The sequence below is a fragment of the Leuresthes tenuis genome, unplaced genomic scaffold, assembly GCF_036924035.1.
Source record: "Leuresthes tenuis unplaced genomic scaffold, fLeuTen1.0.hap1 SCAF_19, whole genome shotgun sequence".
In the NCBI taxonomy this organism is placed as follows: domain Eukaryota; kingdom Metazoa; phylum Chordata; class Actinopteri; order Atheriniformes; family Atherinopsidae; genus Leuresthes; species Leuresthes tenuis.
Genome location: NW_027325373.1, coordinates 29,458,821 through 29,530,909, shown reverse-complemented (window position 1 = coordinate 29,530,909; position 72,089 = coordinate 29,458,821). Strand labels below are relative to the sequence as shown.

At 45.4% G+C, this 72,089-nt stretch overlaps 3 non-coding genes across 3 annotated transcripts; 1 reads left to right on the top strand and 2 right to left on the bottom strand.

Moving 5' to 3' along the window:
• Window positions 1-11,709: 11,709 nt before the first annotated feature.
• On the bottom strand, window positions 11,710-11,783 carry trnan-guu (transfer RNA asparagine (anticodon GUU)). Its single transcript has one exon. It is a non-coding gene; the product is annotated as a tRNA-Asn (tRNA).
• A 27,351-nt stretch (window positions 11,784-39,134) lies between these two features.
• trnan-guu (transfer RNA asparagine (anticodon GUU)) lies at window positions 39,135-39,208 on the bottom strand. The gene has a single exon. It is a non-coding gene; the product is annotated as a tRNA-Asn (tRNA).
• A 1,735-nt stretch (window positions 39,209-40,943) lies between these two features.
• Window positions 40,944-41,017, top strand: trnan-guu (transfer RNA asparagine (anticodon GUU)). Its single transcript has one exon. It is a non-coding gene; the product is annotated as a tRNA-Asn (tRNA).
• Window positions 41,018-72,089: the final 31,072 nt, after the last annotated feature.

The following is a 72,089-nucleotide window of genomic DNA, read 5'->3' as shown; positions in this document are numbered from 1 at the left end:
TTTGACAAACTCTTAAAAACAACACTTTATTACTATCTTAAATAGTCATTTTGACAAGCTCTTAAAAACAACAAGCAAAATGAGTCAAACCAAGATATCATCTGCTCAACTTCAGTGGTGTGACATGGTAGACGACGATTTACCTGAGGATTTCTACACATATACCATTACTTTTGGTGATAATGAAGGTTATGAGGAACCCTCCAACATGTCAGAAAATGACCTTTTGGAAAAAGAACAATGCCAGGCCTCTGAGGATTCCCCGTCTCCTCAAACAGTAAATGACAAAGAGGAAAAAGAACCATCCCAGGTCTCTGCTGCGGCTGTGACTCCTCATTCCGAGGACGTCCAGCTTGTGCAGGATCATCCCCAGGCATCCAAAGTTTGTCGCGTCACCTGGAAGTTTCCAAATTCACAAACCGACAAACAAGCCCAGGCCTCCAACAAATATAACATTACTTTTGGCAGTAACGAAAGTTATAAGGAACCCACCAACAGGCAAGAAATTTTAACATCAAGCCAAGGAAATGACCAGTTTGAAAAAGAACAATCCCAGGCCTCCTACAAATATAACATTACTTTTGGCAGTAACAAAGGTTTGGAGGAACCCACCAACAGATCAGAAATTTTAACATCAAGCTCAGAAAATGAGCTGTTGGAAAAGGAACAATCCCAGGTCTCTGCTGCGGCTGTGACTCCTCATTCCGAGGACGTCCAGCTTGTGCAGGATCATCCCCAGGCCTCCAAAGTTCGTTGCGTCACCTGGAAGTTTCCAATTTCACAAACCGAGGAGATTCCAACTAATGCCTCTGCTGCCGACAAAGATTATGGATCAGAGAAATTACAGGAATCTTACCAACATAATAAGGACAAGATCAACTATTTATACCATCGGATGGATATTGTCAGGACTAAGCTGCTGAAAAAGAATTTCTTTCTAACACGAGAAAAAGACAGAAGAGTCGCAGCAGAGAATAGCTGCTCCATTTCGGAGGAAAAACTGAAGGACCTGGAAAACAGTTTAACATGTGAGCGTCATCTCCGTGAAAAGTGTGAGCAGGAGCTCAAGGAATGCAATGAAGTCATTGCAGAATTTTGTGAAACACTGAAACCACCAGTATCTGAAACTGAATATCAGTCGGTTGTGAAAGAGCTAGAGAGCTTGAAAGAACAACTCAAAGAAAAGACTGCCTCCAATATTGCTCTTGCCTCCAAACTAAAGGCACAGGAGGAGGCAACAAAGACACAGGAATAGAAGGTGACAGAACTTATGAAGGCTGTATTTCAATTTCAATTCAATTCAATTTTATTTATATAGCGCCAGATTACAACAATTGTCATCTCAAGGCACTTAAGTAATATAGTCCAATTCAAGCCAATTGGAATTCAATTCATTGTAATCATAATCCAATTAATTCATATAGAGCCAATTCAAAAAATTAATATCCTAGCTAAGGAAACCAACAGATTGCACCGAAACTTGTCTTCAGTCCAATCTCCCGTCCTGAGCGTGCCTGTGGCGACTGTGGAAAGGAACGACTCCCTTTTAACAGGAAGAAACCTCTGGCAGAACCAGACTGAGGAAGGGTGGCCATCCGCCTCGACCAGCTGGGGTTTGAGAGGACAGAAAAGAGGGGGGAAAAACACCATAACGCCATTCAAAGGATACCTGTTGGAACAGGGAAACACAAGTTAATAACCACAATAATGTCACATGTACATAAAATCAATTGTGAAATTAAACAGGGGGAAAAAGAGAGCAAAGGAGGAAAGGTGTGACAGATGAGGTCCCCCAGCAGTCTAAGCCTATAGCAGCTTAACTATGGGATGTTTCAGGATTACCTGAGCCATCCCTAACTAAAAGCTTTATTGAAAAGGAAAGTTTTAAGCCTAATCTTAAAAGTGGAAAGGGTGTCTGCTTCCCGGACATTTACTGGCAGCTTATTCCACAAGAGAGGGGCCTGATAACTGAAGGCTCTACCTCCCATTCTACTTTTAGAAACTCTGGGAAGAACAAGTAAACCTGCAGTTTGGGAACGAAGTGCTCTGTTAGGAAAATACCTTACAATTAAATCTTTAAGATATGATGGAGCTCGGTCATTAAGAGCTTTATATGTGAGAAGAAGAATCTTAAATTCTATTCTGAATTTAACAGGGAGCCAATGAAGAGAAGCTAAAACTGGAGAAACATGATCTCTCCTGTTAGTTCTCATCAGAACTCTGGCTGCAGCATTTTGGATCAGCTGGAGGCTTTTCAGAGAATATGTGGGACAGCCCAATAATAAGGAATTACAGTAGTCCAATCTTGAAGTAACAAATGCATGAACTAGTTTCTCTGCATCACCCTGAGACAGGATGTTCCTGATTTTAGCAATATTACGAAGGTGAAAGAAGGCAGTCCTAGAAACCAGTTTTATATGTGCGTCAAATGATAAATTCTGGTCAAAAATAACTCCAAGGTTCCTCACTGTAGAACTAGAAGCCAAGGAAATACCATCTAGAGTAACGATATAACTAGACAATTTCTCCCTGAAGCGCTCAGGTGCAAAGAGAACAACTTCAGTTTTGTCTGAATTTAAAAGAAGACAGTTCTGAGTCATCCAGGTCTTTATGTCTTTAAGACAGGCTTGTAGTCTGACCAACCTGTTGGTTTCATCTGGTTTCATAGATAAGTACAGCTGAGTATCATCAGCATAACAATGGAAATTTATGCCATGCTGTCTGATAATGTTATCTAATGGAAGCATGTATAAAGTAAAAAGAATCTGTCCAAGCACAGAACCCTGAGGAACTCCATGACTTACTCCAACGTGTGAGGAAGATTCTTCATTTACAAGAACAAACTGGAATCTATCAGATAAATATGACTTAAACCAGCCTAATGCAGTTCCTTTAATCCCAATAAGATGTTCAAGTATCTGTAACAGAATGCTGTGATCAATCGTATCAAATGCAGCACTGAGATCCAACAGGACAAGTACAGAAACAAGTCCGCTATCAGAAGCGAACAGGAGATCATTGGTAACTTTCACCAGTGCTGTTTCTGTGCTATGATGCACTCTGAATCCTGACTGAAACTCTTCAAACAGATTATTTCGGTGTAAATGATCACAAAGTTGAACTGCAACTATTTTTTCAAGAACTTTAGACAAAAAAGGGAGATTGGATATAGGTCGATAATTAGCCAACACTTCTGAATCAAGAGTAGGTTTTTTAAGTAAAGGTTTAATTACAGCAACCTTAAAAGTCTGAGGTACATATCCTATCAACAAAGATATTAATTAAATAAAATATTTCTATCCGTAATCATCAAGCCAGAAGAAAAAACAGAGCTGTACATCCTCCCAGAACTCCATTTAGATCAGATACGTCTTCCACCAAAGAACATAATAGTAGAAGAGCTGGCTTCACAAGTGGAAGTATCGAATCTAGAAGTGGAGGGAGTCAACAAAGCAGAACCACAAGGGATCCCTGAGCCACCAAAAGAGAACGTTACATCAAAGAAGCGTCGACGCAAGAACAAAAAGACGCCAGAAACCATTGTAAAGAACCAGCCGGAAGTCATCCAGGAACCTCAAGACACGGAGGACATTTCATCACCGATCCATATACAGGAACCAGAGAAGATTTCCGAACCTGTGGAAGAAAAAGAAATAGAAAGGGCTTCTGAAGACTCACAGGAAGTGATTCCATCAGATTTGGCTCATCAGGCTGGAGTGCCACAACCAGACGTGGTCCCACAACTGGTGAGTGACATCGAAATGGAATTAGTCCCACAACCAAAAGATGTCTCAGAGCCACCGAAAGAGAAAGTTTCTTCTAAAAAGCGTTGACGCAAAAACAAAAAGACGGTAGAGACCATTATAAAGAACGACCAGCCTGAAGTCATCCAGGAACCTCAAGACACCGAGGACATTTCATCACAGATCGTTGTCCAGGAACCACTTCCAGAAAACAATCAAGAAAGAACTTTCATTATCATCGAAATGGAACCAACCTCTAAACATTCAGAGGACTCTCCAACATCAAACCCCTTACATGCCACAGAAGACATGTCTCTTAAACTTGCAGTACCAGAACAAGCAGTGGACAAGTTTAACCCCTCAGAAGAAAGACCAGAGCTGCCTTCAATGTGGAGGCGCTTCAAAAAATATATGACGCCAAAACATCGCCGACAACAACATCAAGAGAGAAAGTAGCGGCAGCATTTAGTATTCGCACATAAGACTAGTCAACCAATGAAATCTCTATACATCCTGTTACAGTAACATCAATAAAAATACTTAAAATGTAGATATCTTTTGTACGGCTCTATCTTTTCATCCTGAACAACTGCACTGACTGAAAGTATCAGTGAATTGTTCTCACAACTGTTAAGAGCATTATTGTGTCATTCAAATAAGAATATGAATATGTTCCTACAAAAATTATTATTACATTGATTTATGTGTTTAAATAAAATAAAACATTGTAAAAATAAAAAAAGCTAAATTTGTTTGGATTCTTTTATCAAAATAAGAAACAGTTTTACTTGTCAATTAAAAGATAATTTTCTTCAAAAGTTATTCTTCCGAGGACAAATAAGGTATTTCTTATATTGTTGAGGATTTGATATCACCTTTTATTGTACATATTTATGCACTGTGCTTACATAGAGTTGATACACTCCTTTTTGAATGAAACAAGCATTGACCCCACAGTGTGAAGGGTTAGAACACTACATGCTTACAGGAGGAGTCAAAACAGGTCAAAACATTTGAACCATGAATAGATTTTACTCGTTATAAGATTAATTTCACTGTTTAGTGTCACGACAGCTGGAATGTACATCAGCATATGGATTAGTGTCTAACAGGAGGACTCCACTCTGGACGCACAATTTTCCTCTTGCCTGCGGAAGGATTAAAGATCTTGGACTTTCTATATGAAGACAGTGGAACAAAGAGTAGATTTTATTTACCAATCTGACAACATCATTTACAACTAAAACAGAACAGAACAATTCAGGAAACACTGATCAGCATCAACGCCTGAACTCATTCAGCAGTGTGGTGAAAACAGAAAAATACTGAAACTTCTCTGTTTAAAGGAGAAACTTTCAGCTGTGGGGCAAGATTTCCCTGCAGGTTCCTGATTTTCTCTTTGTTCGCTCAGTCTGTTGTTTTCTGTCCTCACTTTAGTCAACACAGTCCGACAGTAAAAAGCTCATTCTCTCTCTTTATCTAGTGTTTACATCACTGTGTCGACAGCACAGTTACACATGTATGCTGTTCAGTCAATGTTGACTTTTTATGCTGTTTCACATGTTCTGCTTTGAACATAAAATCTGACATCGTGGAGCTTTTATCATTAGCATCAAATATTTAAACATTGTTAGACATAAAAACATCCATTCACTCCATTCAAATTGTAAGAATGTTCGTGTCAGACAGGAAAAACGGGATCACACTCCTCAGCCTCCCTGGTAAGGTCTATTCGGGGGTACTGGAGAGGAGGAACCACATTTTCACAGTTTTCTGTGTAATGGTTCGTTATAAAAGAAGAGTCCACAAAGCCTGAGTAGCAGACCTGTGCTTCATCTTGACTTGAGGCATTTCAGGAGAAACTGTCTTGCAATTACAACCCCAGGGAGCCAACCAATGAATCTGGTTTTAATTATTGTCAAAACAGGTAAACTTTCATTCACTTTAGTCTCATGGCATACTAATAACCATTTGAATGATAGAGGATCAATGTAAATAACTAAAATGATTTAATTTAAAATGACTCCTCCGCATGTGACCCATCCAGGTTGGTACCTGTTGAACACACACATGCACAGGGTCACACACTCATGGAGACAGATGCCACACACTGGAGCGGTGGGGCAGCCAATTACAGCGCCGGGGAGAAGGGGGGGGGGGGGGGGGGGGTACAGAGCCCTCCTCAAGGGCACCTCGGCCAGCCGTGGAGGTGGAGGTTGACTACCACTCCTCCAGTTGTCAGTCCACCAATTTTTATTTTTTTGCGCTCTCTCTAACCACAGAGCCTGACAGCTTGTGGGTACAGTGGGACACGTTACCCCGGCGGCTTTCGATTTACTACCAAACATACAAGTGGTTGCCGATAGGAAAAATGTTCAGTTTGGTTGAGGAGTGGAAAATAGGGGCCCTCATAAGAAGGTAAAAACTTCCGTACCTTGTTTTTCACCCTCTTGTTGCCTTTTATCAGGTACCAAACTGCATCACCAACTTTGTGTTGGACCTGACAGATATTTTTGTCGTACTGTCGTTTGGCCCGTTCAACAGATTTCCCTAGCACTTCCCGTGCCAGCTGGTGTGAGAGCTCTAGCCGTTCTCTGAGCCGCTGGACATACTGTGGAGGTGTGTTTGAGTGGTCAGTATCCGGGGGCAGACCTGCAACCAGGTCGATTGGCTCAGTTGTCTCTCTTCCAAAGAGCATCATGTTAGGTGTCAGGCCTGTGGAGCTGTGTTTGGTTGCTCGATAGGCCATCACTGCGTACGGAATCATGACATCCCAATCCCAATGGCAACGCTCTGCAGTAGTGGCCAATATTTTCTGCAGGGTGGCATTAAAGCGCTCCACTTGGCCGTCGGACTGCGGGTGAAAGGGTGTTGTTCGTGTCTTGTTAATCCCCAGCAGGGCGCACATCTCCTGCAACACTGCTGATTCAAAGTTGGTGCCCTGGTCGCTGTGCAGGCACTGTGGGGCTCCGTATCTGCATACCCACTCTGAGGCAATCTTCTCTGCCACTGTCACTGCTTGCTCATTGGGAACAGAGTAGGCCTCCACCCATTTGCTGAAATAGTCTTGTACGACCAGTATGTAGCTGTTTCGCCTCTCCGTTTCATTCAGAGGTCCCATCAAATCAACTACTATCCTCTCCATAGGAGCACCAACCCGCACTGTGCCCATGGCAGCCTGAGGAGTTTTCTTCGGACGAGCCTTTGCAGCGCAGCTGGTGCAGGTGCGGCACCAGAGTGTGACATCGTCCTTCATATTATACCAGAAGTACCTGGCCTTAAGGCATGCAAGCGTCCTCTCCACCCCAAAGTGACCACCCACTGGGCCATCATGCATCTGTTGCATCACAGAGGTACGGTACTGGTGAGGGAGCAGGATCTGGGGATAGAACACGTGACCTTCTGCACAGTAGAATTTTCTCAGCAAGACTCCATCCTTCTGATAGAGTCGTTTCCATTGCGCCCAGTATGCTTTAGTAGCTGAGCTGCAGGGTGCTACGTCAGTCCACGATGGTCGGTCTCCTGCGTCCATCCACTTCCTCACTGGTGACATATCTGGGTCAGTTAGTTGGGCATTGCTCAACTGTTCTAGAGTCCAGCCGCAAAACAGGTTAGTGTGAAGTGGCTCACTCACCCTGTGGATGCTTGGAGAGGTGGGGGCATAGCCGCAGCTGTCGTTGTCGGAGGTGTCCTCTACCCCCACTGGAGGTTGCTCTCCACAGCAACCACTTCAGCTGGAAAGTCATCTAAGCTGTACTGCACTGCTTTATGCTGATGCCGGACACTTAGATTAGGCTCTGGCACCGTACATGGGCACGACTCACGGCACGGCCTCCTGGAAAGTGCGTCTGCATTTTGGTGGTGTCTCCCAGGGCGATGGATCACCTGGAAATCCTACTCTGCAAGTTTCTCTAACCAGCGGGCGAGCTGGCCCTCTGGCTCTCTCAGTCTAGTCAACCAGCGCAGGCTGCTGTGGTCGGTGCGGAGGGTAAACGGCCTTCCTAGCAGGTATTGCCTGAAGTGGGATGTGAACTCCACCCCTGCCAGGAGCTCACGTCTGGTGTGTGCAGTAATTTTGCTCTGTAGCTGACAGCCGCCTGCTCCCATAGGCTAGAACCCTCTCCTCACCCCCTTGTGTTTGGGAGAGGACTGCTCCGATTCCCCAATCACTGGCGTCGGTGTCGAGAAACAATTCGCCATTGTCGAGGGGATAGCCTAGCACAGGCGCAGATGTCAGCCGGCTTTTCAGTGTCTCGAATGCCTCTTGACATTCAGCTGTCCAGTCGAAGCGTGCATACTTTTTGGTGAGTTCATGAAGTGGCTTAGCAAGTGTGGCGAAATCCTGCACGAAACGTCTGTAATAGGACGCCAAGCCGACGAATTGCCGTACCTCTGAGATGTTTCTGGGTGTTGGCCACTCAACCACTTTCTGGATCTTTTGGGGGTCGGTGGCGACACCTCTGGCAGAGACGATGTGCCCCAGATAGGCCACTTGCTCCCGGAAAAGGCAGCACTTGGAAGGCTTCAGCTTGAGGTTGGCTTCATGTAGTCTGGTGAACACTTGGCTGAGTCGCTCCAGCATTTCAGTAGCATCCCACCTCAGGACTATAATATCGTCAAGATACACCAAACACGTCTCCCACTGCAGCCCAGCCAGAACACGATACATAAGTCGCTGGAACGTGGCCGGCGCGTTGCAAAGCCCAAACGGCATCACATTCCACTCAAAGAGCCCTTTCCGTGTGCAGAAAGCAGCAGTTTTGCGGGCCCTTGGTGTCATCTCCACCTGCCAGTAGCCTGATGTTAAGTCCAATGTGCTGAAGTACTTGGCAGTGGAGAGTGTGTCTAGAGTGTCCTGGATGCGTGGTAAGGGATAAGCGTCCTTGATAGTCCGTTCATTTAAAGGTCGGTAATCCACACATAACCGTGAGCTCTGATCTTTCTTTCTTACCATGCTGGGTTGGGCTACACCGTTCTCAAGGCTTTGCTGCACCTGTTGGTCTGCTGAAAGCTGTTTGTCACTGGCCATCCTGCGTGGCGGCTGTTTTATAGGTGGCCCAGGGGTGGTCAGGATATCGTGCTGCACAAGGCTAGTGCGGCCGAGATCGGTGGGCCCCGTGGAGAACACGTTGCTGTATGATTGCAGCAGGCTGGCCACCCTTCTATGGTCATCCTCTGACAGGCTGGCACAGCTCTCAGTGTAAAGGGACTGCAGGTGACTGGGGACAGAAACAGAGTCAGAATTACCAGGCTCGGACACTGTTAAGGCCTCCCTTTGCTGAAGCTCTACCTCTCCCATAACCTTTGCTGGCTGAAGGAGGCCGGCCACAGACCCTTTCATTAGCGTGACAGGTGCAGTGCCAGGGTTGAAGACTCTGATGGGGATGTTGGTTGATTGCCGCGTCCGAACAACAATGTGGGCCACTAACACATGGTGCTTTTCGATGAAGCTTTTGGTTGGGCTCAACATCATGTCTCCACTAGCTGCATGGCGGAGGCGGGACGTGCCGGGCACTACATATTCACAACCCGACGCTAACACAGTTGTGCAGGCCACTCTGACAATATGCACCTGAAGCTGGTGGTTTGGGTTAAAACGGGGGACCTTTTCACCGAAGAGGGTTATCTCTCTGTGACCATAGTCCAGGTGGGCACGTGCCTGCCGCAGAAAAGGGTGCCCCAGGATAACCTCGGTGCCCTCAGCCGTGTCAGCTATGATGAAATTCACATTGGTAATCCTGCTTGCCACGAGCACTGGCAGACTGACTTCCCCCATGACTGTCAAGCCCTTGGGCCCGATGCCCTGTAAGACCTGTGCAGTGGACGGCTGAATCTGGGGTCTGGACTCGACAGGAATAGAGTCAAAGTGGTGGAGAGGCAGCACATTTCTCTGAGCAGCAGAGTCTAGCAGAGCACACATTTCCACTCCATGTACTAGTATTTTAACACTCATTTCACCTTCCAGGCCGCTGGTGCAGGTAACCACGGTGCTGGGACGGAGAACTGGGGTCAGGTCGACACTCGGGGTGTGCGGTTTGGGTCGACGAGGAGAAGGGCAGTTCCTCTGTATATGTCCTACACCCGAACAGTTGTGACAGATGATCTCGGCTGAGGTCATCTCAACATTTCTGTTTTTCTTTGGCAGCCACTGCTGGCGAAATCTCGGTTTCCTGTTTGTTGGGTTGGTGGACCTCATAACTTCCCCTCCTAGTTCATCACACAGCATCACACCTGTATCTTCGCGTACCGTTGCTGCCCTGGCTCTCCGCTCTGATGAACCGCGTTGACCTGGCTGCATCAGCTGGGTGACCGCTCTGGCAGCCCTTCTGGTCGTCTCGTACCGGTGTGCTACTTCGTATGCTCTGGCCAGGGTGCGTGGCTGCTCCTCCAGTAGTCTTTGAACCACTTCAGCATCAGCCAAGGCGTTAGTGAAGATCTCCACACTGATGGCGTCCTGTTCCCGCTCTGTACGATCTGCATACACAATGGAAACTTTTTCGTAGATATCATCCCTCAGACTGTGCAGAGCCTCACTCGTCCCTCTCACTCTCTGTCTCAGTTCAATGCCTATGGCTGCTGCATGCTCCGAACATGGCCCATAGGCCATCCACTTCATCCACAATACACTGGTAACTCCACCGAGTAGATCTGGGGTTTTTGTGGACAATAGCACCAGCAGCACCAGTCAGGCTAAATCTGAGCTGCACGGCCATGGTCTTCTCTGACCAGTGGCTGGCCTGAGCACAGCTCTCAAACAGGTAGAGAAAGCCTTTCCATGACCCCGACCCATCAAAACGACCTGGCTGTAAGGTGGGGATTCTCTCTCTCTGCCCATACTGTTCATCATCGCTACTGTCCATAAAATCACCGCCACACATCATGTGAGAGGAAGGACGTTGTGGGGCAGGCTCGGCCCTTCTCCAGCTAGGCTGTGAATATCCTCTGGAGTCATGCTCTTTACCCCGGTGAAATGGTGCATCACTGGGAGGGGCAGAGTAACAACCATTAGCTCGTTCTGCATAAACGTGTCTCACAGACTGGGACATACAAGGTGTGAAGGGGGGCACAGAAGACTAGGAGACTGGTGTATGGGCCAGAGTGGCTGGGTTCATGCTGGCATGCACATTGTTTGCAGGGGAAAAGGGGTTCGCTGGCCGTCCATCAAAAGTCTGTTTAAAGTCATTGTTCATGCCGTAATGTACGGCTACAGCTGGGGTAGAAACCATATTTCCAGGGCCAACCCAACAGTATTGAGGGGGAACCATAGACTCACCGACCGCTGCGCCGTCCTGCTTTGCTGGCGTGTGGAAGGGATTAGTCAGTGCTGAGGGCGGTGGGGTCGGTAGCCATGTCCCGCTGAGCAGCGCTGTCTTTGGACGGGCTGCCGCTTCACCTGCGGCTAGCTCCGTTGCTCCGGCGGTTAGCTCCATGCTAACTAGAAACGGGTTATAACTCTCCCCGCCGGCGACACATCTGCTGCCAGTTGAATCAACAGAGTCCGTTATGTCCGTTAAAAACGGATTGGTGCTTACGTTTGGGCTAATGAGCTCCCCGTGTCTTTCAAAAACATTGCCGCATGTCGCCATGCTCTCTCGCGTTCACAGCTATTCTTCTCACTTTTAGCCAACTTTTAAATCCCGGACGAGCCCCCAGTGTTACCTTCTTAACCCTCTGCCTCCGAACCGTAGTAAGGAGCTGGTCTTTATTTTCTGGCTCGTTACCGGAAACTGGCAATCGTAGGGTCCGGGCCAAAGTGTGGGGCGAAATGAGAACGGAGTCAAGGCTTTTTTGTGCGGAACGCAGGTTTTATTCGTTTTCTTCCATCAATCTTTTTTTATCGACTCTCTCCCTACACACGTACGTCACACACACCGTCTTAAAGGGGCAGGGCTGGACGGTGACACCGTGTTCTGAAGACATGGCAGCAATATGTTTAAGATATCAACGATTTATTGGTGAAACTACTCGTCCCTGGGTGGACTCGAACCACCAACCTTTCAGTTAACAGCCGAACGCGCTGGCCGATTGCGCCACAGAGACTACGGCGTAGGGGTCCACGTCCACGTCGTAGCTACATCGTCAAAATGACGGAGAAGTATAAACTACGTTTTAGAGATCAGTAAGTCTAGAGTGTGCCCCCTATTCTGTGTGGCCTCTGCTACATGCTGAGTCAGCCCAAAGTTGTCCAGAGTGTTACTCAGGTCTTTAGTCCCTTTGTCCTGAGGGTTGTCCATGTGGATGTTAAAATCACCAACAATAATTACACAGTCAAAATCAACACAGATCATAGACAGCAGTTCACTGAGGTCATCAAAAAAGTCTCAAAAAAGTCTGCACATTGCGGTGCTGTTTTTTCAGCACACAACACCAGTTCTGATTTCTTTACAGCGGCTCCCAGTCAGGTTCAGAATCCAGTTCAAAGTTCTTGTTCCCACATTCAGAGCCTTGCGTGTTCAGGCCCCTTCATATGTCAAAGATCTCCTGCAGCCCCATCATAACAACAAGACTCTGAGGTCCTCTGATCAGGTTTGTTGGTTGTTCCTCCATCCAGGCTGAGAACTAAAGGAGACTGTGATTCAGAGGTTGTTGCTCCTACACTTTGGAATTCCATTAGATTTAAGATGTGTGAGAAAAGTGGACATTTTTAAAAAGCCTCTTAAAACACATCTATTTAACCTGGTTTTCTGAAAAGTATTGGATACTGTATGGTATGCTTTATCCTTATTTAACATCGTAATGTGCTTCAGTTATTAACTTTTTATTGTTTTATTTTTATTGTAAAGCACTTTGTGACATTTGTTCTTGAAAAGTTCCATTTAAATAAAATTTACTCACTGACTTAAAACTCGACACAGATTCAGATCTCAGAGTTCATGTGAGACGCTGCTCAGAACAAAACTGTCTGAAGACGTTTTCTTTTATTCTGATTTTCACACAAAACAGAAGCACAAACAAAACAAAACAGAGAAAATGTGATGAGTTATTTTAAAAAGAAATAAATACTTTCAAATACAATCTTCATTGAGTTCATATTACAGTCACTGGTTTCTGGGAGCAGATTTAATGCTTTGCTACAGGAACTCTGCACATCTGCCAGTCGGATGGCCACCCTTCCTGAGTCTGGTTCTGCCAGAGGTTTCTTCCTGTTAAAAGGGAGTCGTTCCTTTCCACAGTCGCCACAGGCACGCTCAGGACGGGAGATTGGACTGAAGACAAGTTTCGGTGCAATCTGTTGGTTTCCTTAGCTAGGATATTAATTTTTTGAATTGGCTCTATATGAATTAATTGGATTATGATTACAATGAATTGAATTCCAATTGGCTTGATTTGGACTATTTTACTTAAGTACCTTGAGATGACAATTGTTGTAATCTGGCGCTATATAAATAAAATTGAATTGAATTGAAATTGAAATACAGCCTTCATAAGTTCTGCCAGCTTCTTTTCCTGTGTCTTTGTTGCCTCCTTCTGTGCCTTTAGTTTGGAGGCAAGAGCAATATTGGAGGCAGTCTTTTCTTTGAGTTGTTCTTTCAAGCTCTATAGCTCTTTCACAACTGACTGATATTCAGTTTCAGATACTGGTGGTTTCAGTGTTTCACAAAATTCTGCAATGACTTCATTGCATTCCTTGAGCTCCTGCTCACACTTTTCACGGAGATGACGCTCACATGTCAAACTGTTTTCCAGGTCCTTCAGTTTTTCCTCCCAAATGGAGCAGCTATTCTCTGCTGCGACTCTTCTGTCTTTTTCTCGTGTTAGAAAGAAATTCTTTTTCAGCAGCTTAGTCCTGACAATATCCATACGGTGATATAAATAGTTGATCTTGTCCTTATTATGTTGGTAAGATTCCTGTAATTTCTCTGATCCATAATCTTTGTCGGCAGCAGAGGCATTAGAGGGAATCTCCTCGGTTTGTGAAATTGGAAACTTCCAGGTGACGCAACGAACTTTGGAGGCCTGGGGATGATCCTGCACAAGCTGGACGTCCTCGGACTGAGGAGTCACAGCCGCAGCAGAGACCTGGGATGGTTCCTTTTCCAACAGCTCAATTTCTGAGCTTGATGTTAAAATTTCTGATCTGTTGGTGGGTTCCTCCAAACCTTTGTTACTGCCAAAAGTAATGTTATATTTGTAGGAGGCCTGGGATTGTTCTTTTTCAAACTGGTCATTTCCTTGGCTTGATGTTAAAATTTCCTGCCTGTTGGTGGGTTCCTTATAACTTTCGTTACTGCCAAAAGTAATGTTATATTTGTTGGAGGCCTGGGCTTGTTTGTCGGTTTTTGAATTTGGAAACTTCCACGTGACGCGACAAACTTTGGAGGCCTGGGGATGATCCTGCACAAGCTGGACGTCCTCGGAATGAGGAGTCACAGCCGCAGCAGAGGCCTGGCATTGTTCTTTTTCCAAAAGGTCATTTTCTGACATGTTGGAGGGTTCCTCATAACCTTCATTATCACCAAAAGTAATGGTATATGTGTAGAAATCCTCAGGTAAATCGTCGTCTACCATGTCACACCACTGAAGTTGAGCAGATGATATCTTGGTTTGACTCATTTTGCTTGTTGTTTTTAAGAGCTTGTCAAAATGACTATTTAAGATAGTAATAAAGTGTTGTTTTTAAGAGTTTGTCAAAATGACTATTTATAATAGTAATTAAGTGTTGTTATCTTAGGCGATGTGAAAATCGTTTACTGTGACTTTCAAATTTGCTTTTAAAACTGGACGTGTTTCTTCAGATAAACTCCTGACGAACTGTGGAAAAGGAGTGAAAATGTCTGGCCTATATAACATTTGTGAAGTCAAACAACATCAGAGGTGACATCAATTGTGACGTCAAACAACATCAGTGATGACATCACAATTTAGTGATAAGACTAAAAAAGAGCAATGGCGCTCCGTTCTCAGCCACCATCTTGTGTGTTGTTTTGCGCTCTTGTTCAGTTTTACGATTATACATTTTTAAACTTTTTTTCTGTGAAATCTCAAAATATTATTGTCCAGGTCAGTTTTAATGCATTAATTGTATGTTATGGTACTCACAACTGCTTTCTTCATGCCTCCACTGGAAAATTGGATCTTATTCTGTGATGATCTGCAGGTTTGAAGGCCTCTGTTTTGTCTCTCGTCTGGTCTGGTCTGAAATTGCAGTCCGGATTCCAGAATGTTGATTTTTGTTCTCTGTTAATCACTTGATGACTTCAGCTGAATACTTCATGTCACTGTCACGTTGGAAGGTCCACTTCTGCCAGTTTTTCAGCAACCAGTGTAATGTTTCCCACCAGCAGTGTTTACCAAGACAGAGTAATGTCAGTTTTTAAAATGTTTCCAAGATAAGCCTTTTTCCACATTTGATATGTTTTTCCTGCAATTCCATTCAGTTTTATTTATATAATGCTAAATTACAACAAATGTCATCTCAGGGCATTTCAATGATATAATCCAATTAAGGCCAATTTGAGTCATATTCCAATTAATTAATTTAAAAGTGAATCCAATTCATTCACACAGAGCCAATTCAAAAACAATTTACTGACTAAGAAACCAACAGATTGCACCAAAACTTCTCTTCAGTCCAGTCTCCCAAACTTTTATTATATCTAATTAGATATAACTTTGGAAGTCCCATTTTGAAAGTGGACTTTTAAGCCTTGAAATAAGTGATTTTTAGGTGGCTAGAATAGAATAGAATAGAAAAATACTTTATTCATCCCCCAGTCAGGGAAATTCAAATCAAGTAGCTCATAAAATCATAAATATTTGCAATGATTGTGTGTTAATCCCAATAACATGTTCAAGTCTCTGTAACAGAATGCTGTGATCGATCGTATCAAATGCAGCACTGAGATCCAACAAGACAAATACAGAAACAAGTCCGCTATCAGAGGCTAAGAGGAGATCATTGGTAACTTTTACCAGTGCTGTTTCTGTGCTATGATGCACTCTGAATCCTGACTGAAACTCTTCAAAGAGATTATTTCTATGTAAATGATCAAAGTTGTTCTGCAACTAGTTTTTCAGGAACTTTAGACAAAGGGAGATTAGATATAGGTCGATAATTAGCCAATACACACTGCTCAACAAAAAAAAAGAAACTTTGAAAACAGATCTCAGTGGAAGAATCATACTGCATATCCAGGCAATGTGTGAAGGATGAAAGACCGCAATTGGCATTAATGATCAACGCAGACTGAATTCAAAGACACCCCTATCATGTGAAAAGGGCGAAAGGGCCATTGTAGCAACTGAAAATGATACCAAGTGGCCCCCATATGATTGCATGCATGCATTACAACATTGGGGCATGCTTCTAATGGATCAACATACGGTGCCCTGAAGGGACATTTATCCCAAATGTGGAAAAGAGCATCACTGAACTTCTGAACAGTCAGATGCAACCCAACTGTATGAGTTTAACTAAGACATGTCCTAGAGGTTTTTTATTTTTATTTTATTGGATTTAAGTCAGAAACGTGTGGGGCCCATTCAGTGGTATAAATTGTGGTACAAGGCCAGAGTATACTGTCATGCTCTAGAAGGAACACAGGACCCACTGCACCAGTACATGGTCTCACAACAGGGCCAAGGAGTTTAACCAGATACCCATGGGCAGCTGTTGTTCAGGTCTGTGTATCCTTCAGTGGATATGCAGAGTACTACAACATGCTCCTTGACTGGAACATGGGCCCAAGGAGAAACTGTTAAGCGCACAGGAGCCCAGAGGGTCATGTCATCAGTAGTGACACTGACCAGGGCAATATTGCAGTACCCAAGAATCAGAGAAGGCAGAAATTAAAAGTTGATGGTTTTATTCCAAGTAAATAAAATGCATCTTAAGCCACCGCCAGGACAGTCTGGTTGCCGCTGGACACATCCGCCAGGACAGTCTGGTTGCCGCTGGACACATCCGCCAGGACAGTCTGGTTGCCGCTGGACACATCCGCCAGGACAGTCTGGTTGCCGCTGGACACATCCGCCAGGACAGTCTGGTTGCCGCTGGACACATCCGCCAGGACAGTCTGGTTGCCGCTGGACACATCCGCCAGGACAGTCTGGTTGCCGCTGGACACATCCGCCAGGACAGTCTGGTTGCCGCTGGACACATCCGCCAGGACAGTCTGGTTGCCGCTGGACACATCCGCCAGGACAGTCTGGTTGCCGCTGGACACATCCGCCAGGACAGTCTGGTTGCCGCTGGACACATCCGCCAGGACAGTCTGGTTGCCGCTGGACACATCCGCCAGGACAGTCTGGTTGCCGCTGGACACATCCGCCAGGACAGTCTGGTTGCCGCTGGACACATCCGCCAGGACAGTCTGGTTGCCGCTGGACACATCCGCCAGGACAGTCTGGTTGCCGCTGGACACATCCGCCAGGACAGTCTGGTTGCCGCTGGACACATCCGCCAGGACAGTCTGGTTGCCGCTGGACACATCCGCCAGGACAGTCTGGTTGCCGCTGGACACATCCGCCAGGACAGTCTGGTTGCCGCTGGACACATCCGCCAGGACAGTCTGGTTGCCGCTGGACACATCCGCCAGGACAGTCTGGTTGCCGCTGGACACATCCGCCAGGACAGTCTGGTTGCCGCTGGACACATCCGCCAGGACAGTCTGGTTGCCGCTGGACACATCCGCCAGGACAGTCTGGTTGCCGCTGGACACATCCGCCAGGACAGTCTGGTTGCCGCTGGACACATCCGCCAGGACAGTCTGGTTGCCGCTGGACACATCCGCCAGGACAGTCTGGTTGCCGCTGGACACATCCGCCAGGACAGTCTGGTTGCCGCTGGACACATCCGCCAGGACAGTCTGGTTGCCGCTGGACACATCCGCCAGGACAGTCTGGTTGCCGCTGGACACATCCGCCAGGACAGTCTGGTTGCCGCTGGACACATCCGCCAGGACAGTCTGGTTGCCGCTGGACACATCCGCCAGGACAGTCTGGTTGCCGCTGGACACATCCGCCAGGACAGTCTGGTTGCCGCTGGACACATCCGCCAGGACAGTCTGGTTGCCGCTGGACACATCCGCCAGGACAGTCTGGTTGCCGCTGGACACATCCGCCAGGACAGTCTGGTTGCCGCTGGACACATCCGCCAGGACAGTCTGGTTGCCGCTGGACACATCCGCCAGGACAGTCTGGTTGCCGCTGGACACATCCGCCAGGACAGTCTGGTTGCCGCTGGACACATCCGCCAGGACAGTCTGGTTGCCGCTGGACACATCCGCCAGGACAGTCTGGTTGCCGCTGGACACATCCGCCAGGACAGTCTGGTTGCCGCTGGACACATCCGCCAGGACAGTCTGGTTGCCGCTGGACACATCCGCCAGGACAGTCTGGTTGCCGCTGGACACATCCGCCAGGACAGTCTGGTTGCCGCTGGACACATCCGCCAGGACAGTCTGGTTGCCGCTGGACACATCCGCCAGGACAGTCTGGTTGCCGCTGGACACATCCGCCAGGACAGTCTGGTTGCCGCTGGACACATCCGCCAGGACAGTCTGGTTGCCGCTGGACACATCCGCCAGGACAGTCTGGTTGCCGCTGGACACATCCGCCAGGACAGTCTGGTTGCCGCTGGACACATCCGCCAGGACAGTCTGGTTGCCGCTGGACACATCCGCCAGGACAGTCTGGTTGCCGCTGGACACATCCGCCAGGACAGTCTGGTTGCCGCTGGACACATCCGCCAGGACAGTCTGGTTGCCGCTGGACACATCCGCCAGGACAGTCTGGTTGCCGCTGGACACATCCGCCAGGACAGTCTGGTTGCCGCTGGACACATCCGCCAGGACAGTCTGGTTGCCGCTGGAGGCCTCTTTCAGTGCGGTCATGAGGTCATTTAATCTTGCGCTGCCATTTGACGTCTTAACTTCCACTTCATTTGTTTCCAGTTGCACTGAAAGAAACAGGCATACAAGACCAATTCAATACACCTTAATTGCCAAGTCCCACTACTTTGACCTGGAACTTTGTTAGCTTAACCAAGTTATCCACATTGTTGTAATAACTGAGAACAAGAACAAGGCTTTCTCAGGAGCTGCTTCAAACACCAAATGAAGCCGTCCCCACACCACAGAAATTTTATTTAAAATTTTTTTATGTAAACATGAAAAGCTGCTTTAAATGAAACAGTCGCATATAATTTCTAAGTATTAAATTCTTCTGCTGTAAGAAGCCAGGACAAATGTTCAGTTGGTCACAGATCTTGCTCACCTTTTTCAACATTTTTTACCAACATGGAATCCATCGACTTAAGAAGGCCAAGGCTTGTCTTGGGAGAAACATCATTGGATGACCAGTCTGTAAGGAAACCAAGGAGTTATTGTCAGAAAGAAGCTCAAAAGAGTTGATGCTATTGATTTACTGACCATTTTCATTCCTCTGCAGCACATAAGATCTTCCATTTGTTCCAACAACTGGCAAACACCAGCCTATGGACAGATAATTCATTAAAGTTTCATGTTTCTGCAACTTCATGGAACAACATAAACAACCTCACCCTGACACATCAGATTACCATAAAACCCATTACAACCAAAAAATAATTATACAAGGGAAATATATATATTTACGTAAAGAACACTAAAACACAAACCTCTGGTTAACCATATTGTCAGACCACAAATTATCTGGACCCAAACAGCTCCCATTGCTTCTGTTTAAACATAAAAATGCAACAGGCAAGTTTTAAAAAGTTCATCTGGCAGGTATCACAGCTGTTCCTCATAGGTCTAATTGGCTTTCAACTCAGAGAAGACATGCAGGATTCGATGTACCTTGGAATTTGGAAATTGGGACTCATAATTTATCATATTTGTTTAACAAAGTGGGTAAAGAAATCACAGCAACCTTAGCTTTGCTTTGCTGCTTTGTTACAAAGAACAAACAATTATGTAGTTGATTAAACTGAAGAAAAAATTTTATTTGAATGAGGCATAAAGTGGGAGGAGACCCCGGGGGAGACCCAGTACACGTTGGAGAGACTATGTCTCTCGGCTGGCCTGGGAACGCCTCGGGGTCCCCCCGGAAGAGCTGGAGGAAGTGGCCGGTTACAGAGATGTCTGGGTTTCTCTGCTCAAGCTGCTGCCCCCGCGACCCGACACCCAGATAAGCGGCAGATGATGGATGGATGAGGCATAAAGTACTTTTATGCCTTATTAAATCAATAATGAAAGAAAGCTTTAATATTTAACTTTTTAGTTAAAATATAAGTGAGGAGATAATGGAGTATATCTAATCAACTTAAGATGGTGTTTTCTTTGATTTCTCAGTCTGAACTTCTAAGTTCCCAGTTGTTTTTGAATGCAGCATCAGGTTTTCCTGTGACAGACATATGATCAAACCAATCAGATTACTGAACTCTTACCTATAATTCCTATAATACTTGATTCCAGGTGCTTTTTCTGTGTACAAGTGAGTTTAACACAATAAAGAAACAAGGTTTGTCCTTAAAAGATACCTGAGAAATAGTTGCATTACTGTGGTAAAAGCTCTCCTATCTCATAAATACCTGATACAATAACTGTGAATATAGGGAATTGTTAGATCAGAACTAGGACATGTTCTTGATAAATACTTTACTTTACTTCTCTGCTAAATTTCTTGTCTTTTCGGCAAAAATTAAAATAAGACCAAATGTTGGTAAAGAAAAATTCAAATGAATCCTCGGTGAATCATGATTTGGTGTTTTGTTTTTGTTTTTTTCACTGAATCACAATGAAAATTTGAGATATTTCACAATGAAAATACAGTTTATCAGAAGCCGGTGTAAAAAGTCATGGTCAGCTGTCTTCATCTGGAGAAAATGTTGGTTGTCGTAAAGAGTGGAACCAGAATTGGCAACTTTTAATGAAAGAAATTTGTTCTTTAAATTAAATGTAAAATATTCACACCCACCTGTGCTCTAATTCAAGTGTTCAGATGCCCCAAATAACCAATAAATTACAGTTTTGTATCATAAAGTTTTTTCCTGAGAATCATTGATCAGGTCAAAAATATATTTCTTAATGCCAGCTTTTCAAACAGCTCCAACACTTGGCATTCCAGATCCTCATGAACCTTTCATACAGGCAGTTGATGAGAAGCATGGTTGTATGAGATCTGTTCTTATGCAGGAACATGGGGGCAGGCAAAGGCCAGTGGCGTATTTCTCAGCAAAATTGGACTCTGTGGCTGCAGGCCTGCCTGGTTGTCTTCTTGCTGTTGCAGCTGCAGAGAAAGCTGTCCTGGCCTCTCGTGATATTGTAGGCTACACTAATTTGACTGTTTTGGTTCCTCAGTAATGCAACAACTAAAGTACTGCTGACAGAAATAATTCCTAGATGGGGCATTCTAGAGATGATCAGCAGTGATAATGGCAGACACTTTGTAAACACAGCATTGACTGAGGTTGGTAAGTTCCTTGGAATAAGCTTGCACACAACATTGTGCTTATCATCCACAGAGTGGAGGTGCTGCAGAAAGAGAAAGTGGTACATTAAAGACCAAGTTAGCCAAATGTTGTGACGAAATGGGTCTGCCATGGACAAAAGCATTACCAATTGTGCTCACCTTTATGAGGATGAGAATCAGAGCTCGAGTGAATCTCAGCCCATTTGAAATTTTATTTGGCAGACCTCCTAACCTGGGATTGGGACCTGTAACCAGACCCCTCCCTTCCACAACTGTTTGTGATGATGATCTCAAGTTTCACAGACAGGGAAAGCAGCCCTTCCAGCCATAGCAGACACACCTCTGCACCCACTCCAACCAGGTGACTGGGTAGTGGTGAAGGAACTTCGAAGGAAAAACTGGAAGTTCAAAAGTTGGTAAGGCCCGTTCCAGGTGCTACTGGTCACTCACACAGCTGTTAAAGTCGCAGTGAGAGCAACCTGGATTCATGCCAGTCACTGTAAGAAGGTGACGCAACCAGTTGATGATTTAACACCCTGACATACATCAGCCTAACCATCACGCCCGGAAGGACGAAAAGAGTCAGCAGTAAAAGCTGTACTCCACCAGTGTGTTAAGTGCTAGTAACCTCTGACACTGAAGATTGAAACATCCTTACTGAGACCTGCAATGAAGCGACGTGGTGATCACACGTGCGAACCATGGCAGAAACTGTTTGTTATTTGTATTTTCTTATTTATAACCAGCATGTGCACATTTTATCTTGATTTCACTGGAAGCAAAAATATAGATCATATTAAAGATGCCTCTCCTGGTGGCAACTCCAGGAAATGTTTTACAAGAACCATGGGTGATGCGCAACGTTTGGTATCAATTGGAGAATTATGTTCTGTCAGATCTGTCACCAAAAATTCTTGTGTGGTTTGTATGAAAGATGCACAACCAGGAGTACCTGGGGGGAAGTTGATCCTTTCACTTGTACTTCCTATGGCATCTGCTCTAATGGCAGTCTTAATGAGAGGCTGTACCTGCCTGAGATTGCCCCTGTGATGGCAAGATATCTACTCCGTGGTAATGTAAATTGTACCCATCACCTGTGTTTGACACATTGTTGACTGATGAGAGAAAGTTATTCTAAGGGCGTGGTTGGTAAATATCCTAGTGAGGGAGATCACTATGCTTGGCGTACAGAATGTCCGCCCCTCACTAGTCACATTATTCCACAACGGCCATATTTTAAGATAGCTAGAGCACAAAATACTTGTATAGTTTGCTTTGAATCCCAACCTGAAACTGCAAATGAATTCAGCAGACGCGCACTGGGCAGTGTTCCCCCTGACATGTGTAATGTTATTGTCCCTGTCAGGTGGGGAAGAAATAGTTCTCAGAATTTAGCACGTATCTCACCAAATGACTCAAAGAACTTCTTTGCTTTCAAGTTTTCCTCAAGTGTTACTGTGTATAACCTGCAAATGACCAGCCTGTCCTGTTTTTCTGAAATTCCTCTTTACAATGGTGGGCTTGTTATTGTCACGGACCGGACGCACTGGACGCAGATGCAGGGTAGAAACAATAACCAGATTTTATTTATATAATGATAGTCACTTGCAGAGCAAAGCAATAGATTATGAATTCCTAACTCACTCTTCTCGATACCTGTGGGGAGAAGAGTGAGACTATAAAACTTATCAAAAGAAAACTCTCTCCACGCTAGGAGGAAAAAACAAAAGGTTATATAAATCTTACAACTAAATTTATCCCTCTCCGAACCGTCGGAGGCTCTATAGAAATTTAACAAAACCAATAAACAAAAGAGGCTCCTTCTAATGGAGTTGCTATGAAAGTTATCACTAGAAATCAAAGACACTCCTCTACCGGAGGTACCACTGAATAAACGACAATACAAAGAAAACTTCACTTGGCTAAATCTATGAAAAAACTTACAACAAAAAAAATCGCTCTCAAGGAGGAAATCATTAACAAACAAGATCTTTGGTTTACGTAGGCGTGGATCACTGTGGAGGCTAGCGGACGAAAGCTCGAGAGACAATTCAACACACTGGCAACGAGACAAGGGAAGACGCAGACTAAATACACATGAGGGACCAAGGGGAACAGGTGGAAACACTTGGGAATCAGGGTGTAGGTACCAGATGTGCTCGGGGCCCTGCGCCTATTGGCTGGACGTTGGCACGATGACGTAAGGGAATGTGATTGGTCCGGACAACTTACTGAAGAAGTAAAAAAAACAACCTATTGAAGTCGTTTTCGCGGCTCTTCGTAGGAAACATGGATGGCTTTTACAAAGAAATCCAGCATTATCTTTCGAAAGGGACTTCACCCCGAGCACTTCTGATTCTTATGAAATGGGACGCAATGTAGTTTGTAATACAGTTGGAGTTTCTATTAAATAACCTCATATTGGCATTCATAAAATGTAAATAGTGGGGTAAACGTAAACCCAAACAGGCGCAGGGCCCCGAGCAGATCTGGTAACCCGAGCACATCTGGTACCTACAAGGGAAGACAATGAGACACATGGCACGGGAGGAAGAGCAAGTTATCTGAAACGAGAGGAGTTGTTAATTTCAAAATAAAACAGGAAGTGACAAGACAATATACAAAGACCTAAGAGTCTCTGTGAGACCTGACAGTTATAATGAGATAGCTGCACTTTAAGGGGGCAACCTCAACTGATGGTTGGGGAGGAAAGATAGAAGAACAATCAACTATACCCAAAGAGAGATGATGTGATAAGTGGGCAATATAACTGTGTGTTTTTTGCCTTTTGTGGTTTGAGCAACTCAGTATTTTATACTGTATTGTTCTCTCTTGCAAGATATTATTATTAAAGCATCTTATCAATCTTATCTTATTATCATTAAAGCATCTATTAAAGTTATCTTAAGAAAATAACTCTGTGCAAAATGACTCTGTGCATTACTAAAATTTCCACCACACCCAGTCTCCCCTATCTTACAATTCTTTAACTTTTTTGTGTACTCGGGTCTTTATTTTGTTAGATAATTCCCTGTAAAGCCTGAGCCATGAAATAACTGTCAGAAAAAAATGTTTTTTTAAAAACATTTGTGTTTGTTGAACCTTCTAACAACCAAAAAAAATGTATATACATTTGCATATATGATTTTTAATACGTATCATATTTGATATATCTGGTATTGATGTGTAATTCATCGCTCAGTTTGTTTACCTTAAACAAACAAAAACCCTTACAACACAACATTTTTAACTCATTAAACTTTGAGTTTCCTTTAAACTTTTTTTAAAGTAATTTCAAACAAGCAACAGAACATATTTTCCATATTGCAAAACAATGTCATACATATTCTGTATCTGCTGAAATAAAGCTATCACGCAGCGATGACAAACCCACCAGCGGAACCAGTGTGGTGGAAGAGGAACCTTTCACTTAGATTTGTTTATTTTTTGGTACACCACATCTTATTTTGTATTGTGGTAGGCCTGAAAACAGTTTCTCTCCTTGTTCAGGCAAAGATGGACATCACATTTCACGAAATAGACATGGGTGAAATGATTGCCTGTGCAGTGTTTGTTGGGTTTCCCATGTTGGAAAATGGGAAAATTCTCACATCAGGGGGCACACTAGATGTTGGCCTTTTGCAGGGGGGATCTGATTCTCCTCCTTCTGGAGATAATAATGGTCTGCCACACTTGATTTGGCCCTTTCCTGCTCTAGTGAGAGAGGTGCAAACAGAAGCTTAAAATCTTCGAAAGGGCATAGGTTTCAAATCTTGGTGGTAGTAGAACGAAGGAGGGTTCCATGTGAATAGCAGTTGAAGATGGTATCAGTTGGTCCATCAAGGGATGGGCGAACGCCACTCAGAAGTGCGGGACGATGGCCTACGTCGCCCCCGGCCGATCGAAAGGGAGTCGGTTTCAGATGCCCAAACCTGGAGTGGCAGAGATAGGCGCCACGAGGCGTCCAGTGCAGTAACGTAAACAAACCCAGAGGAGATGGCAGGAGCCCCAGGGAGAGTTCTCTTTTCTTCTTCCTGTGAAATCAAGATAAAATGTGCACATGCTGGTTTTAAATAAGAAAATACAAATAATAAACAGTTTCTGCCATGGTTCGCACGTGTGATCACCACGTCGCTTCATTGCAGGTCTCAGTAAGGATGGTTCATTCTTCGGTGTCAGAGGTTACTAGCACTTAACACACTGGTGGAGTACAGCCTTTACTGCTGACAGTTGTGGAAGGGAGGGGTCTGGTTACAGGTCCCAATCCCAGGTTAGGAGGTCTGCCAAATAAAATCTCAAATGGGCTGAGATTCACTCGAGCTCTGATTCTCATCCTCATAAAGGTGAGCACAATTGGTAATGCTTTTGTCCATGGCAGACCCGTTTCGTCACAACATTTGGCTAACTTGGTCTTTAATGTACCACTTTCTCTTTCCGCAGCACCTCCACTCTGTGGATGATAAGCACAATGTTGTGTGCAAGCTTATTCCAAGGAACTTACCAACCTCAGTCAATGCTGTGTTTACAAAGTGTCTGCCATTATCACTGCTGATCATCTCTAGAATGCCCCATCTAGGAATTATTTCTGTCAGCAGTACTTTAGTTGTTGCATTACTGAGGAACCAAAACAGTCAAATTAGTGTAGCCTACAATATCACGAGAGGCCAGGACAGCTTTCTCTGCAGCTGCAACAGCAAGAAGACAACCAGGCAGGCCTGCAGCCACAGAGTCCAATTTTGCTGAGAAATACGCCACTGGCCTTTGCCTGCCCCCATGTTCCTGCATAAGAACAGATGTCATACAACCATGCTTCTCATCAACTGCCTGTATGAAAGGTTCATGAGGATCTGGAATGCCAAGTGTTGGAGCTGTTTGAAAAGCTGGCATTAAGAAATATATTTTTGACCTGATCAATGATTCTCAGGAAAAAACTTTATGATACAAAACTGTAATTTATTGGTTATTTGGGGCATCTGAACACTTGAATTAGAGCACAGGTGGGTGTGAATATTTTACATTTAATTTAAAGAACAAATTTCTTTCATTAAAAGTTGCCAATTCTGGTTCCACTCTTTACGACAACCAACATTTTCTCCAGATGAAGACAGCTGACCATGACTTTTTACACCGGCTTCTGATAAACTGTATTTTCATTGTGAAATATCTAAAATTTTCATTGTGATTCAGTGAAAAAAACAAAAACAAAACACCAAATCATGATTCACAGAGGAGTCATTTGAATTTTTCTTGATTCATTACCAACATTTGGTCTTATTTTAATTTTTGCCGAAAAGACATAAGAAGAAATTTAGCAGAGAAGTAAAGTAAAGTATTTATCAAGAACATGTCCTAGTTCTGATCTAACAATTCCCTATATTCAAAATTACTGTATCAGGTATTTATGAGATTGGAGAGCTTTTACCACAGTAATGCAACTATTTCTCAGGTATCTTTTAAGGACAAACCTTGTTTCCTTATTGTGTCAAACTGACTTGTGCACAGAAAAAGCACCTGGAATCAAGTATTATAGGAATTATAGGTAAGAGTTCAGTAATCTGATTGGTTTGATCATATGTCTGTCACAGGAAAACCTGATGCTGCATTCAATAACAACTGGGAACTTAGAAGTTCAGACTGAGAAATCAAAGAAAACACCATCTTAAGTTGATTAGATATACTCCATTATCTCCTCACTTATATTTTAACTAAAAAGTTAAATATTAAAGCTTTCTTTCATTATTGATTTAATAAAACATTTTCTTCAGTTTAATCAACTACATAATTGTTTGTTCTTTGTAACAAAGCAGCAAAATAAAGCTAAGGTTGCTGTGATTTCTTTACCCACTTTGTGAAACAAATATGATAAATTACATGATTATGAGTCCCAATTTCCAAATTCCAAAGTACATCGAATCCTGCATGTCTTCTCTGAGTTGAAAGCCAATTAGACCTATGAGGAACAGCTGTGATACCTGCATGATGAACTTTTTAAAACTTGCCTGTTGCATTTTTGTGTTTAAACTGAAGCAATGGGAGCTGTTTGGGTCCAGATAATTTGTGGTCTGACAATATGGTTAACCAGAGGTTTGTGTTTTAGTGTTCTTTACGTAAATATATTTATTTCCCTTGTATAATTATTTTTTGGTTGTAATGGGTTTTATGGTAATCTGATGTGTCAGGGTGAGGTTGTTTATGTTGTTCCATGAAGTTGCAGAAACATGAAACTTTAATGAATTATCTGTCCATAGGCTGGTGTTTGCCAGTTGTTGGAACAAATGGAAGATCTTATGTGCTGCAGAGGAATGAAAATGGTAAGTAAATCAATAGCATAAACTCTTTTGAGCTTCTTTCTGACAATAACTCCTTGGTTTCCTTACAGACTGGTCATCCAATGATGTTTCTCCCAAGACAAACCTTGGCCTTCTTAAGTCGATGGATTCCATGTTGGTGAAAAATGTTGAAGAAGGTGAGCAAGTTCTGTGACCAACTGACCATTTGTCCTGGCTTCTTACAGCAGAAGAATTTAATCTTTGGAAATTATATGTAACTGTTTAATTCAAAGCATAAAAATATTTGCAAAAAAAATTGCAATAAAATTTCTGTGGTGTGGGGAAAGCTTCATTTGGTGTTTGAAGCAGCTCCTGAGAAAGCCTTGTTCTTGTTCTCAGTTATTACAACAATGTGGATAACTTGGTTAAGCTAACAAAGTTCCAGGTCAAAGCAGTGGGACTTGGCAATTAAGGTGTATTGAATTGGTCTTGGATGCCTGTTTCTTTCAGTGCAACTGGAAACAAATGAAGTTGAAGTTAAGGCGTCAAATGGCAGCGCAAGATTAAATGACCTCATGACCGCACTGAAAGAGGCCTCCAGCGGCAACCAGACTGTCCTGGCGGATGTGTCCAGCGGCAACCAGACTGTCCTGGCGGATGTGTCCAGCGGCAACCAGACTGTCCTGGCGGATGTGTCCAGCGGCAACCAGACTGTCCTGGCGGATGTGTCCAGCGGCAACCAGACTGTCCTGGCGGATGTGTCCAGCGGCAACCAGACTGTCCTGGCGGATGTGTCCAGCGGCAACCAGACTGTCCTGGCGGATGTGTCCAGCGGCAACCAGACTGTCCTGGCGGATGTGTCCAGCGGCAACCAGACTGTCCTGGCGGATGTGTCCAGCGGCAACCAGACTGTCCTGGCGGATGTGTCCAGCGGCAACCAGACTGTCCTGGCGGATGTGTCCAGCGGCAACCAGACTGTCCTGGCGGATGTGTCCAGCGGCAACCAGACTGTCCTGGCGGATGTGTCCAGCGGCAACCAGACTGTCCTGGCGGATGTGTCCAGCGGCAACCAGACTGTCCTGGCGGATGTGTCCAGCGGCAACCAGACTGTCCTGGCGGATGTGTCCAGCGGCAACCAGACTGTCCTGGCGGATGTGTCCAGCGGCAACCAGACTGTCCTGGCGGATGTGTCCAGCGGCAACCAGACTGTCCTGGCGGATGTGTCCAGCGGCAACCAGACTGTCCTGGCGGATGTGTCCAGCGGCAACCAGACTGTCCTGGCGGATGTGTCCAGCGGCAACCAGACTGTCCTGGCGGATGTGTCCAGCGGCAACCAGACTGTCCTGGCGGATGTGTCCAGCGGCAACCAGACTGTCCTGGCGGATGTGTCCAGCGGCAACCAGACTGTCCTGGCGGATGTGTCCAGCGGCAACCAGACTGTCCTGGCGGATGTGTCCAGCGGCAACCAGACTGTCCTGGCGGATGTGTCCAGCGGCAACCAGACTGTCCTGGCGGATGTGTCCAGCGGCAACCAGACTGTCCTGGCGGATGTGTCCAGCGGCAACCAGACTGTCCTGGCGGATGTGTCCAGCGGCAACCAGACTGTCCTGGCGGATGTGTCCAGCGGCAACCAGACTGTCCTGGCGGATGTGTCCAGCGGCAACCAGACTGTCCTGGCGGATGTGTCCAGCGGCAACCAGACTGTCCTGGCGGATGTGTCCAGCGGCAACCAGACTGTCCTGGCGGATGTGTCCAGCGGCAACCAGACTGTCCTGGCGGATGTGTCCAGCGGCAACCAGACTGTCCTGGCGGATGTGTCCAGCGGCAACCAGACTGTCCTGGCGGATGTGTCCAGCGGCAACCAGACTGTCCTGGCGGATGTGTCCAGCGGCAACCAGACTGTCCTGGCGGATGTGTCCAGCGGCAACCAGACTGTCCTGGCGGATGTGTCCAGCGGCAACCAGACTGTCCTGGCGGATGTGTCCAGCGGCAACCAGACTGTCCTGGCGGATGTGTCCAGCGGCAACCAGACTGTCCTGGCGGATGTGTCCAGCGGCAACCAGACTGTCCTGGCGGATGTGTCCAGCGGCAACCAGACTGTCCTGGCGGATGTGTCCAGCGGCAACCAGACTGTCCTGGCGGATGTGTCCAGCGGCAACCAGACTGTCCTGGCGGATGTGTCCAGCGGCAACCAGACTGTCCTGGCGGATGTGTCCAGCGGCAACCAGACTGTCCTGGCGGATGTGTCCAGCGGCAACCAGACTGTCCTGGCGGATGTGTCCAGCGGCAACCAGACTGTCCTGGCGGATGTGTCCAGCGGCAACCAGACTGTCCTGGCGGATGTGTCCAGCGGCAACCAGACTGTCCTGGCGGATGTGTCCAGCGGCAACCAGACTGTCCTGGCGGATGTGTCCAGCGGCAACCAGACTGTCCTGGCGGATGTGTCCAGCGGCAACCAGACTGTCCTGGCGGATGTGTCCAGCGGCAACCAGACTGTCCTGGCGGATGTGTCCAGCGGCAACCAGACTGTCCTGGCGGATGTGTCCAGCGGCAACCAGACTGTCCTGGCGGATGTGTCCAGCGGCAACCAGACTGTCCTGGCGGATGTGTCCAGCGGCAACCAGACTGTCCTGGCGGATGTGTCCAGCGGCAACCAGACTGTCCTGGCGGATGTGTCCAGCGGCAACCAGACTGTCCTGGCGGATGTGTCCAGCGGCAACCAGACTGTCCTGGCGGATGTGTCCAGCGGCAACCAGACTGTCCTGGCGGATGTGTCCAGCGGCAACCAGACTGTCCTGGCGGATGTGTCCAGCGGCAACCAGACTGTCCTGGCGGATGTGTCCAGCGGCAACCAGACTGTCCTGGCGGATGTGTCCAGCGGCAACCAGACTGTCCTGGCGGATGTGTCCAGCGGCAACCAGACTGTCCTGGCGGATGTGTCCAGCGGCAACCAGACTGTCCTGGCGGATGTGTCCAGCGGCAACCAGACTGTCCTGGCGGATGTGTCCAGCGGCAACCAGACTGTCCTGGCGGATGTGTCCAGCGGCAACCAGACTGTCCTGGCGGATGTGTCCAGCGGCAACCAGACTGTCCTGGCGGATGTGTCCAGCGGCAACCAGACTGTCCTGGCGGATGTGTCCAGCGGCAACCAGACTGTCCTGGCGGATGTGTCCAGCGGCAACCAGACTGTCCTGGCGGATGTGTCCAGCGGCAACCAGACTGTCCTGGCGGATGTGTCCAGCGGCAACCAGACTGTCCTGGCGGATGTGTCCAGCGGCAACCAGACTGTCCTGGCGGATGTGTCCAGCGGCAACCAGACTGTCCTGGCGGATGTGTCCAGCGGCAACCAGACTGTCCTGGCGGATGTGTCCAGCGGCAACCAGACTGTCCTGGCGGATGTGTCCAGCGGCAACCAGACTGTCCTGGCGGATGTGTCCAGCGGCAACCAGACTGTCCTGGCGGATGTGTCCAGCGGCAACCAGACTGTCCTGGCGGATGTGTCCAGCGGCAACCAGACTGTCCTGGCGGATGTGTCCAGCGGCAACCAGACTGTCCTGGCGGATGTGTCCAGCGGCAACCAGACTGTCCTGGCGGATGTGTCCAGCGGCAACCAGACTGTCCTGGCGGATGTGTCCAGCGGCAACCAGACTGTCCTGGCGGATGTGTCCAGCGGCAACCAGACTGTCCTGGCGGATGTGTCCAGCGGCAACCAGACTGTCCTGGCGGATGTGTCCAGCGGCAACCAGACTGTCCTGGCGGATGTGTCCAGCGGCAACCAGACTGTCCTGGCGGATGTGTCCAGCGGCAACCAGACTGTCCTGGCGGATGTGTCCAGCGGCAACCAGACTGTCCTGGCGGATGTGTCCAGCGGCAACCAGACTGTCCTGGCGGATGTGTCCAGCGGCAACCAGACTGTCCTGGCGGATGTGTCCAGCGGCAACCAGACTGTCCTGGCGGATGTGTCCAGCGGCAACCAGACTGTCCTGGCGGATGTGTCCAGCGGCAACCAGACTGTCCTGGCGGATGTGTCCAGCGGCAACCAGACTGTCCTGGCGGATGTGTCCAGCGGCAACCAGACTGTCCTGGCGGATGTGTCCAGCGGCAACCAGACTGTCCTGGCGGATGTGTCCAGCGGCAACCAGACTGTCCTGGCGGATGTGTCCAGCGGCAACCAGACTGTCCTGGCGGATGTGTCCAGCGGCAACCAGACTGTCCTGGCGGATGTGTCCAGCGGCAACCAGACTGTCCTGGCGGATGTGTCCAGCGGCAACCAGACTGTCCTGGCGGATGTGTCCAGCGGCAACCAGACTGTCCTGGCGGATGTGTCCAGCGGCAACCAGACTGTCCTGGCGGTGGCTTAAGATGCATTTTATTTACTTGGAATAAAACCATCAACTTTTAATTCCTGCCTTCTCTGATTCTTGGGTACTGCAATATTGCCCTGGTCAGTGTCACTACTGATGACATGACCCTCTGGGCTCCTGTGCGCTTAACAGTTTCTCCTTGGGCTCATGTTCCGGTCAAGGAGCATGTTGTAGTACTCTGCATATCCACTGAAGGATACACAGACCTGAACAACAGCTGCCCATGGATATCTGGTTAAACTCCTTGGCCCTGTTGTGAGACCATGTACTGGTGCAGTGGGTCCTGTATTCCTTCTAGAGCATGACAGTATACTCTGGCCTTGTACCACAATTTATACCACTGAATGGGCCCCACACTTTTCTGACTTAAATCCAATAAAAAAATAAAAAATAAAAAAAAAACCTCTAGGACATGTCTTGGTTAAACTCATACAGTTGGGTTGCATCTGACTGTTCAGAAGTTCAGTGATGCTCTTTTCCACATTTGGGATAAATGTCCCTTCAGGTCACCGTATGTTGATCCATTAGAAGCATGCCCCAATGTTGTAATGCATGCATGCAATCATGTGGGGGCCACTTGGTATAATTTTCAGTTGCTACAATGGCCCTTTCGCCCTTTTCACATGATAGGGGTGTCTTTGAATTCAGTCTGCGTTGATCATTAATGCCAATTGTGGTCTTTCATCCTTCACACATTGCCTGGATATGCAGTATGATTCTTCCACTGAGATCTGTTTTCAAAGTTTCTTTTTTTTTGTTGAGCAGTGTGTATTGGCTAATTATCGACCTATATCTAATCTCCCTTTGTCTAAAGTTCTTGAAAAAATAGTTGCAGTTCAACTTTGATCATTTACATAGAAATAATCTCTTTGAAGAGTTTCAGTCAGGATTCAGAGTGCATCATAGCACAGAAACAGCACTGGTAAAAGTTACCAATGATCTCCTCTTAGCCTCTGATAGCGGACTTGTTTCTGTATTTGTCCTGTTGGATCTCAGTGCTGCATTTGATACGATCGATCACAGCTTTCTGTTACAGAGACTTGAACATGTTATTGGGATTAACACACAATCATTGCAAATATTTATGATTTTATGAGCTACTTGATTTGAATTTCCCTGACTGGGGGATGAATAAAGTATTTTTCTATTCTAGCCACCTAAAAATCACTTATTTTAAGGCTTAAAAGTCCACTTTCAAAATGGGACTTTCAAAGTTATATCTAATTAGATGTAATACAAGTTTGGGAGACTGGACTGAAGAGAAGTTTTGGTGCAATCTGTTGGTTTCTTAGTCAGTAAATGGTTTTTGAATTGGCTCTGTGTGAATGAATTGGATTCACTTTTAAATGAATTAATTGGAATATGACTCAAATTGGCCTTAATTGGATTATATCATTGAAATGCCCTGAGATGACATTTGTTGTAATTTAGCATTATATAAATAAAACTGAATGGAATTGCAGGAAAAACATATCAAATGTGGAAAAAGGCTTATCTTGGAAACATTTTAAAAACTGACATTACTCTGTCTTGGTAAACACTGCTGGTGGGAAACATTACACTGGTTGCTGAAAAACTGGCAGAAGTGGACCTTGCAACGTGACAGTGACATGAAGTATTCAGCTGAAGTCATCAAGTGATTAACAGAGAACAAAAAACAACATTCTGGAATCCGGACTGCAATTTCAGACCAGACCAGACGAGAGACAAAACAGAGGCCTTCAAACCTGCAGATCATCACAGAATAAGATCCAATTTTCCAGTGGAGGCATGAAGAAAGCAGTTGTGAGTACCATAACATACAATTAATGCATTAAAACTGACCTGGACAATAATATTTTGAGATTTCACAGAAAAAAAGTTTAAAAATGTATAATCGTAAAACTGAACAAGAGCGCAAAACAACACACAAGATGGTGGCTGAGAACGGAGCGCCATTGCTCTTTTTTAGTCTTATCACTGAATTGTGATGTCATCACTGATGTTGTTTGACATCACAATTGATGTCACCTCTGATGTTGTTTGACTTCACAAATGTTATATAGGCCAGACATTTTCACTCCTTTTTCACAGTTCGTCAGGAGTTTATCTGAAGAAACACGTCCAGTTTTAGAAGCAAATTTGAAAGTCACAGTAAACGATTTTCACATCGCCTAAAAAAACAACACTTAATTACTATTATAAATAGTCATTTTGACAAACTCTTAAAAACAACACTTTATTACTATCTTAAATAGTCATTTTGACAAGCTCTTAAAAACAACAAGCAAAATGAGTCAAACCAAGATATCATCTGCTCAACTTCAGTGGTGTGACATGGTAGACGACGATTTACCTGAGGATTTCTACACATATACCATTACTTTTGGTGATAATGAAAGTTATGAGGAACCCTTCAACAAGTCAGAAAATGACCTTTTGGAAAAAGAACAATGCCAGGCCTCGGAGGATTCCCCGTCTCCTCAAACAGTAAATGACGAAGAGGAAAAAGAACCATCCCAGGTCTCTGCTGCGGCTGTGACTCCTCATTCCGAGGACGTCCAGCTTGTGCAGGATCATCCCCAGGCCTCCAAAGTTTGTCGCGTCACGTGGAAGTTTCCAAATTCAAAAACCGACAAACAAGCCCAGGCCTCCAACAAATATAACATTACTTTTGGCAGTAACGAAAGTTATAAGGAACCCACCAACAGGCAGGAAATTTTAACATCAAGCCAAGGAAATGACCAGTTTGAAAAAGAACAATCCCAGGACTCCTACAAATATAACATTACTTTTGGCAGTAACAAAGGTTTGGAGGAACCCACCAACAGATCAGAAATTTTAACATCAAGCTCAGAAAATGAGCTGTTGGAAAAGGAACAATCCCAGGTCTCTGCTGCGGCTGTGACTCCTCATTCCGAGGACGTCCAGCTTGTGCAGGATCATCCCCAGGCCTCCAAAGTTCGTTGCGTCACCTGGAAGTTTCCAATTTCACAAACCGAGGAGATTCCCTCTAACGCCTCTGCTGCCGACGAAGATTATGGATCAGAGAAATTACAGAAATCTTACCAACATAATAAGGACAAGATCAACTATTTATATCACCGGATGGATATTGTCAGGACTAAGCTGCTGAAAAAGAATTTCTTTCTAACACGAGAAAAAGACAGAAGAGTCGCAGCAGAGAATAGCTGCTCCATTTGGGAGGAAAAACTGAAGGACCTGGAAAACAGTTTGACATGTGAGCGTCATCTCCGTGAAAAGTGTGAGCAGGAGCTCAAGGAATGCAATGAAGTCATTGCAGAATTTTGTGAAACACTGAAACCACCAGTATCTGAAACTGAATATCAGTCAGTTGTGAAAGAGCTAGAGAGCTTGAAAGAATAACTCAAAGAAAAGACTGCCTCCAATATTGCTCTTGCCTCCAATATTGATCTTGCCTCCAAACTAAAGGCACAGGAGGAGGCAACAAAGACACAGGAAAAGAAGGTGGCAGAACTTATGAAGGCTGTGTTTCTATCCGTAATCATCAAGCCAGAAGAAAGAACAGAGCTGTACATCCTCCCAGAACTCCATTTAGATAAGATATGTCTTCCACCAATGAACGTAATAGTAGAAGAGCTGGCTTCACAAGTGGAAGTATCGAATCTAGAAGTGGAGGGAGTCAACAAAGCAGAACCACAAGGGATCCCTGAGCCACCAAAAGAGAACGTTACATCAAAGAAGCGTCGACGCAAGAACAAAAAGACGCCAGAAACCATTGTAAAGAACCAGCCGGAAGTCATCCAGGAACCTCAAGACACGGAGGACATTTCATCACCGATCCATATACAGGAACCAGAGAAGATTTCCGAACCTGTGGAAGAAAAAGAAATAGAAAGGGCTTCTGAAGACTCACAGGAAGTGATTCCATCAGATTTGGCTCATCAGGCTGGAGTGCCACAACCAGACGTGGTCCCACAACTGGTGAGTGACATCGAAATGGAATTAGTCCCACAACCAAAAGATGTCTCAGAGCCACCGAAAGAGAAAGTTTCTTCTAAAAAGCATCGGTGCAAAAACAAAAAGACGGTAGAGACCATTATAAAGAACGACCAGCCTGAAGTCATCCAGGAACCTCAAGACACCGAGGACATTTCATCCCCAGATCGTTATCCAGGAACCACTTCCAGGAAACAATCAAGAAAGAACTTTCATTATCATCGAAATGGAACCAACCTCTAAACATTCAGAGGACTCTCCAACATCAAACCCCTTACATGCCACAGAAGACATGTCTCTTAAACTTGCAGTACCAGAACAAGCAGTGGACAAGTTTAACCCCTCAGAAGAAAGACCAGAGCTGCCTTCAATGTGGAGGCGCTTCAAAAAATATATGACGCCAAAACATCGCCGACAACAACATCAAGAGAGAAAGTAGCGGCAGCATTTAGTATTCGCACATAAGACTAGTCAACCAATGAAATCTCTATACATCCTGTTACAGTAACATCAATAAAAATACTTAAAATGTAGATATCTTTTGTACGGCTCTATCTTTTCATCCTGAACAACTGCACTGACTGAAAGTATCAGTGAATTGTTCTCACAACTGTTAAGAGCATTATTGTGTCATTCAAATAAGAATATGAATATGTTCCTACAAAAATTATTATTACATTGATTTATGTGTTTAAATAAAATAAAACATTGTAAAAATAAAAAAACTAAATTTGTTTGGATTCTTTTATCAAAATAAGAAACAGTTTTACTTGTCAATTAAAAGGTAATTTTCTTCTAAAGTTATTCTTCCAAGGACAAATAAGGTATTTCTTATATTGTTGAGGGTTTGATATCACCTTTTATTATACATATTTATGCACTGTGCTTACATAGAGTTGATACACTCCTTTTTGAATGAAACAAGCATTGACCCCACAGTGTGAAGGGTTAGAACACTACATGCTTACAGGAGGAGTCAAAACAGGTCAAAACATTTGAACCATGAATAGATTTTACAGGTGTTAAAAGATTAATTTCACCGTTTAGTGTCACGACAGCTGGAATGTACATCAGCATATGGATTAGTGTCTAACAGGAGGACTCCACTCTGGACGCACAATTTTCCTCTTGCCTGCGGAAGGATTAAAGATCTTGGACTTTCTATATGAAGACAGTGGAACAAAGAGTAGATTTTATTTACCAATCTGACAACATCATTTACAACTAAAAGTACTCTTCAACAGAACAGAACAATTCAGGAAACACTGATCAGCATCAACGCCTGAACTCATTCAGCAGTGTGGTGAAAACAGAAAAATACTGAAACTTCTCTGTTTAAAGGAGAAACTTTCAGCTGTGGGGCAAGATTTCCCTGCAGGTTCCTGATTTTCTCTTTGTTCGCTCAGTCTGTTGTTTTCTGTCCTCACTTTAGTCAACACAGTCCGACAGTAAAAAGCTCATTCTCTCTCTTTATCTAGTGTTTACATCACTGTGTCGACAGCACAGTTACACATGTATGCTGTTCAGTCAATGTTGACTTTTTATGCTGTTTCACATGTTCTGCTTTGAACATAAAATCTGACATCGTGGAGCTTTTATCATTAGCATCAAATATTTAAAAGAATGTTGTTGGACATAAAAACACATTTTTCATTTTGAACAGACTTCAATAAATTCAAATTGTAAGAATGTTTGTGTCGGACGGGAAAAACGGGATCACACTCCTCAGCCTCCCTGGTAAGGTCTATTCGGGGGTACTGGAGAGGAGGAACCACATTTTCACAGTTTTCTGTGTAATGGTTCATTATAAAAGAAGAGTCCACAAAGCCTGAGTAGCAGACCTGTGCTTCATCTTGACTTGAGGCATTTCAGGAGAAACTGTCTTGCAATTACAACACCAGGGAGCCTCCCGCAGAATTAATCTGGTTTTAATTATTGTCAAAACAGGTAAACTTTCTTTCACTTTAGTCTCATGGCATACTAATAACCATTTGAATGATAGGGGATGTGTAAATAACTAAAATTATTTAATTTAAAATGACTCCTCCGCATGTGGCCCATCCAGGTTGGTACCTGTTGAACACACACATGCACAGGGTCACACACTCATGGAGACAGATGCCACACACTGGAGCGGTGGGGCAGCCAATCACAGCGCCCGGGGAGCAGGGGGGGCACGGAGCCCTCCTCAAGGGCACCTCGGCCAGCCGTGGAGGTTGACTACCACTCCTCCAGTTGTCAGTCCACCAATCTTTATTTGAGCGGCGAGAATGGGAATGAAAGGTTATTGGAGCACTCTAACCACAGAGCCTGACAGCTTGGCTTTCGATTTACATACAACTGGTTAGAATTAGGAAGAATGTTCAGTTTGGTTGTGAAGGATGAGGATGCAGCCCATAGAAAGACAAGTGCAGACCATGTTCTGAAGACATGGCAGCAGTATGTGTAAGTTATCAAGGACCTGTCGGTAAACCTGCTCGTCCCTGGGTGGGCTCGAACCACCAACCTCTCAGTTAACAGCCGAACGCGCTGGCCGATTGCGCCAAAGAGATCAGTAAGTCTGGAGTGTGCCCCCTATTCTGTGTGGCCTCTGCTACTGCAGGGGAAAAGGGGTTCGCTGGCCGTCCATCAAAAGTCTGTTTAAAGTCATTGTTCATGCCGTAATGTACGGCTACAGCTGGGGTAGAAACCATATTTCCAGGACCAACCCAACAGTATTGGGGGGAACCATAGACTCACCGACCGCTGCGCCGTCCTGCTTTGCTGGCGTGTGGAAGGGATTAGTCAGTGCTGAGGGCGGTGGGGTCGGTAGCCATGTCCCGCTGAGCAGCGCTGTCTTTGGACGGGCTGCCGCTTCACCTGCGGCTAGCTCCGTTACTCCGGCGGTTAGCTCCATGCTAACTAGAAACGGGTTATAACTCTCCCCGCCGGCGACACATCTGCTGCCAGTTGAATCAACAGAGTCCGTTATGTCCGTTAAAAACGGATTGGTGCTTACGTTTGGGCTAATGAGCTCCCCGTGTCTTTCAAAAAGATTGCCGCGTGTCGCCATGCTCTCTCGCGTTCACAGCTCTTCTTCTCACTTTTAAATCCCGGACGAGCCCCCAGTGTTACCTTCTTAACCCCCTGCCTCCGAACCGTAGTAAGGAGCTGGTCTTTATTTTGACTGGCAATCGTAGGGTCCGGGCCAAAGTGTGGGGCGAAATGAGAACGGAGTCAAGGCTTTTTTGTGCGGAAAGCAGGTTTTATTCGATCAATCTTTTTTTATCGACTCTCTCCCTACACACGTACGTCACACACACACAGACACCGTCTTAAAGTGGCAGGGCTGGACGGTGACACCGTGTTCTGAAGACATGGCAGCAATATGTTTAACATATTAACGATTTATTGGTGAAACTACTCGTCCCTGGGTGGACTCGAACCACCAACCTTTCGGTTAACAGCCGAACGCGCTGGCCGATTGCGCCACAGAGACTCTGTCAGCAACCGTATCAACCCGTATCAACGCGACGTGTATTTGGAATGTTTTGGAGGTGCACGTCAGGCTACGGCGTAGGGGTCCACGTCCACGTCGTAGCTACATCGTCGAAATGACGGAGAAGTATAAACTACGTTTTAGAGATCAGTAAGTCTAGAGTGTGCCCCCTATTCTGTGTGGCCTCTGCTACATGCTGAGTCAGCCCAAAGTTGTCCAGAGTGTTACTCAGGTCTTTAGTCCCTTTGTCCTGAGGGTTGTCCATGTGGATGTTAAAATCACCAACAATAATTACACAGTCAAAATCAACACAGATCATAGACAGCAGTTCACTGAGGTCATCAAAAAAGTCTCAAAAAAGTCTGCACATGCTCATCACAAACAAAATGTAGAGGACGTAGCTTCATCTTGCTCTGCCTTAGTTTTGCTGTTGTTGGTGGTGGTGGTGAAGACGTCAACCGGAAGTTGCTCTATTAGCGATAGATGAAATGGGCACAGCGCCACCTGTCGTACTGAGACGTGCTTTTTACCAGTGATTCGATTCATTCACCTCCATATATCCAAGGATAATTACCCTTGCTCAGATAAGGAGCATAACCCAACTATAGCTATAATCGCGTTAATCTCATCATGTAGACCCACTGACTGTCTGTGTCATTAGAAAGAAAAACATCACTTCCTGTGAACCACTACAGTTTGATGTCAGCGAACACATCAGCTGTGTGAGGAGCATTACTACCATCTACTGGAATGATTAGAGGTTATTAAGGTTCTTTTCTGCAGGAGCCTCTCAGGCACTGATTTTTAGTTTGAATTAGTGAAACAACGACTCGAGATGAGTATAATCAACAGAGCTACTGCAACTGCTATTAATCCTCCTGCTAGTCCCAGTTTAGAGAAGACGCTGATCCATCCTCTGCTGTCTGCTCGTCGACTCTCAGTCGGTCTCTGAGGTTGGGAGTGATCAGCGGCTGCTGAAAAGGACAAAAAATGAAGGTGATTTATGGAAATAGAAAACATTTCCCTCATCATTAGCAGCTGTTGGTAAATCTTCTGCTGTTGTCAGCTGACAGAATAAAATGTTGTGGATACTGTTCATATCTATGAGTCTATTTAGCTGGGAAAATGTTCTTAATTAACCAAAATAACAGAGCTGCTGTTCTCATTGAGTCGACACCTCCAGGTTACAGTTTTATCAGTGAGGCCAGAGTGAGCAGGAGAGGAGGAGGGGTCGCAGTCTTATTTAATGAATCATTTCAGTGTCAGCAGTTATCTCCTGGAAGTTTTCAGTCCCTTGAATATATGGCTATACAGCTCAAGGCCTCATCCGGAGTCCTGTTTCTGAATGTTTACAGGCCCCCCAGATAATGTGCAGACTTTTTTGATGACCTCAGTGAACTGCTGTCTATGATCTGTGTTGATTTTGACTGTGTAATTATTGTTGGTGATTTTAACATCCACATGGACAACCCTCAGGACAAAGGGACTAAAGACCTGAGTAACACTCTGGACAACTTTGGGCTGACTCAGCATGTAGCAGAGGCCACACAGAATAGGGGGCACACTCTAGACTTACTGATCTCTAAAACGTAGTTTATACTTCTCCGTCATTTCGACGATGTAGCTACGACGTGGATGTGGACCCCTACGCCGTAGCCTGACGTGCACCTCCAAAACATTCCAAATACACGTCGCGTTGATACGGGTTATAAGGGCTGTGAATGTTGCTGACAGAGTCTCTGTGGCGCAATCGGCCAGCGCGTTCGGCTGTTAACTGAAAGGTTGGTGGTTCGACTCCACCCAGGGACGAGTAGTTTCATCAATAAATCGTTGATATCTTAAACATATTGCTGCCATGTCTTCAGAACACGGTGTCACCGTCCAGCCCTGCCCCTTTAAGACGGTGTCTGTGTGTGTGTGACGTACGTGTGTAGGGAGAGAGTCGATAAAAAAAGATTGATGGAAGAAAACGAATAAAACCTGCGTTCCGCACAAAAAAGCCTTGACTCCGTTCTCATTTCGCCCCACACTTTGGCCCGGACCCTACGATTGCCAGTTACCGGTAACGAGCCAGAAAATAAAGACCAGCTCCTTACTACGGTTCGGAGGCAGGGGGTTAAGAAGGTAACACTGGGGGCTTGTCCGGGATTTAAAAGTTGGCTAAAAGTGAGAAGAAGAGCTGTGAACGCGAGAGAGCATGGCGACAAGCGGCAATTTTTTTGAAAGACACGGGGAGCTCATTAGCCCAAACGTAAGCACCAATCCGTTTTTAACGGACATAACGGACTCTGTTGATTCAACTGGCAGCAGATGTGTCGCCGGCGGGGAGAGTTATAACCCGTTTCTAGTTAGCATGGAGCTAACCGCCGGAGCAACGGAGCTAGCCGCAGGTGAAGCGGCAGCCCGTCCAAAGACAGCGCTGCTCAGCGGGACATGGCTACCGACCCCACCACCCTCAGCACTGACTAATCCCTTCCACACGCCAGCAAAGCAGGACGGCGCAGCGGTCGGTGAGTCTATGGTTCCCCCTCAATACTGTTGGGTTGGCCCTGGAAATATGGTTTCTACCCCAGCTGTAGCCGTACATTACGACATGAACAATGACTTTAAACAGACTTTTGATGGACGGCCAGCGAACCCCTTTTCCCCTGCAAACAATGTGCATGCCAGCATGAACCCAGCCACTCTGGCCCATACACCAGTCTCCCAGTCTTCTGTGCCCCCCTTCACACCTTGTATGTCCCAGTCTGTGAGACACGTTTATGCAGAACGGGCTAATGGTTGTTACTCTGCCCCTCCCAGTGATGCACCATTTCACCGGGGTAAAGAGCATGACTCCAGAGGATATTCACAGCCTAGCTGGAGAAGGGCCGAGCCTGCCCCACAACGTCCTTCCTCTCACATGATGTGTGGCGGTGATTTTATGGACAGTAGCGATGATGAACAGTATGGGCAGAGAGAGAGAATCCCCACCTTACAGCCAGGTCGTTTTGATGGGTCGGGGTCATGGAAAGCCTTTCTCTACCTGTTTGAGAGCTGTGCTCAGGCCAACCACTGGTCAGAGAAGACCATGGCCGTGCAGCTCAGATTTAGCCTGACTGGTGCTGCTGGTGCTATTGTCCACAAAAACCCCAGATCTACTCGGTGGAGTTACCAGTGTATTGTGGATGAAGTGGATGCCGCCTATGGGCCATGTTCGGAGCATGCAGCAGCCATAGGCATTGAACTGAGACAGAGAGTGAGAGGGACGAGTGAGGCTCTGCACAGTCTGAGGGATGATATCTACGAAAAAGTTTCCATTGTGTATGCAGATCGTACAGAGCGGGAACAGGACGCCATCAGTGTGGAGATCTTCACTAACGCCTTGGCTGATGCTGAAGTGGTTCAAAGACTACTGGAGGAGCAGCCATGCACCCTGGCCAGAGCATACGAAGTAGCACACCGGTACGAGACGACCAGAAGGGCTGCCAGAGCGGTCACCCAGCTGATGCAGCCAGGTCAACGCGGTTCATCAGAGCGGAGAGCCAGGGCAGCAACGGTACGCGAAGATACAGGTGTGATGCTGTGTGATGAACTAGGAGGGGAAGTTATGAGGTCCACCAACCCAACAAACAGGAAACCGAGATTTCGCCAGCAGTGGCTGCCAAAGAAAAACAGAAATGTTGAGATGACCTCAGCCGAGATCATCTGTCACAACTGTTCGGGTGTAGGACATATACAGAGGAACTGCCCTTCTCCTCATCGACCCAAACCGCACACCCCGAGTGTCGACCTGACCCCAGTTCTCCGTCCCGGCACCGTGGTTACCTGCACCAGCGGCCTGGAAGGTGAAATGAGTGTTAAAATACTAGTACATGGACTGGAAATGTGTGCTCTGCTAGACTCTGCTGCTCAGAGAAATGTGCTGCCTCTCCACCACTTTGACTCTATTCCTGTCGAGTCCAGACCCCAGATTCAGCCGTCCACTGCACAGGTCTTACAGGGCATCGGGCCCAAGGGCTTGACAGTCATGGGGGAAGTCAGTCTGCTAGTGCTCGTGGCAAGCAGGATTACCAATGTGAATTTCATCATAGCTGACACGGCTGAGGGCACCGAGGTTATCCTGGGGCGCCCTTTTCTGCGGCAGGCACGTGCCCACCTGGACTATGGTCACAGAGAGATAACCCTCTTCGGTGAAAAGGTCCCCCGTTTTAACCCAAACCACCAGCTTCAGGTGCATATTGTCAGAGTGGCCCGCACAACTGTGTTAGCGTCGGGTTGTGAATATGTAGTGCCCGGCACGGCCCGCCTCCGCCATGCAGCTAGTGGAGACAGGATGTTGAGCCCAACCAAAAGCTTCATCGAAAAGCACCATGTGTTAGTGGCCCACATTGTTGTTCGGACGCGGCAATCAACCAACATCCCCATCAGAGTCTTCAACCCTGGCACTGCAACTGTCACGCTAATGAAAGGGTCTGTGGCCGGCCTCCTTCAGCCAGCAAAGGTTATGGGAGAGGTAGAGCTTCAGCAAAGGGAGGCCTTAACAGTGTCCGAGCCTGTTAATTCTGACTCTGTTTCTTTCCCCAGTCACCTGCAGTCCCTTTACACTGAGAGCTGTGCCAGCCTGTCAGAGGATGACCATAGAAGGGTGGCCAGCCTGCTCTAATCATACAGCAACGTGTTCTCCACGGGGCCCACCGATCTCGGCCGCACTAGCCTTGTGCAGCACGATATCCTGACCACCCCTGGGCCACCTATAAAACAGCCGCCACGCAGGATGGCCAGTGACAAACAGCTTGCAGCAGACCAACAGGTGCAGCAAAGCCTTGAGAACGGTGTAGCCCAACCCAGCAACAGCAGCTGGGCCATGGTAAGAAAGAAAGATCAGAGCTCACGGTTATGTGTGGATTACCGACCTTTAAATGAACGGACTATCAAGGACGCTTATCCCTTACCACGCATCCAGGACACTCTAGACACGCTCTCCACTGCCAAGTACTTCAGCACATTGGACTTAACATCAGGCTACTGGCAGGTGGAGATGACACCAAGGGCCCGCAAAGCTGCTACTTTCTGCACACGGAAAGGGCTCTTTGAGTGGAATGTGATGCCGTTTGGGCTTTGCAACGCGCCGGCCACGTTCCAGCAACTTATGGATCGTGTTCTGGCTGGGCTGCAGTGGGAGACGTGTTTGGTGTATCTTGACGATATTATAGTCCTGGGGCGGGATGCTACTGAAATGCTGGAGCGACTCAGCCAAGTGTTCACCAGACTACATGAAGCCAACCTCAAGCTGAAGCCTTCCAAGTGCTGCCTTTTCCGGGAGCAAGTGGCCTATCTGGGGCACATCGTCTCTGCCAGAGGTGTCGCCACCGACCCCCAAAAGATCCAGAAAGTGGTTGAGTGGCCAACACCCAGAAACATCTCAGAGGTACGGCAATTCGTCGGCTTGGCGTCCTATTACAGACGTTTCGTGCAGGATTTCGCCACACTTGCTAAGCCACTTCATGAACTCACCAAAAAGTATGCACGCTTCGACTGGACAGCTGAATGTCAAGAGGCATTCGAGACACTGAAAAGCCGGCTGACATCTGCGCCTGTGCTAGGCTACCCCCTCGACAATGGCGAATTGTTTCTCGACACCGACGCCAGTGATTGGGGAATCGTCGTGCCCATGTACGGTGCCAGAGCCTAATCTAAGTGTCCGGCATCAGCATAAAGCAGTGCAGTACAGCTTAGATGACTTTCCAGCTGAAGTGGTTGCTGTGGAGAGCAACCTCCAGTGGGGGTAGAGGACACCTCCGACAACGACAGCTGCGGCTATGCCCCAACCTGTCCAAGCATCCACAGGGTGAGTGAGCCACTTCACACTAACCTGTTTTGCGGCTGGACTCTAGAACAGTTGAGCAATGCCCAACTAACTGACCCAGATATGTCACCAGTGAGGAAGTGGATGGACGCAGGAGACCGACCATCGTGGACTGACGTAGCACCCTGCAGCTCAGCTACTAAAGCATACTGGGCGCAATGGAAACGACTCTATCAGAAGGATGGAGTCTTGCTGAGAAAATTCTACTGTGCAGAAGGTCACGTGTTCTATCCCCAGATCCTGCTGCCTCACCAGTACCGTACCTCTGTGATGCAACAGATGCATGATGGCTCAGTGGGTGGTCACTTTGGGGTGGAGAGGACGCTTGCACGCCTTAAGGCCAGGTACTTCTGGTATAATATGAAGGACGATGTCACACTCTGGTGCCGCACCTGCACCAGCTGCGCTGCAAAGGCTCGTCCGAAGAAAACTCCTCAGGCTGCCATGGGCACAGTGCGGGTTGGTGCTCCTATGGAGAGGATAGTAGTTGATTTGATGGGACCTCTGAATGAAACGGAGAGGCGAAACAGCTACATACTGGTCGTACAAGACTATTTCAGCAAATGGGTGGAGGCCTACCCTGTTCCCAATGAGCAAGCAGTGACAGTGGCAGAGAAGATTGCCTCAGAGTGGGTATGCAGATACGGAGCCCCACAGTGCCTGCACAGCGACCAGGGCACCAACTTTGAATCAGCAGTGTTGCAGGAGATGTGCGCCCTGCTGGGGATTAACAAGACACGAACAACACCCTTTCACCCGCAGTCCGACGGCCAAGTGGAGCGCTTTAATGCCACCCTGCAGAAAATATTGGCCACTACTGCAGAGCGTTGCCATTGGGATTGGGATGTCATGATTCCGTACGCAGTGATGGCCTATCGAGCAACCAAACACAGCTCCACAGGCCTGACACCTAACATGATGCTCTTTGGAAGAGAGACAACTGAGCCAATCGACCTGGTTGCAGGTCTGCCCCCGGATACTGACCACTCAAACACACCTCCACAGTATGTCCAGCGGCTCAGAGAACGACTAGAGCTCTCACACCAGCTGGCACGGGAAGTGCTAGGGAAATCTGTTGAACGGGCCAAACGACAGTACGACAAAAATATCTGTCAGGTCCAACACAAAGTTGGTGATGCAGTTTGGTACCTGATAAAAGGCAACAAGAGGGTGAAAAACAAGGTACGGAAGTTTTTACCTTCTTATGAGGGCCCCTATTTTCCACTCCTCAACCAAACTGAACATTTTTCCTATCGGCAACCACTTGTATGTTTGGTAGTAAATCAAAAGCCGCCGGGGTAACGTGTCCCACTGTACCCACAAGCTGCCAGGCTCTGTGGTTAGAGAGAGCGCAAAAAAATAAAAATTGGTGGACTGACAACTGGAGGAGTGGTAGTCAACCTCCACCTCCACGGCTGGCCGAGGTGCCCTTGAGGAGGGCTCCGTACCCCCCCCCCCCCTCTCCCCGGCGCTGTAATTGTCAGCCCCACCGCTCCAGTGTGTGGCATCTGTCTCCATGAGTGTGTGACCCTGTGCATGTGTGTGTTCAACAGGTACCAACCTGGATGGGTCACATGCAGAGGAGTCATTTTAAATTAAATCATTTTAGTTATTTACATTGATCCTCTATCATTCAAATGGTTATTAGTATGCCATGAGACTAAAGTGAAAGAAAGTTTACCTGTTTTGACAATAATTAAAACCAGATTCATTGGTTGGCTCCCTGGGGTTGTAATTGCAAGACAGTTTCTCCTGAAATGCCTCAAGTCAAGATGAAGCACAGGTCTGCTACTCAGGCTTTGTGGACTCTTCTTTTATAATGAACCATTACACAGAAAACTGTGAAAATGTGGTTCCTCCTCTCCAGTACCCCCGAATAGACCTTACCAGGGAGGCTGAGGAGTGTGATCCCGTTTTTCCTGTCTGACACAAACATTCTTACAATTTGAATGGAGTGAATGGATGTTTTTATGTCTAACAATGTTTAAATGTTTGATGCTAATGATAAAAGCTCCACGATGTCAGATTTTATGTTCAAAGCAGAACATGTGAAACAGCATAAAAAGTCAACATTGACTGAACAGCATACATGTGTAACTGTGCTGTCGACACAGTGATGTAAACACTAGATAAAGAGAGAGAATGAGCTTTTTACTGTCGGACTGTGTTGACTAAAGTAAGGACAGAAAACAACAGACTGAGCGAACAAAGAGAAAATCAGGAACCTGCAGGGAAATCTTGCCCCACAGCTGAAAGTTTCTCCTTTAAACAGAGAAGTTTCAGTATTTTTCTGTTTTCACCACACTGCTGAATGAGTTCAGGCGTTGATGCTGATCAGTGTTTCCTGAATTGTTCTGTTCTGTTGAAGAGTACTTTTAGTTGTAAATGATGTTGTCAGATTGGTAAATAAAATCTACTCTTTGTTCCACTGTCTTCATATAGAAAGTCCAAGATCTTTAATCCTTCCGCAGGCAAGAGGAAAATTGTGCGTCCAGAGTGGAGTCCTCCTGTTAGACACTAATCCATATGCTGATGTACATTCCAGCTGTCGTGACACTAAACAGTGAAATTAATCTTATAAACGAGTAAAATCTATTAATGGTTCAAATGTTTTGACCTGTTTTGACTCCTCCTGTAAGCATGTAGTGTTCTAACCCTTCACACTGTGGAGTCAATGCTTGTTTCATTCAAAAAGGAGTGTATCAACTCTATGTAAGCACAGTGCATAAATATGTACAATAAAAGGTGATATCAAACCCTCAACAATATAAGAAATACCTTATTTGTCCTCGGAAGAATAACTTTTGAAGAAAATTACCTTTTAATTGACAAGTAAAACTGTTTCTTATTTTGATAAAAGAATCCAAACAAATTTAGCTTTTTTTATTTTTACAATGTTTTATTTTATTTAAACACATAAATCAATGTAATAATAATTTTTGTAGGAACATATTCATATTCTTATTTGAATGACGCAATAATGCTCTTAACAGTTGTGAGAACAATGCACTGATACTTTCAGTCAGTGCAGTTGTTCAGGATGAAAAGATAGAGCCGTACAAAAGATATCTACATTTTAAGTATTTTTATTGATGTTACTGTAACAGGATGTATAGAGATTTCATTGGTTGACTAGTCTTATGTGCGAATACTAAATGCTGCCGCTACTTTCTCTCTTGATGTTGTTGTCGGCGATGTTTTGGCGTCATATATTTTTTGAAGCGCCTCCACATTGAAGGCAGCTCTGGTCTTTCTTCTGAGGGGTTAAACTTGTCCACTGCTTGTTCTGGTACTGCAAGTTTAAGAGACATGTCTTCTGTGGCATGTAAGGGGTTTGATGTTGGAGAGTCCTCTGAATGTTTAGAGGTTGGTTCCATTTCGATGACAATGAAAGTTCTTTCTTGATTGTTTCCTGGAAGTGGTTCCTGGACAACGATCTGTGATGAAATGTCCTCAGTGTCTTGAGGTTCCTGGATGACTTCAGGCTGGTCGTTCTTTATAATGGTCTCTACCGTCTTTTTGTTTTTGCGTCAACGCTTTTTAGAAGAAACTTTCTCTTTCGGTGGCTCTGAGACATCTTTTGGTTGTGGGACTAATTCCATTTCGATGTCACTCACCAGTTGTGGGACCACGTCTGGTTGTGGCACTCCAGCCTGATGAGCCAAATCTGATGGAATCACTTCCTGTGAGTCTTCAGAAGCCCTTTCTATTTCTTTTTCTTCCACAGGTTTGGAAATCTTCTCTGGTTCCTGTATATGGATCGGTGATGAAATGTCCTCCGTGTCTTGAGGTTCCTGGATGACTTCCGGCTGGTTCTTTACAATGGTTTCTGGCGTCTTTTTGTTCTTGCGTCGACGCTTCTTTGATGTAACGTTCTCTTTTGGTGGCTCAGGGATCCCTTGTGGGGTTTTCCAGGTCCTTCAGTTTTTCCTCCCAAATGGAGCAGCTATTCTCTGCTGCGACTCTTCTGTCTTTTTCTCGTGTTAGAAAGAAATTCTTTTTCAGCAGCTTAGTCCTGACAATATCCATCCGATGGTATAAATAGTTGATCTTGTCCTTATTATGTTGGTAAGATTCCTGTAATTTCTCTGATCCATAATCTTCGTCGGCAGCAGAGGCATTAGAGGGAATCTCCTCGGTTTGTGAAATTGGAAACTTCCAGGTGACGCAACGAACTTTGGAGGCCTGGGGATGATCCTGCAAAAGCTGGACGTCCTCGGAATGAGGAGTCACAGCCGCAGCAGAGACCTGGGATGGTTCCTTTTCCAACAGCTCAATTTCTGAGCTTGATGTTAAAATTTCTGATCTGTTGGTGGGTTCCTCCAAACCTTTGTTACTGCCAAAAGTAATGTTATATTTGTAGGAGGCCTGGGATTGTTCTTTTTCAAACTGGTCATTTCCTAGGCTTGATGTTAAAATTTCCTGCCTGTTGGTGGGTTCCTTATAACTTTCGTTACTGCCAAAAGTAATGTTATATTTGTTGGAGGCCTGGGCTTGTTTGTCGGTTTTTGAATTTGGAAACTTCCACGTGACGCGACAAACTTTGGAGGCCTGGGGATGATCCTGCAAAAGCTGGACGACCTCGGAATGAGGAGTCACAGCCGCAGCAGAGACCTGGGATGGTTCTTTTTCCTCTTCGTCATTTACTGTTTGAGGAGACGGGGAATCCTCAGAGGCCTGGCATTGTTCTTTTTCCAAAAGGTCATTTTCTGACTTGTTGGAGGGTTCCTCATAACTTTCATTATCACCAAAAGTAATGGTATATGTGTAGAAATCCTCAGGTAAATCATCGTCTACCATGTCACACCATTGAAGTTGAGCAGATGATATCTTGGTTTGACTCATTTTGCTTGTTGTTTTTAAGAGTTTGTCAAAATGACTATTTAAGATAGTAATAAAGTGTTGTTTTTAAGAGTTTGTCAAAATGACTATTTATAATAGTAATTAAGTGTTGTTTTTTTAGGCTTTGTGAAAATCGTTTACTGTGACTTTCAAATTTGCTTTTAAAACTGGACGTGTTTCTTCAGATAAACTCCTGACGAACTGTGAAAAAGGAGTGAAAATGTCTGGCCTATATAACATTTGTGAAGTCAAACAACATCAGAGGTGACATCAATTGTGATGTCAAACAACATCAGTGATGACATCACAATTTAGTGATGAGACTAAAAAAGAGCAATGGCGCTCCGTTCTCAGCCACCATCTTGTGTGTGGTTTTGCGCTCTTGTTCAGTTTTATGATTATACATTTTTAAACTTTTTTTCTGTGAAATCTCAAAATATTATTGTCCAGGTCAGTTTTAATGCATTAATTGTATGTTATGGTACTCACAACTGCTTTCTTCATGCCTCCACTGGAAAATTGGATCTTATTCTGTGATGATCTGCAGGTTTGAAGGCCTCTGTTTTGTCTCTCGTCTGGTCTGGTCTGAAATTGCAGTCCGGATTCCAGAATGTTGATTTTTGTTCTCGGTTAATCACTTGATGACTTCAGCTGAATACTTCATGTCACTGTCACGTTGGAAGGTCCACTTCTGCCAGTTTTTCAGCAACCAGTGTAATGTTTCCCACCAGCAGTGTTTACCAAGACAGAGTAATGTCAGTTTTTAAAATGTTTCCAAGATAAGCCTTTTTCCACATTTGATATGTTTTTCCTGCAATTCCATTTAGTTTTATTTATATAATGCTAATTTACAACAAATGTCATCTCAGGGCATTTCAATGATATAATCCAATTAAGGCCAATTTGAGTCATATTCCAATTAATTAATTTAAAAGTGAATCCAATTCATTCACACAGAGCCAATTCAAAAACAATTTACTGACTAAGAAACCAACAGATTGCACCAAAACTTCTCTTCAGTCCAGTCTTCCAAACTTGCATTATATCTAATTAGCTATAACTTTGAAAGTCCCATTTTGAAAGTGGAGTTTTAAGCCTTAAAATAAGTGATTTTCAGGTGGCTAGAATAGAATAGAATAGAAAAATACTTTATTCAACCCCCAGTCAGGGAAATTCAAATTAAGTCAAGTTTCTCATAAAATCATAAATATTTGCAATGATTGTGTGTTAATCCCAATAACATGTTCAAGTCTCTGTTGTGCTCGATCGTATCAAATGCAGCACTGAGATCCAACAGGACAAATACAGAAACAAGTCCGCTATCAGAGGCTAAGAGGAGATCATTGGTAACTTTTACCAGTGCTGTTTCTGTGCTATGATGCACTCTGAATCCTGACTGAAACTCTTCAAAGAGATTATTTCTATGTAAATGATCAAAGTTGAACTGCAACTATTTTTTCAAGAACTTTCGACAAAGGGAGATTAGATATAGGTCGATAATTAGCCAATACACAATGCTCAACAAAAAAAAAAGAAACTTTGAAAACAGATCTCAGTGGAAGAATCATACTGCATATCCAGGCAATGTGTGAAGGATGAAAGACCACAATTGGCATTAATGATCAACACACAGACTGAATTCAAAGACACCCCTATCATGTGAAAAGGGCGAAAGGGCCATTGTAGCAACTGAAAATTATACCAAGTGGCCCCCACATGATTGCATGCATTCATTACAACATTGGGGCATTCTCCTAATGGATTAACATACGGTGCCCTGAAGGGACATTTATCCCAAATGTGGAAAAGAGCATCACTGAACTTCTGAACAGTCAGATGCAACCCAACTGTATGAGTTTAACCAAGACATGTCCTAGAGGTTTTTTTCCTAGAGCATGACAGTATACTCTGGCCACAAGGAAGGAACTAGAAGGAACACAGGACCCACTGCACCAGTACATGGTCTCACAAAAGGGCCAAGGAGTTTAACCAGATATCCATGGGCAGCTGTTGTTCAGGTCTGTGTATCCTTCAGTGGATATGCAGAGTACTACAACATGCTCCTTGACTGGAACATGGGCCCAAGGAGAAACTGTCAAGCGCACAGGAGCCCAGAGGGTCATGTCATCAGTAGTGACACTGACCAGGGCGATATTGCAGTACTCAAGAATCAGAGAAGGCAGAAATTAAAAGTTGATGGTTTTATTCCAAGTAAATAAAATGCATCTTAAGCCACCGCCAGGACAGTCTGGTTGCCGCTGGACACATCCGCCAGGACAGTCTGGTTGCCGCTGGACACATCCGCCAGGACAGTCTGGTTGCCGCTGGACACATCCGCCAGGACAGTCTGGTTGCCGCTGGACACATCCGCCAGGACAGTCTGGTTGCCGCTGGACACATCCGCCAGGACAGTCTGGTTGCCGCTGGACACATCCGCCAGGACAGTCTGGTTGCCGCTGGACACATCCGCCAGGACAGTCTGGTTGCCGCTGGACACATCCGCCAGGACAGTCTGGTTGCCGCTGGACACATCCGCCAGGACAGTCTGGTTGCCGCTGGACACATCCGCCAGGACAGTCTGGTTGCCGCTGGACACATCCGCCAGGACAGTCTGGTTGCCGCTGGACACATCCGCCAGGACAGTCTGGTTGCCGCTGGACACATCCGCCAGGACAGTCTGGTTGCCGCTGGACACATCCGCCAGGACAGTCTGGTTGCCGCTGGACACATCCGCCAGGACAGTCTGGTTGCCGCTGGACACATCCGCCAGGACAGTCTGGTTGCCGCTGGACACATCCGCCAGGACAGTCTGGTTGCCGCTGGACACATCCGCCAGGACAGTCTGGTTGCCGCTGGACACATCCGCCAGGACAGTCTGGTTGCCGCTGGACACATCCGCCAGGACAGTCTGGTTGCCGCTGGACACATCCGCCAGGACAGTCTGGTTGCCGCTGGACACATCCGCCAGGACAGTCTGGTTGCCGCTGGACACATCCGCCAGGACAGTCTGGTTGCCGCTGGACACATCCGCCAGGACAGTCTGGTTGCCGCTGGACACATCCGCCAGGACAGTCTGGTTGCCGCTGGACACATCCGCCAGGACAGTCTGGTTGCCGCTGGACACATCCGCCAGGACAGTCTGGTTGCCGCTGGACACATCCGCCAGGACAGTCTGGTTGCCGCTGGACACATCCGCCAGGACAGTCTGGTTGCCGCTGGACACATCCGCCAGGACAGTCTGGTTGCCGCTGGACACATCCGCCAGGACAGTCTGGTTGCCGCTGGACACATCCGCCAGGACAGTCTGGTTGCCGCTGGACACATCCGCCAGGACAGTCTGGTTGCCGCTGGACACATCCGCCAGGACAGTCTGGTTGCCGCTGGACACATCCGCCAGGACAGTCTGGTTGCCGCTGGACACATCCGCCAGGACAGTCTGGTTGCCGCTGGACACATCCGCCAGGACAGTCTGGTTGCCGCTGGACACATCCGCCAGGACAGTCTGGTTGCCGCTGGACACATCCGCCAGGACAGTCTGGTTGCCGCTGGACACATCCGCCAGGACAGTCTGGTTGCCGCTGGACACATCCGCCAGGACAGTCTGGTTGCCGCTGGACACATCCGCCAGGACAGTCTGGTTGCCGCTGGACACATCCGCCAGGACAGTCTGGTTGCCGCTGGACACATCCGCCAGGACAGTCTGGTTGCCGCTGGACACATCCGCCAGGACAGTCTGGTTGCCGCTGGACACATCCGCCAGGACAGTCTGGTTGCCGCTGGACACATCCGCCAGGACAGTCTGGTTGCCGCTGGACACATCCGCCAGGACAGTCTGGTTGCCGCTGGACACATCCGCCAGGACAGTCTGGTTGCCGCTGGACACATCCGCCAGGACAGTCTGGTTGCCGCTGGACACATCCGCCAGGACAGTCTGGTTGCCGCTGGACACATCCGCCAGGACAGTCTGGTTGCCGCTGGACACATCCGCCAGGACAGTCTGGTTGCCGCTGGACACATCCGCCAGGACAGTCTGGTTGCCGCTGGACACATCCGCCAGGACAGTCTGGTTGCCGCTGGACACATCCGCCAGGACAGTCTGGTTGCCGCTGGACACATCCGCCAGGACAGTCTGGTTGCCGCTGGACACATCCGCCAGGACAGTCTGGTTGCCGCTGGAGGCCTCTTTCAGTGCGGTCATGAGGTCATTTAATCTTGCGCTGCCATTTGACGCCTTAACTTCAACTTCATTTGTTTCCAGTTGCACTGAAAGAAACAGGCATACAAGACCACTTAAATACACCTTAATTGCCAAGTCCAACTACTTTGACCTGGAACTTTGTTAGCTTAACCAAGTTATCCACATTGTTGTAATAACTGAGAACAAGAACAAGGCTTTCTCAGGAGCTGCTTCAAACACCAAATGAAGCTGTCCCCAAACCACAGAAATTTTATTTCAAATTTTTTTATGTAAACATGAAAAGCTGCTTTAAATGAAACAGTCGCATATAATTTCTAAGTATTAAATTCTTCTGCTGTAAGAAGCCAGGATAAATGTTCAGTTGGTCACAGATCTTGCTCACCTTCTTCAACATTTTTCACCAACATGGAATCCATCGACTTAAGAAGGCCAAGGTTTGTCTTGGGAGAAACATCATTGGATGACCAGTCTGTAAGGAAACCAAGGAGTTATTGTCAGAAAGAAGCTCAAAAGAGTTGATGCTATTGATTTACTGACCATTTTCATTCCTCTGCAGCACATAAGATCTTCCATTTGTTCCAACAACTGGCAAACACCAGCCTATGGACAGATAATTCATTAAAGTTTCATGTTTCTGCAACTTCATGGAACAACATAAACAACCTCACCCTGACACATCAGATTACCATAAAACCCATTACAACCAAAAAATAATTATACAAGGGAAATATATATATTTACGTAAAGAACACTAAAACACAAACCTCTGGTTAACCATATTGTCAGACCACAAATTATCTGGACCCAAACAGCTCCCATTGCTTCAGTTTAAACATAAAAATGCAACAGGCAAGTTTTAAAAAGTTCATCTGGCAGGTATCACAGCTGTTCCTCATAGGTCTAATTGGCTTTCAACTCAGAGAAGACATGCAGGATTCGATGTACCTTGGAATTTGGAAATTGGGACTCATAATTTATCATATTTGTTTCACAAAGTGGGTAAAGAAATCACAGCAACCTTAGGTTTGCTTTGCTGCTTTGTTACAAAGAACAAACAATTATGTAGTTGATTAAACTGAAGAAAAATTTTTATTTGAATGAGGCATAAAGTGGGAGGAGACCCCGGGGGAGACCCAGGACACGTTGGAGAGACTATGTCTCTCGGCTGGCCTGGGAACGCCTCGGGGTCCCCCCGGAAGAGCTGGAGGAAGTGGCCGGTTACAGAGATGTCTGGGTTTCTCTGCTCAAGCTGCTGCCCCCGCGACCCGACCCCCAGATAAGCGGCAGATGATGGATGGATGAGGCATAAAGTACTTTTATGCCTTATTAAATCAATAATGAAAGAAAGCTTTAATATTTAACTTTTTAGTTAAAATATAAGTGAAGAGATAATGGAGTATATCTAATCAACTTAAGATGGTGTTTTCTTTGATTTCTCAGTCTGAACTTCTAAGTTCCCAGTTGTTATTGAATGCAGCATCAGGTTTTCCTGTGACAGACATATGATCAAACCAATCAGATTACTGAACTCTTAGCTATAATTCCTATAATACTTGATTCCAGGTGCTTTTTCTGTGTACAAGTGAGTTTAACACAATAAAGAAACAAGGTTTGTCCTTAAAAGATACCTGAGAAATAGTTGCATTACTGTGGTAAAAGCTCTCCAATCTCATAAATACCTGATACAATAACTGTGAATATAGGGAATTGTTAGATCAGAACTAGGACATGTTCTTGATAAATACTTTATTTTACTTCTCTGCAAAATTTCTTCTTATGTCTTTTCGGCAAAAATTAAAATAAGACCAAATGTTGGTAATGAATCAAGAAAAATTCTAATGAATCCTCTGTGAATCATGATTTGGTGTTTTGTTTTTTTCACTGAATCACAATGAAAATTTGAGATATTTCACAATGAAAATACAGTTTAGCAGAAGCCGGTGTAAAAAGTCATGGTCAGCTGTCTTCATCTGGAGAAAATGTTGGTTGTCGTAAAGAGTGGAACCAGAATTGGCAACTTTTAATGAAAGAAATTTGTTCTTTAAATTAAATGTAAAATATTCACACCCACCTGTGCTCTAATTCAAGTGTTCAGATGCCCCAAATAACCAATAAATTACAGTTTTGTATCATAAAGTTTTTTCCTGAGAATCATTGATCAGGTCAAAATTATATTTCTTAATGCCAGCTTTTCAAACAGCTCCAACACTTGGCATTCCAGGTCCTCATGAACCTTTCATACAGGCAGTTGATGAGAAGCATGGTTGTATGACATCTGTTCTTATGCAGGAACATGGGGGCAGGCAAAGGCCAGTGGCGTATTTCTCAGCAAATTTGGACTCTGTGGCTGCAGGCCTGCCTGGTTGTCTTCTTGCTGTTGCAGCTGCAGAGAAAGCTGTCCTGGCCTCTCGTGATATTGTAGGCTACACTAATTTGACTGTTTTGGTTCCTCAGTAATGCAACAACTAAAGTACTGCTGACAGAAATAATTCCTAGATGGGGCATTCTAGAGACGATCAGCAGTGATAATGGCAGACACTTTGTAAACACAGCATTGACTGAGGTTGGTAAGTTCCTTGGAATAAGCTTGCACACAACATTGTGCTTATCATCCACAGAGTGGAGGTGCTGCGGAAAGAGAAAGTGGTACATTAAAGACCAAGTTAGCCAAATGTTGTGACGAAATGGGTCTGCCATGGACAAAAGCATTACCAATTGTGCTCACCTTTATGAGGATGAGAATCAGAGCTCGAGTGAATCTCAGCCCATTTGAAATTTTATTTGGCAGACCTCCTAACCTGGGATTGGGACCTGTAAACAGACCCCTCCCTTCCACAATGATGATCTCAAGTTTCACAGACAGGGAAAGCAGCCCTTCCAGCCACAGCAGACACACCTCTGCACCCACTCCAACCAGGTGACTGGGTAGTGGTGAAGGAACTTCGAAGGAAAAACTGGAAGTTCAAAAGTTGGTAAGGCCCGTTCCAGGTGCTACTGGTCACTCACACAGCTGTTAAAGTCGCAGTGAGAGCAACCTGGATTCATGCCAGTCACTGTAAGAAGGTGACGCAACCAGTTGATGATTTAACACCCTGACATATATCAGCCTAACCATCACGCCCGGAAGGACGAAAAGAGTCAGCAGTAAAAGCTGTACTCCACCAGTGTGTTAAGTGCTAGTAACCTCTGACACTGAAGATTGAACCATCCTTACTGAGACCTGCAATGTAGCGACGTGGTGATCACACGTGCGAACCATGGCAGAAACTGTTTGTTATTTGTATTTTCTTATTTATAACCAGCATGTGCACATTTTATCTTGATTTCACTGGAAGCAAAAATATAGATCATCTTAAAGATGCCTCTCCTGGTGGCAACTCCAGGAAATGTTTTACAAGAACCATGGGTGATGCGCAACGTTTGGTATCAATTGGAGAATTATATTCTGTCAGATCTGTCACCAAAAATTCTTGTGTGGTTTGTATGAAAGATGCACAACCAGGAGTGCCTGGGGGGAAGTTGATCCTTTCACTTGTACTTCCTATGGCATCTGCTCTAATGACAGTCTTAATGAGAGGCTGTACCTGCCTGAGATTGCCCCTGTGATGGCAAGATATCTACTCCGTGGTAATGTAAATTGTACCCATCACCTGTGTTTGACACATTGTTGACTGATGAGAGAAAGTTATTCTAAGGGCGTGGTTGGTAAATATCCTAGTGAGGGAGATCACTATGCTTGGCGTACAGAATGTCCGCCCCTCACTAGTCACATTATTCCACAACGGCCATATTTTAAGTTAGCTAGAGCACAAAATACTTGTATAGTTTGCTTTGAATCCCAACCTGAATCTGCAAATGAATTCAACAGACGCGCAGTGGGCAGTGTTCCCCCTGACATGTGTAATGTTATTGTCCCTGTCAGGTGGGGAAGAAATAGTTCTCAGAATTTAGCACGTATCTCACCAAATGACTCAAAGAACTTCTTTGCTTTCAAGTTTTCCTCAAGTGTTACTGTGTATAACCTGCAAATGACCAGCCTGTCCTGTTTTTCTGAAATTCCTCTTTACAATGGTGGGCTTGTTATTGTCACGGACCGTGAAGCACTGGACGCAGATGCAGGGTAGAAACAATAACCAGATTTTATTTATATAATGATAGTCACTTGCAGAGCGAAGCAATAGATTATGAATTCCTAACTCACTCTTCTCGATACCTGTGGGGAGAAGAGTGAGACTATAAAACTTATCAAAAGAAAACTCTCTCCACGCTAGGAGGAAAAAACAAAAGGTTATATAAATCTTACAACTAAATTTATCCCTCTCCGAACCGTCGGAGGCTCTATAGAAATTTAACAAAACCAATAAACAAAAGAGGCTCCTTCTAATGGAGTTGCTATGAAAGTTATCACTAGAAATCAAAGACACTCCTCTACCGGAGGTACCACTGAATAAACGACAATACAAAGAAAACTTCACTTGGCTAAATCTATGAAAAAACTTACAACATAAAAAATCGCTCTCAAGGAGGAAATCATTAACAAACAAGATCTTTGGTTTACGTAGGCGTGGATCACTGTGGAGGCTAGCGGACGAAAGCTCGAGAGACAATTCAACACACTGGCAACGAGACAAGGGAAGACACAGACTAAATACACATGAGGGACCAAGGGGAACAGGTGGAAACCCTTGGGAATCAGGGTGTAGGTACCAGATGTGCTCGGGGCCCTGCGCCTATTGGCTGGACGTTGGCACGATGACGTAAGGGAATGTGATTGGTCCGGACAACTTACTGAAGAAGTAAAAAAAACAACCTATTGAAGTCGTTTTCGCGGCTCTTCGTAGGAAACATGGATGGCTTTTACAAAGAAATCCAGCATTATCTTTCGAAAGGGACTTCACCCCGAGCACATCTGATTCTTATGAAATGGGACGCAATGTAGTTTGTAATACAGTTGGAGTTTCTATTAAATAACCTCATATTGGCATTCATAAAATGTAAATAGTGGGGTAAACGTAAACCCAAACAGGCGCAGGGCCCCGAGCAGATCTGGTAACCCGAGCACATCTGGTACCTACAAGGGAAGACAATGAGACACATGGCACGGGAGGAAGAGCAAGTTATCTGAAACGAGAGGAGTTGTTCATTTCAAAATAAAACAGGAAGTGACAAGACAATATACAAAGACCTAAGAGTCTCTGTGAGACCTGACAGTTATAATGAGATAGCTGCACTTTAAGGGGGCAACCTCAACTGATGGTTGGGGAGGAAAGATAGAAGAACAATCAACTATACCCAAAGAGAGATGATGTGATAAGTGGGCAATATAACTGTGTGTTTTTTGCCTTTTGTGGTTTGAGCAACTCAGTATTTTATACTGTATTGTTCTCTCTTGCAAGATATTATTATTAAAGCATCTTATCAATCTTATCTTATTATCATTAAAGCATCTATTAAAGTTATCTTAAGAAAATAACTCTGTGCAAAATGAATCTGTGCATTACTAAAATTTCCACCACACCCAGTCTCCCCTATTTTAAAATTCTTTAACTTTTTTGTGTACTCGGGTCTTTATTTTGTTAGATAATTCCCTGTAAAGCCTGAGCCATGAAATAACTGTCAGAAAAAAATGTTTTTTTAAAAACATTTGTGTTTGTTGAACCTTCTAACAACCAAAAAAAATGTATATACATTTGCATATATGATTTTTAATACGTATCATATTTGATATATCAGGTATTGATGTGTAATTCATCGCTCAGTTTGTTTACCTTAAACAAACAAAAACCCTTACAACACAACATTTTTAACTCATTAAACTTTGAGTTTCCTTTAAACTTTTCTTAAAGTAATTTCAAACAAGCAACAGAACATTTTTTCCATATTGCAAAACAATGTCATACATATTCTGTATCTGCTGAAATAAAGCTATCACGCAGCGATGACAAACCCACCAGCGGAACCAGTGTGGTGGAAGAGGAACCTTTCACTTAGATTTGTTTATTTTTTGGTACACCACATCTTATTTTGTATTGTGGTAGGCCTGAAAACAGTTTCTCTCCTTGTTCAGGCAAAGATGGACATCACATTTCACGAAATAGACATGGGTGAAATGATTGTCTGTGCAGTGTTTGTTGGGTTTCCCATGTTGGAAAATGGGAAAATTCTCACATCAGGGGGCACACTAGATGTTGGCCTTTTGCAGGGGGGATCTGATTCTCCTCCTTCTGGAGATAATAATGGTCTGCCACACTTGATTTGGCCCTTTCCTGCTCTAGTGAGAGAGGTGCAAACAGAAGCTTAAAATCTTCGAAAGGGCATAGGTTTCAGATCTTGGTGGTAGTAGAACGAAGGAGGGTTCCATGTGAATAGCAGTTGAAGATGGTATCAGTTGGTCCATCAAGGGATGGGCGAACGCCACTCAGAAGTGCGGGACGATGGCCTACGTCGCCCCCGGCCGATCGAAAGGGAGTCGGTTTCAGATGCCCAAACCTGGAGTGGCAGAGATAGGCGCCACGAGGCGTCCAGTGCAGTAACGTAAACAAACCCAGAGGAGATGGCGGGAGCCCCGGGGAGAGTTCTCTTTTCTTCTTCCTGTGAAATCAAGATAAAATGTGCACATGCTGGTTTTAAATAAGAAAATACAAATAATAAACAGTTTCTGCCATGGTTCGCACGTGTGATCACCACGTCGCTTCATTGCAGGTCTCAGTAAGGATGGTTCATTCTTCGGTGTCAGAGGTTACTAGCACTTAACACACTGGTGGAGTACAGCCTTTACTGCTGACAGTTGTGGAAGGGAGGGGTCTGGTTACAGGTCCCAATCCCAGGTTAGGAGGTCTGCCAAATAAAATCTCAAATGGGCTGAGATTCACTCGAGCTCTGATTCTCATCCTCATAAAGGTGAGCACAATTGGTAATGCTTTTGTCCATGGCAGACCCGTTTCGTCACAACATTTGGCTAACTTGGTCTTTAATGTACCACTTTCTCTTTCCGCAGCACCTCCACTCTGTGGATGATGAGCACAATGTTTTGTGCAAGCTTATTCCAAGGAACTTACCAACCTCAGTCAATGCTGTGTTTACAAAGTGTCTGCCATTATCACTGCTGATCATCTCTAGAATGCCCCATCTAGGAATTATTTCTGTCAGCAGTACTTTAGTTGTTGCATTACTGAGGAACCAAAACAGTCAAATTAGTGTAGCCTACAATATCACGAGAGGCCAGGACAGCTTTCTCTGCAGCTGCAACAGCAAGAAGACAACCAGGCAGGCCTGCAGCCACAGAGTCCAATTTTGCTGAGAAATACGCCACTGGCCTTTGCCTGCCCCCATGTTCCTGCATAAGAACAGATGTCATACAACCATGCTTCTCATCAACTGCCCGTATGAAAGGTTCATGAGGATCTGGAATGCCAAATGTTGGAGCTGTTTGAAAAGCTGGCATTAAGAAATATATTTTTGACCTGATCAATGATTCTCTGACAAAGTTAAGTGATCCACATCTATTTGGAAAAAACTTTATGATACAAAACTGTAATTCATTGGTTATTTGGGGCATCTGAACACTTGAATTAGAGCACAGGTGGGTGTGAATATTTTACATTTAATTTAAAGAACAAATTTCTTTCATTAAAAGTTGCCAATTCTGGTTCCACTTTTTACGACAACCAACATTTTCTCCAGATGAAGACAGCTGACCATGACTTTTTACACCGGCTTCTGCTAAACTGTATTTTCATTGTGAAATATCTCAAATTTTCATTGTGATTCAGTGAAAAAAACAAAAACAAAACACCAAATCATGATTCACAGAGGAGTCATTTGAATTTTTCTTGATTCATTACCAACATTTGGTCTTATTTTAATTTTTGCCGAAAAGACATAAGAAGAAATTTAGCAGAGAAGTAAAGTAAAGTATTTATCAAGAACATGTCCTAGTTCTGATCTAACAATTCCCTATATTCAAAATTACTGTATCAGGTATTTATGAGATTGGAGAGCTTTTACCACAGTAATGCAACTATTTCTCAGGTATCTTTTAAGGACAAACCTTGTTTCTTTATTGTGTTAAACTCACTTGTACACAGAAAAAGCACCTGGAATCAAGTATTATAGGAATTATAGCTAAGAGTTCAGTAATCTGATTGGTTTGATCATATGTCTGTCACAGGAAAACCTGATGCTGCATTCAATAACAACTGGGAACTTAGAAGTTCAAACTGAGAAATCAAAGAAAACACCATCTTAAGTTGATTAGATATACTCCATTATCTCCTCACTTATATTTTAACTAAAAAGTTAAATATTAAAGCTTTCTTTCATTATTGATTTAATAAGGCATAAAAGTACTTTATGCCTCATTCAAATAAAACATTTTCTTCAGTTTAATCAACTACATAATTGTTTGTTCTTTGTAACAAAGCAGCAAAATAAAGCTAAGGTTGCTGTGATTTCTTTACCCACTTTGTGAAACAAATATGATAAATTACATGATTATGAGTCCCAATTTCCAAATTCCAAAGTACATCGAATCCTGCATGTCTTCTCTGAGTTGAAAGCCAATTAGACCTATGAGGAACAGCTGTGATACCTGCATGATGAACTTTTTAAAACTTGCCTGTTGCATTTTTGTGTTTAAACTGAAGCAATGGGAGCTGTTTGGGTCCAGATAATTTGTGGTCTGACAATATGGTTAACCAGAGGTTTGTGTTTTAGTGTTCTTTACGTAAATATATATATTTCCCTTGTATAATTATTTTTTGGTTGTAATGGGTTTTATGGTAATCTGATGTGTCAGGGTGAGGTTGTTTATGTTGTTCCATGAAGTTGCAGAAACATGAAACTTTAATGAATTATCTGTCCATAGGCTGGTGTTTGCCAGTTGTTGGAACAAATGGAAGATCTTATGTGCTGCAGAGGAATGAAAATGGTCAGTAAATCAATAGCATCAACTCTTTTGAGCTTCTTTCTGACAATAACTCCTTGGTTTCCTTACAGACTGGTCATCCAATGATGTTTCTCCCAAGACAAACCTTGGCCTTCTTAAGTCGATGGATTCCATGTTGGTGAAAAATGTTGAAGAAGGTGAGCAAGTTCTGTGACCAACTGAACATTTGTCCTGGCTTCTTACAGCAGAACAATTTAATCTTTGGAAATTATATGTAACTGTTTAATTCAAAGCATAAAAATATTTGCAAAAAAAATTGCAATAAAATTTCTGTGGTGTGGGGAAAGCTTCATTTGGTGTTTGAAGCAGCTCCTGAGAAAGCCTTGTTCTTGTTCTCAGTTATTACAACAATGTGGATAACTTGGTTAAGCTAACAAAGTTCCAGGTCAAAGCAGTGGGACGTGGCAATTAAGGTGTATTGAATTGGTCTTGGATGCCTATTTCTTTCAGTGCAACTGGAAACAAATGAAGTTGAAGTTAAGGCGTCAAATGGCAGCGCAAGATTAAATGACCTCATGACCGCACTGAAAGAGGCCTCCAGCGGCAACCAGACTGTCCTGGCGGATGTGTCCAGCGGCAACCAGACTGTCCTGGCGGATGTGTCCAGCGGCAACCAGACTGTCCTGGCGGATGTGTCCAGCGGCAACCAGACTGTCCTGGCGGATGTGTCCAGCGGCAACCAGACTGTCCTGGCGGATGTGTCCAGCGGCAACCAGACTGTCCTGGCGGATGTGTCCAGCGGCAACCAGACTGTCCTGGCGGATGTGTCCAGCGGCAACCAGACTGTCCTGGCGGATGTGTCCAGCGGCAACCAGACTGTCCTGGCGGATGTGTCCAGCGGCAACCAGACTGTCCTGGCGGATGTGTCCAGCGGCAACCAGACTGTCCTGGCGGATGTGTCCAGCGGCAACCAGACTGTCCTGGCGGATGTGTCCAGCGGCAACCAGACTGTCCTGGCGGATGTGTCCAGCGGCAACCAGACTGTCCTGGCGGATGTGTCCAGCGGCAACCAGACTGTCCTGGCGGATGTGTCCAGCGGCAACCAGACTGTCCTGGCGGATGTGTCCAGCGGCAACCAGACTGTCCTGGCGGATGTGTCCAGCGGCAACCAGACTGTCCTGGCGGATGTGTCCAGCGGCAACCAGACTGTCCTGGCGGATGTGTCCAGCGGCAACCAGACTGTCCTGGCGGATGTGTCCAGCGGCAACCAGACTGTCCTGGCGGATGTGTCCAGCGGCAACCAGACTGTCCTGGCGGATGTGTCCAGCGGCAACCAGACTGTCCTGGCGGATGTGTCCAGCGGCAACCAGACTGTCCTGGCGGATGTGTCCAGCGGCAACCAGACTGTCCTGGCGGATGTGTCCAGCGGCAACCAGACTGTCCTGGCGGATGTGTCCAGCGGCAACCAGACTGTCCTGGCGGATGTGTCCAGCGGCAACCAGACTGTCCTGGCGGATGTGTCCAGCGGCAACCAGACTGTCCTGGCGGATGTGTCCAGCGGCAACCAGACTGTCCTGGCGGATGTGTCCAGCGGCAACCAGACTGTCCTGGCGGATGTGTCCAGCGGCAACCAGACTGTCCTGGCGGATGTGTCCAGCGGCAACCAGACTGTCCTGGCGGATGTGTCCAGCGGCAACCAGACTGTCCTGGCGGATGTGTCCAGCGGCAACCAGACTGTCCTGGCGGATGTGTCCAGCGGCAACCAGACTGTCCTGGCGGATGTGTCCAGCGGCAACCAGACTGTCCTGGCGGATGTGTCCAGCGGCAACCAGACTGTCCTGGCGGATGTGTCCAGCGGCAACCAGACTGTCCTGGCGGATGTGTCCAGCGGCAACCAGACTGTCCTGGCGGATGTGTCCAGCGGCAACCAGACTGTCCTGGCGGATGTGTCCAGCGGCAACCAGACTGTCCTGGCGGATGTGTCCAGCGGCAACCAGACTGTCCTGGCGGATGTGTCCAGCGGCAACCAGACTGTCCTGGCGGATGTGTCCAGCGGCAACCAGACTGTCCTGGCGGATGTGTCCAGCGGCAACCAGACTGTCCTGGCGGATGTGTCCAGCGGCAACCAGACTGTCCTGGCGGATGTGTCCAGCGGCAACCAGACTGTCCTGGCGGATGTGTCCAGCGGCAACCAGACTGTCCTGGCGGATGTGTCCAGCGGCAACCAGACTGTCCTGGCGGATGTGTCCAGCGGCAACCAGACTGTCCTGGCGGATGTGTCCAGCGGCAACCAGACTGTCCTGGCGGATGTGTCCAGCGGCAACCAGACTGTCCTGGCGGATGTGTCCAGCGGCAACCAGACTGTCCTGGCGGATGTGTCCAGCGGCAACCAGACTGTCCTGGCGGATGTGTCCAGCGGCAACCAGACTGTCCTGGCGGATGTGTCCAGCGGCAACCAGACTGTCCTGGCGGATGTGTCCAGCGGCAACCAGACTGTCCTGGCGGATGTGTCCAGCGGCAACCAGACTGTCCTGGCGGATGTGTCCAGCGGCAACCAGACTGTCCTGGCGGATGTGTCCAGCGGCAACCAGACTGTCCTGGCGGATGTGTCCAGCGGCAACCAGACTGTCCTGGCGGTGGCTTAAGATGCATTTTATTTACTTGGAATAAAACCATCAACTTTTAATTGCTGCCTTCTCTGATTCTTGGGTACTGCAATATTGCCCTGGTCAGTGTCACTACTGATGACATGACCCTCTGGGCTCCTGTGCGCATAACAGATTCTCCTTGGCTCCATGTTCCAGTCAAGGAGCATGTTGTAGTACTCTGCATATCCACTGAAGGATACACAGACCTGTACAACAGCTGCCCATGGATATCTGGTTAAACTCCTTGGCCTTGTTGTGAGACCATGTACTGGTGCAGTGGGTCCTGTGTTCCTCTAGGACATGTCTTGGTTAAACTCATACAGTAGGGTTGCATCTGACTGTTCAGAAGTTCAGTGATGCTCTTTTCCACATTTGGGATAAATGTCCCTTCAGGTCACCGTATGTTAATCCATTAGGAGCATGCCCCAATGTTGTAATGAATGCATGCAATCATGTGGGGGCCACTTGGTATCATTTTCAGTTGCTACAATGGCCCTTTCGCCCTTTTCACATGATAGGGGTGTCTTTGAATTCAGTCTGTGTGTTGATCATTAATGCCAATTGTGGTCTTTCATCCTTCACACATTGCCTGGATATGCAGTATGATTCTTCCACTGAGATCTGTTTTCAAAGTTTCTTTTTTTTTTTGTTGAGCATTGTGTATTGGCTAATTATCGACCTATATCTAATCTCCCTTTGTCGAAAGTTCTTGAAAAAATAGTTGCAGTTCAACTTTGATCATTTACATAGAAATAATCTCTTTGAAGAGTTTCAGTCAGGATTCAGAGTGCATCATAGCACAGAAACAGCACTGGTAAAAGTTACCAATGATCTCCTCTTAGCCTCTGATAGCGGACTTGTTTCTGTATTTGTCCTGTTGGATCTCAGTGCTGCATTTGATACGATCGAGCACAACAGAGACTTGAACATGTTCTAGCGATTAACAAACAATCATTGCAAATATTTATGATTTTATGAGAAACTTGACTTAATTTGAATTTCCCTGACTGGGGGTTGAATAAAGTATTTTTCTATTATATTCTATTCTAGCCACCTGAAAATCACTTATTTTAAGGCTTAAAACTCCACTTTCAAAATGGGACTTTCAAAGTTATAGCTAATTAGATATAATGCAAGTTTGGGAGACTGGACTGAAGAGAAGTTTTGGTGCAATCTGTTGGTTTCTTAGTCAGGAAATTGTTTTTGAATTGGCTCTGGGGCCCGGGTCCAGTGCACGGCCCATGTCTGGGCGGCTGGGACCTGGCGGGGTCAGTGGGCTGTTGCCCCTGGCTCTCTGAGGGCCTCTGCCCTATGCTTATGGGGGCTCTATCCGGGGGCTTCCTCTGCAGTCTTCTAGGTGGATGCGTGGTTGCCCCTGCGGTGGGCTTCCTGGGTTCTGTGCTCCGTGGGGGGTGCTGGTGGCCTGGGTCTTGTGGCCCTCTCTGCCTGCTTCTGATTGCTGGGGGGGGGGCTGTGGATTGTGGCCCTGTACACTTATACACTCATAACTAACCACGGTTACCATGTAGATCCTGTGCCATGGGTGTTGCATGTTCTCACACACACACACACACACACACACATTCATTAGCCCAGTAGCATGCTCGCTAAGCAGTTGTGTTATCATGTCGTCTCAGGTCATCTATATCCACAGCTGTGTTGTATGCGATTACCGCTTCTTGTGCTTGTTTTTGTTTGTTTGTGTGTTTGTTTTTTCTCTGCTTGTCTGCTTTCAGGTGCTCCTGGTGGCGCTAAGGCTGGATACCCCTCAGAGGCCATGGATTGTTGTCTGTTTTGTTTTTTACAGGTGTAGCAGCTGGTTGTCTGGTTTTTGTTTCTATTTTTGTTCTGTTTCCTCTTCTTTCCTCTTCTTCTTTCCTTGTCCCCCGGTCCGGTTCAGTTCTATTACATGTCATATATCGTAAACAAAAATAAATAAATGGGCATCAAGGGGAGCTTTACATTTATAAAACTTCCCTTGGCAAAGCAAATCTGTTTGGCATCAAAGGTATTCAGACTACAATTCTGCTGCCATAATGCTGAACAGGACAAGGGAAAAAAAAAAAAAAAAAAAAAAAAAAATGAATTGGCTCTGTGTGAATGAATTGGATTAATTTTTAAATTAATTAATTGGAATATGATTACAATGAATTGAACTCAAATTGAAATGAATTGGATTATATCATTGAAATGCCCTGAGATGACATTTGTTGTAATTTGGCGTTATATAAATAAAACTGAATGGAATTGCAGGAAAAACATATCAAATGTGGAAAAAGGCTTATCTTGGAAACATTTTAAAAACTGACATTATTCTTGTGATGTCACCACTGATGTTGTTTGACATCACAATTGATGTCACCTCTGATGTTGTTTGACTTCACAAATGTTATATAGGCCAGACATTTTCACTCCTTTTTCACAGTTCGTCAGGAGTTTATCTGAAGAAACACGTCCAGTTTTGGAAGCAAATTTGAAAGTCACAGTAAACGATTTTCACATCGCCTAAAAAAACAACACTTAATTACTATTATAAATAGTCATTTTGACAAGCTCTTAAAAACAACAAGCAAAATGAGTCAAACCAAGATATCATCTGCTCAACTTCAGTGGTGTGACATGGTAGACGACGATTTACCTGAGGATTTCTACACATATACCATTACTTTTGGTGATAATGAAGGTTATGAGGAACCCTCCAACAAGTCAGAAAATGACCTTTTGGAAAAAGAACAATGCCAGGCCTCTGAGGATTCCCCGTCTCCTCAAACAGTAAATGACGAAGAGGAAAAAGAACCATCCCAGGTCTCTGCTGCGGCTGTGACTCCTCATTCTGAGGACGTCCAGCTTGTGCAGGATCATCCCCAGGCCTCCAAAGTTTGTCGCGTCACGTGGAAGTTTCCAAATTCACAAACCGACAAACAACCCCAGGCCTCCAACAAATATAACATTACTTTTGGCAGTAACGAAAGTTATAAGGAACCCACCAACAGGCAGGAAATTTTAACATCAAGCCAAGGAAATGACCAGTTTGAAAAAGAACAATCCCAGGCCTCCTACAAATATAACATTACTTTTGGCAGTAACAAAGGTTTGGAGGAACCCACCAACAGATCAGAAACTTTAACATCAAGCTCAGAAAATGAGCTGTTGGAAAAGGAACAATCCCAGGTCTCTGCTGCGGCTGTGACTCCTCATTCCGAGGACGTCCAGCTTGTGCAGGATCATCCCCAGGCCTCCAAAGTTCGTTGCGTCACCTGGAAGTTTCCAATTTCACAAATCGAGGAGATTCCCTCTCATGCCTCTGCTGCCGACAAAGATTATGGATCAGAGAAATTACAGGAATCTTACCAACATAATAAGGACAAGATCAACTATTTATACCATCGGATGGATATTGTCAGGACTAAGCTGCTGAAAAAGAATTTCTTTCTAACACGAGAAAAAGACAGAAGAGTCGCAGCAGAGAATAGCTGCTCCATTAAGGAGGAAAAACTGAAGGACCTGGAAAACAGTTTGACATGTGAGCGTCATCTCCGTGAAAAGTGTGAGCAGGAGCTCAAGGAATGCATTGAAGTCATTGCAGAATTTTGTGAAACACTGAAACCACCAGTATCTGAAACTGAATATCAGTCATTTGTGAAAGAGGTAGAGAGCTTGAAAGAACAACTCAAAGAAAAGACTGCCTCCAATATTGATCTTGCCTCCAAACTAAAGGCACAGAAGGAGGCAACAAAGACACAGGAAAAGAAGGTGGCAGAACTTATGAAGGCTGTATTTCAATTTCAATTCAATTCAATTTTATTTATATAGCGCCAGATTACAACAATTGTCATCTCAAGGCACTTAAGTAATATAGTCCAATTCAAGCCAATTGGAATTCAATTCATTGTAATCATAATCCAATTAATTCATATAGAGCCAATTCAAAAAATTAATATCCTAGCTAAGGAAACCAACAGATTGCACCGAAACTTGTCTTCAGTCCAATCTCCCGTCCTGAGCGTGCCTGTGGCGACTGTGGAAAGGAACGACTCCCTTTTAACAGGAAGAAACCTCTGGCAGAACCAGACTCAGGAAGGGTGGCCATCCGCCTCGACCAGCTGGGGTTTGAGAAGACAGAAAAGAGGGAAAATAGGGGGGAAAAACACCATAACGCCATTCAAAGGATACCTGTTGGAACAGGGAAACACAAGTTAATAACCACAATAATGTCACATGTACATAAAATCAATTGTGAAATTAAACAGGGGGAAAAAGAGAGCAAAGGAGGAAAGGTGTGACAGATGAGGTCCCCCAGCAGTCTAAGCCTATAGCAGCTTAACTATGGGATGTTTCAGGATTACCTGAGCCATCCCTAACTAAAAGCTTTGTTGAAAAGGAAAGTTTTAAGCCTAATCTTAAAAGTGGAAAGGGTGTCTGCATCCCGGACATTTACTGGCAGCTTATTCCACAAGAGAGGGGCCTGATAACTGAAGGCTCTACCTCCCATTCTACTTTTAGAAACTCTGGGAAGAACAAGTAAACCTGCAGTTTGGGAACGAAGTGCTCTGTTAGGAAAATACCTTACAATTAAATCTTTAAGATATGATGGAGCTCGGTCATTAAGAGCTTTATATGTGAGAAGAAGAATCTTAAATTCTATTCTGAATTTAACAGGGAGCCAATGAAGAGAAGCTAAAACTGGAGAAACATGATCTCTCCTGTTAGTTCTCATCAGAACTCTGGCTGCAGCATTTTGGATCAGCTGGAGGCTTTTCAGAGAATATGTGGGACAGCCCAATAATAAGGAATTACAGTAGTCCAATCTTGAAGTAACAAATGCATGAACTAGTTTCTCTGCATCACCCTGAGACAGGATGTTCCTGATTTTAGCAATATTACGAAGGTGAAAGAAGGCAGTCCTAGAAACCAGTTTTATATGTGCGTCAAATGATAAATTCTGGTCAAAAATAACTCCAAGGTTCCTCACTGTAGAACTAGAAGCCAAGGAAATACCATCTAGAGTAACTATATAACTAGACAATTTCTCCCTGAAGCGCTCAGGTGCAAAGAGAACAACTTCAGTTTTGTCTGAATTTAAAAGAAGACAGTTCTGAGTCATCCAGGTCTTTATGTCTTTAAGACAGGCTTGTAGTCTGACCAACCTGTTGGTTTCATCTGGTTTCATAGATAAGTACAGCTGAGTATCATCAGCATAACAATGGAAATTTATGCCATGCTGTCTGATAATGTTATCTAATGGAAGCATGTATAAAGTAAAAAGAATCTGTCCAAGCACAGAACCCTGAGGAACTCCATGACTTACTCCAACGTGTGAGGAAGATTCTTCATTTACAAGAACAAACTGGAATCTATCAGATAAATATGACTTAAACCAGCCTAATGCAGTTCCTTTAATCCCAATAAGATGTTCAAGTATCTGTAACAGAATGCTGTGATCGATCGTATCAAATGCAGCACTGAGATCCAACAGGACAAGTACAGAAACAAGTCCGCTATCAGAAGCTAACAGGAGATAATTGGTAACTTTCACCAGTGCTGTTTCTGTGCTATGATGCACTCTGAATCCTGACTGAAACTCTTCAAACAGATTATTTCGGTGTAAATGATCCCAAAGTTGAACTGCAACTATTTTTTCAAGAACTTTAGACAAAAAAGGGAGATTGGATATAGGTCGATAATTAGCCAACACTTCTGAATCAAGAGTAGGTTTTTTAAGTAAAGGTTTAATTACAGCAACCTTAAAAGTCTGAGGTACATATCCTATCAACAAAGATATTAATTAAATAAAATATTTCTATCCGTAATCATCAAGCCAGAAGAAAAAACAGAGCTGTACATCCTCCCAGAACTCCATTTAGATCAGATACGTCTTCCACCAAAGAACATAATAGTAGAAGAGCTGGCTTCACAAGTGGAAGTATCGAATCTAGAAGTGGAGGGAGTCAACAAAGCAGAACCACAAGGGATCCCTGAGCCACCAAAAGAGAACGTTACATCAAAGAAGCGTCGACGCAAGAACAAAAAGACGCCAGAAACCATTGTAAAGAACCAGCCGGAAGTCATCCAGGAACCTCAAGACACGGAGGACATTTCATCACCGATCCATATACAGGAACCAGAGAAGATTTCCGAACCTGTGGAAGAAAAAGAAATAGAAAGGGCTTCTGAAGACTCACAGGAAGTGATTCCATCAGATTTGGCTCATCAGGCTGGAGTGCCACAACCAGACGTGGTCCCACAACTGGTGAGTGACATCGAAATGGAATTAGTCCCACAACCAAAAGATGTCTCAGAGCCACCGAAAGAGAAAGTTTCTTCTAAAAAGCGTTGACGCAAAAACAAAAAGACGGTAGAGACCATTATAAAGAACGACCAGCCTGAAGTCATCCAGGAACCTCAAGACACCGAGGACATTTCATCACAGATCGTTGTCCAGGAACCACTTCCAGAAA